General features: G+C 31.6%; 3 protein-coding genes and 1 pseudogene across 5 annotated transcripts; 1 reads left to right on the top strand and 3 right to left on the bottom strand.

Moving 5' to 3' along the window:
• Positions 1-3,202: 3,202 nt before the first annotated feature.
• On the bottom strand, positions 3,203-10,556 carry LOC114163203 (protein IQ-DOMAIN 31-like). Of its 3 annotated transcripts, XM_028047364.2 has the most exons (9): positions 10,393-10,543; positions 10,177-10,217; positions 9,897-9,926; positions 8,878-8,975; positions 8,435-8,689; positions 6,641-6,844; positions 5,785-5,859; positions 3,846-4,953; positions 3,203-3,526 (listed from the first exon to the last, which is right to left on the bottom strand). In XM_028047364.2, the coding sequence occupies exons 4-9, from the start codon at positions 8,959-8,961 to the stop codon at positions 3,495-3,497; spliced, it is 1,758 nt and encodes a 585-aa protein (XP_027903165.2). In that variant the 5' UTR covers positions 8,962-8,975; positions 9,897-9,926; positions 10,177-10,217; positions 10,393-10,543; the 3' UTR covers positions 3,203-3,494. The 3 variants fall into 3 exon arrangements, with proteins under 3 accessions (XP_027903165.2, XP_027903164.2, XP_027903166.2); XM_028047363.2 differs by lacking the exon at positions 9,897-9,926 and having other exon boundaries at positions 10,393-10,556; XM_028047365.2 differs by lacking the exons at positions 9,897-9,926; positions 10,177-10,217; positions 10,393-10,543 and adding an exon at positions 9,566-9,745.
• Positions 10,557-36,960: 26,404 nt separating this feature from the next.
• Positions 36,961-39,348, bottom strand: LOC114162731 (uncharacterized). Its single transcript, XM_085666316.1, has one exon. It carries the CDS (start codon positions 38,709-38,711, stop codon positions 37,164-37,166), a length of 1,548 nt encoding a protein of 515 aa, XP_085522442.1. The 5' UTR covers positions 38,712-39,348; the 3' UTR covers positions 36,961-37,163.
• Positions 39,349-43,476: 4,128 nt separating this feature from the next.
• Positions 43,477-45,676, bottom strand: LOC146883489 (uncharacterized; annotated as a pseudogene).
• A 7,306-nt stretch (positions 45,677-52,982) lies between these two features.
• LOC114162432 (Flavin-binding monooxygenase family protein) lies at positions 52,983-55,606 on the top strand. Its single transcript, XM_028046319.2, has 7 exons — positions 52,983-53,643; positions 53,900-53,970; positions 54,130-54,288; positions 54,374-54,456; positions 54,701-54,836; positions 54,991-55,164; positions 55,244-55,606. Exons 1-7 carry the CDS (start codon positions 53,085-53,087, stop codon positions 55,439-55,441), a joined length of 1,380 nt encoding a protein of 459 aa, XP_027902120.1. The 5' UTR covers positions 52,983-53,084; the 3' UTR covers positions 55,442-55,606.
• The last annotated feature ends 537 nt before the right edge of the window (positions 55,607-56,143 follow it).

The raw sequence follows: 56,143 nt of genomic DNA, 5'->3' as shown, positions 1-56,143 counted from the left end.
TGACAAATGTAATCAATTAATAATAGTATTAATATTTTTATAATTCCAATATTTAATTAATTTTTTAATCAATAACATTTTATTTTAAATTAATTACATCTATTAATATTTTTATAAAAAATATTAATGTTTTAAATTAATTTTAACTAATTATATTTAATTTTGTTAATTTTAACCATAAGAGCAAATATGATCTACCATTTGTATTAAAGTTTTTTTTTTATCTCTCATATTTATCAAATCATTGAAAAACTTTGATAAATTTTACTTTCAAAATGTTTAACTTTCATTTCCAAATCCTTCAAAGGAACAATACCGCTGTATCTTCTATTACTTTTCAACTTCATTTACTCATTCTTTTTTAAATCATCTTTCCAAAAAAACAAATGAAAAAATTGTCATATTTAGGGGATGAGCATTGGTCAGGTTAATTTCAATCGGATCCAATTGTCCGATCTAAACCTTAAATTCTAAACCAATCATTTTTATTTTGAATAAATGACATAAATATAGTAAGCCTTTAACTATAAAAGTTACGAGTATAATTTTAATAATGATTGTTATAATGGACTATGATTGTGTATAACTTACTACTAAATTTTCACAAAATAGTATCATATTAAAAATAAAACTTAAAATTTATAATGTATTTTTAAATGTATAAATTTGGATTAAGTCAGGTATTGATAAAATTTCAACTCGTTATCCAAACCCGACTGTAGTTAACATTTCACTTAATTGTATTTATCCAACATTATCCGTTTATCTAATCCAACTCAATCGTATGTTCAAATTTACTTCGAATTTGTTTGGATATAATTTTTTTTCTCAACCCTTCATGTTTAAGCGAGAATGAATGATTGGATTTTAAATTTTTTAAGTAAAATGAAAAAAAAAAGATAAAAATATGAAGACTAAATTAACAATATTAATATCTACTAACAAAATAACTAGATAAATAAAAAAACAAAAGCAAAAACCACTAAACAAGAAACAATATAATGTTGCGGAATCACGTGCACCATTATATAAAAGAGATTTTTCTCTTTCGTATCCACACTTTGTTTTCTATTTTATCCTTTTTGGTAACTTTTTTTTAATCAATTTTATCCTTGAAGCGTTTTTTTTCTAATTTAAACATTATATTTTTTTTATTTTACCATTTTTTAAAATTAAAATAACTATCTATAATAAAATAAATATTATCTACATAATAAATAAAAATTATCTACAATAAAACACATGTGCCAAAGGATAATTAATGCACCCTACAACAATGATATCTTTGTTAATTATTGCAATTTCTTGTAATACATATATTTGGTGTGTTGATTGCAAAGTGTACATCATGAAACATATTTTAGTTTTTAAATAATTTCCTTTATAGTAGTAATAAACTAGATTATTTGTACATATTTATTTTAATTCTATATTTTCAACTAATCTAACTTTTGTTTAGTATAGTGTTTTGACCATAACTTTTCTATAGATATTATTTTTGGCTGATTTTAGTTACATTGAATTCATATTCAAGACTTCAAAATGAACATATGTTAGGCTTCAAATTCTATACTTTTCAACATTTTTAGATTCAATTTCCTTTGTATTAACTTGAACTTTTGTAATTGAACTACTTGTGAATTTGATTAAAACTCACATTTAGATTCATGTTTATTTTCAGAGAGCGTATATATATATATATATATATATATATATATATATATATATATATATATATATATATATATATATATATATATATTAATGAACTCTAAACATGTAAACAAAAATAAAAATCATTTGTTTGGTTTTCTAATTTTAGACATTGAAGCTCCATATCTTTTTCTATGTTTTCTCTCAATTGCTGAAATTACCTTTTTTGATTTCTCTTTTCATTTGTGTGTTTCGTTCTTCATCAATGGAGCATTGATTTTTGAGAATCTGTTTGTGGAATCAAGATCAAACAATACAAATTAAGTTTTTTACTGATCATTTAATGCTAGGTTTATTCCTCTCTTCTCTAATTTCATAATTGTATTTTGCAATTATAATTTACATTTCTAATTTTATAAATCAACTTAATCTTGATTTGATGATTAAATAAAAATTAAATTAAATAATATTTTGATTTGATTCGTATAATTGATTTAATTAATTATATCAGTTCTCCGTTAAAACTTGAATCTTACTCTTTAGATAACTATGATAATAAGAAATGTTCAAGTTTTAAATATATGAATCGACCTTTCACCTTCCTGATTTCATTTTCTTATAATTTGTTGCGTTTTAATCCCAATAAATTATGTTTTAATTTGTGTTTTCACTAAAAATACCAAAATTGAATTTGTACCAAAATAGTACTAGAGATTGAATATAGTATAATATTTATCCTTTTAAAATTGACCTAAAGTATACTCTATAATACAATTTTAGAAGAAAAAAAACTTCGAATCTTTTCTAGACATTTTCCTAGTACTTTCTCTTGAACATTGTTTAAGGGAGTTGCAGGTGCATCTTCCTTATAATTGCATGTGTAATACGATTGTAATCTAGACATTTTAAGATAGTGAAAAGAATTCTTTAAGGTTGAGTAGATTGATATTTGATGTAAAATCAATTGATTCAAACTAGCCTGAAATCTCTTGTACAATCTTTACTTCTTTATCTCTATTATACTTGTTTCTTCATTCTTGCAAAAATCCCAACTCCTTAATCAAGTGCTTGAAAAAATATTTTCAGAATTTGCTAATGGAAAAATGTTTTAAAAGTTATACCAATTCACCCTCTCTTGTATCGAACATCATATTACTTACTATTACAATTGATAGTTTTTCAAAAGAAGAAGAAAACCCAGAAATCTACAATGCAACGCTACTTCTCATACTAGTTTGCGCTTCACTCCATTTAAAGTGGCTTACGGAAGAAATCCTTGCACACAACACACGATATTGAATATAAACGTTAACAATCCCCTTATTTTCTTCATTTTTTGTTACTTCCGCTGTTACACTGATATCAGTCTCTATATTAATAATACAAGGTAGATCATATTATTGAGAAGGTCACTATTGAATGGTATTTTTAGTTACACTAGCTAGACCCTAATCATGCATCACAGGCTTGCAATAATGAATGTAACAATGTGATCCCTCCTTCACTAAAAAAGAAAAAAAGAAAAAAAGTTTCTTGAAGGCTGAAGAAATATCGTATGAGAGTATTCTCATGTTACCAGATCATTTTTGTCCAAACACAAGCTTGGGAAAACAAATAATGTTTATGATCACACACACTGCAGAGATAAAAATACAATATGGACAGCCAAGACAAACAGAGCATAGACTTGTAATGTTGCAGCATGCAAAACTTAAAACCTATGTTGTACAACTCACCACCCAGAATGCAGGAAAAATACGCTGATCGTTGCAACAACTTTCATCACATTGACTCAAAAGGATGTTCAACATCTCAATCCCAGAAAACATGGGTTCCCTTGCTCACCTCCTCCACTCTGCTTGAATTACTTTACCTGCAAGATGAATAGACAAGTTTATGACTATCAATCATGAGCAAACAAAGGCATCCACCAGCATATAGTGGATTCATTCTGGAAATTATAACTTCACTTCTACTGAGTTGATTTGTTTTTGGAATCAGCGGTTAAGACACTAAACTATAAAGTATAGAGTACCAGAAACTTTCTCAGTGACATTCATCCAACATGAGATTGGATAAGTGTCTTTAAACTAACAGTTCACTTTTAAAACTCTTCGAAAAGTGGTAATTTTCTGGGTGAATCATAACGTGACATTGTCAAATTACTAGATGTGTGAAGGACTATGTCATACCATTCCCTCCTTTAGAAGATGCCATTGATCTGTCACTTTTTTTAGTCCCTTTGCCACCTGCTGGAACTGATCTCTGTGTCCTAGGTGATTGCGAACTAATCTTGTTGCCAGTTGAAGATGGCAGAGAATGTCTCCCAGAACCAGCAGTGTTGTTGTTTTTCTCAATTACATCTTCTCCAGTCCTTGGGGACCCTAGTGCCCTCAACTTTGCCTTGGCGGATTCAGTTGCTGCCATATAACTTGGTACTTTTGGACTATTCTTTAAGCCATCTTCCCCATCTTCCTGTTTTGTCAAATTTGATGCTTTACAGGTAGGTTTCTGGTTTTCATTACCTGTCAGATCTTTATGACTCAAATCTCCATTTGTTAATAGGGAGTTGTCTTCTTTAAAAATAGCCTCTGGTAGATCGCCTAGCCCATTTTGAACTTCATCACAAGAAGTATTTCTATCTTTAGTTGTGGTCTCTGTCAAGGGTTCAGATTCTACAGACATTTGATAATTACTTGGAATCTCCGACACTTCCTTGTTAACCAATGGTCTTGGAGTAACTTCGATATCAGGCACATCGGAGATAGTCAAAATTTCTTCCTTCTTGATCTTTTCCTCAGAAGTAATGATCACTTGTTCTGAACCAACATTACCTGGAATGACTGTTGTGATTTCCAAATGCTGCTTTAGAGTTTCAGACTCAACTTCTGGCTGAACAGCATTCTCAACAACAGGGTTATGAATCTTTCTCAAGTTACGTTTAACCTTTTCAAGCTCACTTTGTGGATTGTCTTGCTCTGGATCTGACACCTGGTATGGTGTTTTCCTGAAATTACGTTTAGGTTTCTCAATTTCAGGATTTGTTTGCACTGGGACTGGTTCAAAACTTGCAACAGGAAGCTTCCGGTTAGTGCGTCTTGACTTGGAAATTTGAACTTCTCCATTTGAAATATTACCCTGCTTTCTCTGAGATTTGGAGTCTCGAATCTTCTTAGGTTGGGAAACTGGTTTCCAGAAGTAAGATAATGACCAGCGCTCCAACCAGCTTAACACTGAATTTGGATCTCCACTAACATATTGCAAGCGCAGGGCCATTATTGTAATTGATGAAGCAAGAAGCTGAAACAAAAACTCACATTTTCACGAGCTCAGTTAGTAAAACAGATGAAAACACAAATTTGATAGAAGAGCCCCTTTTCTTTCAAGGTTCAGATTTAAGTAAAGTAAAAATTATGGTAAGACAAGAACACTAGTACACATAATGACATTCGCTTAGAGAAAATTTAAACATGTTCATGTATAAACTAGTAAGATATACAAAGCCACAGGTTGTAAAGTAATGTAAAGCCCTTTCTGGCTTAGCTTCATGCTCAAGGATACCAATAGTCAGGTATAGTAAAAAATGGCATTTAATTCTTTCACATTTAACAAGAACACTATTGCACATAATGACATCTACTTAGAGAAAATTTAAACATGTTCATGTATAAACTAGTAAGATATACAAAGCCACCGGTTGTAAAGTAATGTAAAGCCCTTTCTGGCTTAGCTTCATGCTCAAGGATACCAATAGTCAGGTCTAGTAACAAAAGACATTTAATTCTTTCACCTTTCTTAGCATCAAACTTCATCACTACATTGATAAAGAAAAAGAAATACCACATTTTTGAGAAATGAAAGATAACTTATGTTTGTATCCAAATTTGAAATCCTCTGCAGTTGAGAGCAATTAGACAGTTCCACTGCTCATAGAGAAAAAACAAAAGAGAACAGTACCCTGCTGTTCTATTAACCAAGGGGATCAAAAGGTCTATCCTTTAAAGTTTTAAACTATAGTATTGTCACCTCAAAATATAGTACTGTTCAATCACAAACCGATTCTATCCAGAATATGCCAAACTCAAAAATAAAAAAATATTTGTATGACATGCATAGCATAATTCAGGTTACCTTACGGATGAAAGTATTTGCAGACAACTTTGAAATTTTTGTGGAAATACCAACTGGCTCACCAAGTTTGCCCTCCTGAAGCACAAATGCATAACACACTCAGGGAAAAATTTCAGCACCAAGAATAATAGAAAATAAAGAAAAATAAACAGAAAAAGGAATTATGGTTGGGATGTTATAGTATTAACATTACAGGACACTGGCCTCCAGTATTTGTAATAGAAAACGGAATTCTGGGTAAACTACATTCAATTTAGGAATAATGAAGTTGCTAGATCATAATTCGCGATTCATAAACCTCTATTACAAGTTTTTGAGCATCATTGACCAGTGGAGTGATTAAAGGTTCCCATATTTACCAAGAATTCCCCTTTTGTAATTTTTCCAGAAGATTTATTACATAGAATAATCCTTCCTTCTGTATCTCTACATGATTCAGTCATGAACTTGGTGGTAATACCTGATTGGTGAACAATCCACCATAAAGAAAACTCATTAGAAATTTCACACCTCATTTGATAAATACACATTATTCACTTGTCCCAATATTGCATTCTATACAGCTCAATAAGAGGTAAAAAAATTGAAGAACACAAATCTTAACAAGTTTACAAAAAAAATGTAATGGATGATAAGAGGCCATCCTGAATCTGTTAATAGTTAATTCAAATGTACCCTCGTTTTAAATCTCCTGCCTGTTCAGCATAAATGTGTACATTTAATTGGACCATTTTTGTTTTAATTTAACCTATATAGTCAGGTACATCACTAATGCACGTAAACAAGAAAAACACCTTAAACAATAGAAGTGAGATGATAAATCATTGATAATTTACAGATTCTTAGAGAACAGTACCAGAGGCTTAAACAGACTGCGCTTCTGATGGATTTCAAATCCAACATTAGACTTCCTAATCTTTAGTCCACGGGCAAGTGCTTGAAACTTTACAATCCCATACATACAGCATAATGTAACAACTGCTTGCCTCCTAACTAGGTGCCCACGAATAAGTGCTTGCAACCTTATTATGCCTTTTAGAGCCCTAAATGCCCTGCGAGCCTTCACAAGAGATGCTTCCATTAGTTAATATCAAATATTACAATTTTCATTCACTGATACAATCAAAACTCTACAAACATATTTCCAATTTGCTAAAAATGTTCATATGCCAGCTCTTAGAATAAGATGCTTATGAGTATCAGGAAAGTAGTAGAAAAATTAGGATTTCAATTTATTTGTCAAAGAAATATGAATTCGGTGGAAAGAGTCTCATGAAAATGGAAGCTGGGATGAGTAGATAACAGACAGGAAAACATCTGTGAATTGTCTAACATTAAGAAAATTATTAGAACTTCAATTTTAAAAAATAAGTTATTTTCTATACTGACTTATTGATCAGCCTTACAAATAATACTGTATAAAACAAAATAAAAAACAAATAAAAAAAATTGGGGAGGGGATTGATAGTAACTTGGGTATTATGGGGTGCCTAAATCATACATTAAATAGTATGGGATGCTGGATGGAAGTATTTAAGTAATTGATTCTACCCTTAGCTTTTGTGGAGTGGGTTCCCCTAGTGTTGGGTACTTATCAAGGTATAGAAGTCAAGTGATTCTAACTCTAAATACCACACTTGATTTTAAACACCTTGTACTCGAGTTTTAACACTAACTCTTACCAAGAACCTTAGAAATGGAAAAGTACTGCCCCATATTAAAAAACAAGGATACTGAACAGAAGAAATGCATAAATAAATGACAACCAAAGCCACATTGGGAAAAACTCAAGTTTTACATTGACTAGAGATAAGACCAAAATAGTTCATATAAATAGGAGACAACATAAACTTCATAAGTCAATTTTGTGACAATAAGTTAGACTAAAATCCAAATTCTAAAATGGTATCGCAGTTACAAAGTTCATCCTAGATTTATTATTGGATTACCTATCAGGCCCAATAGTATTAAAAACGAGGGGCTATATTGGAAAAATTCAACTCCCACATTAGCGGAGACAAGGTCAAAGTGTATAAATGGGAAACAACCCTTATTTCATAAGCTAGTTTTATGGGATTGAGTTAGACCAAAGTAGAGTATAAATGAAAAATAGTTCTCTCATTACAAGCTAATTTTGTAGTGTTGAGTTAGACCCAAATCCAAATTCTAAGCTAATACACAAATTCCCCCCAACATGATCTAAGGCACCAATTCAGCCCTAAAGTTCAATTATGCTACTCCACTATTCTGCGTCTACCCCAAAATTCATGTTTCCCTTCCCCTTCTTCATCGTGGCATAATTCTCCTTTATAATAATACCTTGCTGCCAACTGCACATTCTACAATGTTTTACCACCATTGTTTCCTCCTTACTCCTGGCAGCATTCACATTTCTCCTCTCACACAGCACAAATAATTTCCCTTTTTGTCTGTTGTACATGTGTGAAAGGTTCACCAGACCTCAAGTGAGATATTATGACAATTAAATTTACAATCAGAATAGGAAAATAAGCTTCTCAGTCAATACAAAAAATAGCAGTCTAGTTCTAGATATCTTACTCCAGAGTACACTTCAAAGTTCTAATGTTCTATACTAAACAATTAAAAGAATTCAGCTACTTAATGTTCTCGAAAACAGTGAGACACCTACCAAGTAACCCCTGAAAGCAGCTTGTGCCTTTATTGCTGCTACCTCCTGCCTGATTTTCTCTGGATCAGGCGGTGCATCTGGATCAACAGGTCCTATACTGTCTCTTTCTTGATTCTCAGGTAAAATAACTTCTGATTCTTCATTCTCCAGTTCAAGGACCTCCTCATTTGCAGCAATCTCGATGTGGTTTGGATCTAAGGCCAAACCGTTCTCCAACACGTTGGAAGTAACCACTGCTTCTCTTTTATTAACAATCTTCCACATGAAATTACAGCAAAAGAAGTCAGAAGTTAAAATCAGGAATGTTCACACATGCAAATTTATTTTTCTTAGGCCACCAATTATGTCATTTAAATGAAAATTACGGATGCACACATGCAAGTAATATGAAATATATTTTAACATTCAGTGATTAGATTTTTTGCTTTAACTAATTGCTTTACCTCTCTTCCCTTTGACATATTTGATCTGGATGACTTTTTCCCAAATAGTACAGTTTTGATCCATTTTCCTGGTGATTTTCCCATTCTGAGATTACAACCTGCACCAGAAAAACGGTAAACCTAATCTCCACGTTTCAAATGGTTGACTAAGAAAGTAAAAAACTATTCAAAAACAAAAAATACACTTATCAAGAAAGTACGAAAGATGAATACTCAATAAGCTTGTCCAAATTAGATACTTTTGTTATTGCTACTAAGATTAAGCAGTGAACCGATGTCACAGGTTGTACTATGACCCCACAGTGTTGTACGGTCGACATACACAAATCATTATGGTCAACGAGAAGCAGAAAAGTAAATTTTGGAACTTGTGAGATAAATTCTTATAATTAGCAATCCTAGATTCATATGTCAGTGTAGACACCACTTGACCACAGAACTCAAAAAAAGAAATTCTCAAACACTTACTTATCGGAAGTACTCACATAATATAAAGCAGGAGTATTAAGATATGGAGACATATCAGTTCTAGAAACTAGAAAATATACGTTATATCAAGATGCTACACAATTTCAAACACAGAATTGTAGTCTCTGTTAAGAAAGAAATTGTATCACTTGAGGGGGAGTGGGTATAGAAACTGTATCTCATTTGATTTAACGGCTAGGAACTATTATTAAATACTTACACCGGTAACTTTAAAATTCTGGGTGGAATAGTTAACAGCTTTTGCTACAAGGAATAAAATCTTATCTTTTCCGTAATGAATAGGTAATTAACAAGAGAACGATTTTGCCACTAATGATTGACAAAATGGGGTGACGTGCTAACCAGTTAGCAAAATTCATAGCATAAAGAGAAAGGTAGGCAGTGTAATCCAGGCTTTGAAACGATAAGTTAAGGGCAATCATGACCAACAACTATGAACAGTATAAAGACATAATGATCAAAATTGATCCCATCTATTCTCTTACGCAATAATAATACTGCACCTAATCATGGGCCACCGCACTCATTACCTTAATATGTTGCTGTCACCGACAATAATTCTGCACGAAAACAAAATAATCAAACAAAATACCCCAGTCCCCTGACAGTTACCAACTGGAATTTTCACGAAAACCTCAACAATTACAGTTTACCAATAATAAACAAGACACAAAAACCGAGCAAGTGTTCAAACTGAAGAAAATCAAACACGAAACAACGAAAACACATAATTATAATCAACAAGATCTGCAACAAGCAGGGGAAAAACTAAACGTCTGAAGCTGATGCTAGGTTAGATCTGACAATTACCTGAGAAACGTGAAAGTTCTTGGTCTCAAATCTCACAATTCCTATCAAACACAAGCACATTGGAAGTAATATGAGAATACAAAATCAAAACATTGTTCTTCTTCTCCTAGCTTTTTCCACAACAATAGCATAACAAGTAGCATTAAGATATTGAGTGGAGAAGATAATAAGAACAGGTAAGGAGAAAAAGAAAGAAGAGAGAAAAAGTTTGTGTACCGTGGAAGAAGTGAAACCGAAAATGAGAACTAAGAGAGTAAAATGTGACCTAAAGCTTCGTCAATTTATGAGTTGTTGCATTTGCATGCTGTCATGTCTTATGAAAGTTAAATTGGAAAAGAAAAGAAAAAATGAAAATGTCTGAAACTGATACTGAAACTAAGAAAAGCTTGGATTATTTGTTCCGTTTAGACAAGGACGGCGTGTGGTCAACACTAACCGAATATTTGGCGGCAAATCTTCTTGGAACCGTTGATGCGATGACTTATTGATCATACGGTGGAGAGAGCAGCTCGCGAAACGGTGCGTTTAAGCACACGTTAAGAGGCCTGGCCATAGTGGTTGTGGTGGGAGTGCTGGTGCAGTTACTTCGGAACCAAGTGTCCCAGCTTCTTTATTGCGAAATGACTTTGGTGCCCTTGAGTGGAAATGCGAATCTCACGCGCGGAGGGACGTTTTGGGAATAGGATAATGAGGCATGGGAAGTGTGAGGAGAGAGTGGAGTCTAGATTATTTTTTTTGTGTTGTTTTTTTTGTATTAAAAGTACATTATGTTAATATTTTGAATATATTTTAAAATGTTAAAATTAATGATAATTTAAATTATTAATGTAATATATTATAAAGATACAATAGAGAAATAGATAAAAAAAATTCAAAAAATTCAAATTTGAAAGATTGGAAGTGAAGATGAAGCGCGTGGAGACGCGTGTGGAAGTAGGTGGGAGGGGAATGGAGTGAGTTGGTACATGGGAGCCATGCTGGCATGAAGGGACCTGCTGTGTCGGGCTGGTACTAAGAGTGGATAATCAGGGTACGACAAAACAAAACAAGCATTTTTTCTATTTTTGTTTTAAGGAATTTTTACTTTTGTTGTTATGAATAATGGGTAAGATTTATTTTGGAAAAGTTAAAATGAACGTGAATTTATGCTGTAATTTTAATTCTTAATATAATTTACTCTACTCTCTACTCTTGAATTCTTTCTCTACAAAATAATATTAAAAAAATATATTTAAGTCCACTTTACCAAATGAACAACTCGTTCCTTGTGGAACCGAATTTTTTTTTTTCTAAAAGTATAACACTCAAAAATAACTATTCACTGTATTACGAAAATTTTCAACATGTTAAATTTAATTAGTAATATAAACATTCAAATTTTCAATTAAATACAAGTATGTAAAAATCATATAAATTATACATAAATCTATATATAAAAATATATTCAATAAATGGAATACCACGTAATGTCTTCTAAAAGATTTTTATTGAGTATATTTGACTGGAGCGTATAATCTAATTCAAACTAATATTTAGATTTATAAGAAACCTAAAAATAAATTACGGTAAGTTTATTATTTTTCAGGTATGTTTATCTACATATATTATAGTATGTAAGAACTCAAATTATGGATCATATATTATCTCGTATTTGTGAGTAAAAAACTCGTACAAATCTTATCAATCTCAATAATCATACAATATTATAATTTATTTAAGCAAAACCACAAATAAATATACAAATTAGTATTTATTTTGCACTTGTACAAATATTTATATTCAATCTATTAAAGAGACTAGACGAAAGGAAAAATAACAAATTTTAATTTGAGAAAAATGTCTTTTGCTTGGGCAAATATTTGGTTAAGATTAAGTGTTGAGTTGTAATTTTTTCTTTTCACTTGAGTGAAAAATCATTTTGCTTAAGTGAAAATATGACCAAAAGCAAAGTTGATTTTCAACTATATTCTAGCTTCAGTGAAATCATCTTTGTTTGAGTGAAAACATAAAAAAAAAAAAAATAAAATAAAAAAAATCAACCTCATGCAATAGAATCAATTTTGTTTCAAGAGTTTAATTCAAAATCATTAACAATACAACTTTTAAATAATTCAAAATTATCCACAAATCCATAATTTGCCTAAATATCTTCCTTGACTCATTTTAATTTAACACTGATCATTCAAACTCAATAACACACACAAAAAATTCATAAACTAACATATGAACAGTTATATATTTAACCATTTTCCAAACTCGATTTAAGAAACTCTGTATCTTGGTGTGCATAATCTAACCACAATATCTAGCTTCTTAATAAGAATATTCAATTGAAAACATTATAAAACAATCATATATTAAACAAAACTCAAATAATAATTAATTTTAAATATTCAAACAATTGTCAAACAAAATGTGTTCCATGATAGAAACCAAAATTTTATGACCAATTTACCTTCGCAACCAAATCTTCGGTTTTATTAAAAAAAAAACATAAATAAATTTCCTTAACTGAATTCTTCATACCTTAGTGTGCATAATCTAACCACTATATCACCTTTGCAATCAGAATATTCAATTCAAAATAATCTAAAATAATCATATACTAAACAAAACTCAAATAATAATCAATTTTAAATATTCAAACAATTGTCAAACAAAATGTGTTCCGTGATAGAAACCAAAGTTTTTGTGACCAATTTACCTTCACATCCAAATCATCTATTCTAAGGTTTATAAAACAACATAAATAAATTTTCTTACCTAAATTCCTTGTATTGAATACCTATCAAGTCAAGCAAAATACTATTTAAAATCAAGTGTCAAAACATAACATAATTTTAGAATAAGGAAAATGGGAAAAGGACGGTAATAAGCAAGAAATAATAAAATAAAATTATATTGAAGAAAAGTAAATTAAAATAATTAATTAAATATATTGGGTATAAATTTTAATTAATTTTAGAGAGGGGGAGAAAATAAGAAGTGATTTAAGAGTGAATAAATTTTGGTTTGCAATATTGATTTTGTAAGTTAATTTGCAAAAAAATAATAATAATTTAATTACTTTTTATAAAAAATTAAATGAAATATAAAATAAAATTACAAAATTTTGTACATATTTATTATTATTGTTATTATAGTTGATTTCAAAAAAATTTAAGAAATGCAAGAAAACAAAATGAGTTAAAATATAAAATGTAACTATTATAATTATACGAAGAATTAAAATTGTTATAGAAAAAGGTAGTTCGAAAATAACAAATTAAGAGTAAATTTTAATTGACTTGAGTGATAAAGATATCATATATCTTCTGGTTTTAAGTTGATTGATAGAGATATCATATATTTTATTCTTTTTATTTTTATTAGATATTTTTTGTTTTATGATGATACATATTAAGTTTTATATTTTTCCCTTATATCATGAGATATTCTATATATTGGACAAGTTTCTAAAAGATCGATATGTGGTATGCAAACTATGCAAACTCTCATTCTCTTACTTTCAACAAAGTATTTCTCTTGTAACTTTCTCTTACTTGTGTTTATCAAATACTAACATGGTATCAAATGAAAAACACCTTTCGTCGTTACCTTCTCTTCGTCGTTTCACTCATGCCAAGTTTTGCTTCTCCTCACCCTCTATTTCTTCATCTAGGAGAGAACGATGCATTTGTTCTTGTATATCTATTTTTTGTTGATAACAATTATCAGCAATGAAAACAAAAAATCTCAAGGTTCTCGACTTTCTCAAGGTTCTCAAACTTCTCAAGGTTCTAGCTTCTCATGGTTTCAAACTTCTCAAGGTTCTAGCTTCTCAAGGTTTCCAAGATTTCCTTCATCCTACTACTTTCCAAAAGTGCTACTTCCATGTTGGGCCTTCATAATCTTCATTCCCACCTTAGGAAGGGTGATAAAGATATCATATATCTTCTGGTTTAATTCTATTGATAGATATCATATATTTCATTCTCTTTTATTATTATCAGATATCCTATCTTATGATGACAAATATTAGGTTTTATTTTTCCTCTTATATCATGCGATATTGTACTCTATATATTAAACAAGTTTTGAATAAATCGGTATGCAAATACTAATTTATTGAAAGTACAAGAATGAGAGTTTGCATACCAATTTATTAAAAACTTGTTCAGCATATAGAGTACAACATCACACAACATAAGAGGAAAAATAAAATCTAATATTCATCATCATAAAACAGAATATATGATAATAATGAAAGAAAATGAAATATATGATATCTCTATCAATAGACTTAAAAGCAGAATATATATGGTATCTTTATCACCCCTTTCAAGGTGGACACAAAGATTATGAAGACCCAACTTAGAAGTAGCACATTTGGAAAGCAGTAGGATGAAGATAATCTTTAGATCTTGAGAAGCTTGAGAAACACGATAACCTTGTGATTTTGTTTTTCATTATTAATAATTCTTATCAACAAAAAAGAGATACACAAGAACAAGTGCATCATTTTCTCCAAGATGAAGAAATAAAGGGTGAAGAGAAGCAAAACTCGCCATGAGTGAAATGACAAAGGGAAGGTAATGGCAGAAGGTGTGTTTCATCTAATACCATGTCAGTGTTTAATAAAATACAAGTAATAGAAAGTTATAAGAGAAATACTTTATTGGAAGTATGAGAATGAGAGTTTGCATACCGATTTATTAAAATCTTGTCCAATAGATAGAGTACGATATCTTATGATATGAGGGGAAAATAAAACCTAATATGTATCATCATAAAATAGAATATATGATAATAATAAAAGAGAATAAAAGATATGATATAATAAATATAATAATTTAAAGGTGAAAATGTTTTATTTTTTAGTATAATTGAGCAAAAAAATTGTTATTATTATAATAGTTTATACATAAATTGAATGAATGATAGAAGAAAAATGTAAAAGTTTATATTATTATTATAATTATTTGTTATTATAATTGATTTCAAAGAATATTAAGAAATGCAATAGAAATTATAAAATGAGTTAAAATGTAAAATGGATATTTTATATTTATACTAAAAATTGAATTATTATATAAAAAAGGTAATTCAAAATAACAAATTAAAAATGTTAACATTAAATTTTAATTAGGCTTCATATGCTTGGTTCAAACTTAAATGTTGGAGATGATGTTAACTTGACTTTCATTGAGTCTTCAAACGAATAATTACAAATATGTACAATGGAACTCCCCCTTGTTATGAAAGCTTTAATTTTTTTTATGCTCCCCTCCATAAAACATACAAGGAAAAATTAGCAACAAAGGGACAAGACTACGAGTCCAAAAAAATTCATAAAATTTAAACATTTTAAGTAAGCATGCATGAATTCTCCTCCTTGAAGCATTATCAAGAGGAAAATATAACAATGATTATTCCAAACCGAATATGCCACATAAAAAGAAAAAAAATATATATTTAAAGGTTAAATTTATGTCTCTAATCCCTATTTTTTTAAAAATTTCAATGAGGTCTTTTTCTTTTTATGCGACTCAATTTGGTCTATATTTTAAAAAAATTGATACAATCAGATCACGTTTGTTGGTACTGTATTAATAACGTTAAAGAGGTATCGCATGTTAATTCATGTTTTTTTAATATCATGTGTTAAGTTGATGTCGTATCACATGGCAATGCCAATATGATGTGGTAGTTGCATTGTCACGTGTCATTGTCAGGCTATGTGTCATTGTTTTAGTCTCGATTTGATTCTTGTATACTTATTTTGTCTCAATTCAGTTCTAATGTTTTTTTAAAATTAAGCAATTTTGTCCTCACCAAATTGAAACCAAATTTATTTTTTATATAAATGTTATACAAATATTTTTATTAATATTTTTAACAACATTAAATTTTTCAAAATTTATATTTTACATTGAACTTTATTTAAAACTATTTTCAAATTTCATGTTTATTTATTTTAAATTGTTATAAAAATTTTTAAAATTATTTTAAAATTTTATATTTGAATTTTAAAAAAATTTAATTTTAAACCAACTCAAACATTTGCATAGAAATTATTGAATTTTACACATTTTAAAAATATACAATTATTTGAATATAGTTTCAAATAAAAAATAATATTAAATATGATGTAATAAAATATCAATTCAAATAAAGTTCAAATGTAAAACATAAATTTTAAAATAATTAGAAAAGTTGGTAAATTTATTTTATTTTATGAAATGCAATTGATAAACAAGTTTAGCATGTTTGTTAGTTGAAATTAATTTTGAATTTTTTTTATTAACATTACTTTTTATTAACAACTTTAAAACATATTTAAATAAAATTTAATGTAAAATTTATATTTAAATGAACTTAATGTTGTTAAAAATATTTAATAAAAATATCAATTTTAATAAAAAATATATTTATATTTATATTAAAATTAAATTTGGTTCAATTTGTTAGTTGAAATTAATTTTGATTTTTTTTCTATTAACATCTTGAAAATAAATTCAAATGAAGTTCAATGTAAAATATAAATTTAAATAAATTTAATATTGTTAAAAATATTTAATAAAAATATTTTTATATTTATATAAAAATTAAATTTTATTTTAATATGAAAAGAGACGAAATTACTCAATTTTAATGGCAACCAAGCAACGGGATCCAAACATTGATGGTTGGATCAGTGACCCCGAAGCTCAAGAAAATTTTAATGTTAATCGATTATCGAGCAGAAACTTCCTCAACATCAGTAAACCATCCTCCATTGTCCGCACCTATTGTTCTGAACCTGACCACTTTTCTGCTTCCTGTTACTTTAAAAACAGTTGGGTTCCTAAAGGAAAATTCAAATGGGTGCCCAGAAGCACTGCAACACAGTCTAACACAAGAGGACCCAAGTTTGTCTGGGTACCTGCTTCATCAAAATAATTTGTTTTGCAGGAAAATGTTGAAACTAAGGAGTCAATGTGGTATCTAGACAGTGGCTGTTCTAGGCACATGACAGGTGATAGCACGAAATTCAGCAAAATCTCACACAAAGTAAGTGGACATGTCACGTATGGTGACAAGAACAAGATAAAATTCTTGGTTTTGGTAAGGTAAGGTCATCATCAGCCAACTGTGTGACAAGAATCTGAAAGTAACCTTTGAAGCTAATCACTGTTTAATTTGTCATGCATCCACTAATGAACTGGTGTTTGTTGGAAAAAAAATCCAGAACATATATATGGTGGACTTTGAAAATACTTCATTTGATTCAATTGCTTGCCTATTTGCTAAAAATGATGAACCTTGGATTTGGCATAAAAGACTTGCACACATACATATGGGTCACCTAAATAAGCTTGTGTCAAAGCATTTAGTTACTGGTTTGCCTGATATAAAATTTAAAGCAGATAAGTTGTGTGATGCATGCCAAAAGGGTAAACAAACAAAGACATCTTTCAAGTCAAAACAACATATTTCCACATCTAATCCATTAGAACTGATACATATGGATCTGTTTGGGCCATCTAGAACCAGAAGCTTAGGAGGAAATTATTATGCACTTATACTTGTGGATGACTATTCTCGTTTTACTTTGACCTTCTTTATCTCATTTAAGAGTGACACCTTCTCAGTTTTTAGGAAATTTGCCAAAATTGTTGAAAATGTGAAAGATTTGAAAATCAAATCCATTCGAATTGATCATGGGGTGAGTTTCAAAATGAATCTTTTGAAAAGTTTTGTGAACATCATGGTATCTCACATAATTTCTCAGCCCCTAGAACGCCACAACAGAATGGTGTGGTTGAGAGAAAAAATCGATCTTTGGAAGAGTTGGCAAGAACAATGCTCAATGACAACTCTTTACCAAAATACTTTTGGGCAGATGCTGTAAGTACAGCTTGCCATGTGCTGAACATGGTTTTAATCAGACCTGTTTTGAAACTTACACCATATGAGATCTTCAAAGGTAAAAAACCAAACGTATCCTATTTCAAAGCCTTTGGTTACAAGTGTTTCATACTAAATAATGGAAAATTCAATCTTGGCAAGTTTGATCCTAAGGCTGATGAAGGCATCTTCTTAGGTTACTCCTCCTCTAGTAAAGCCTATCGAGTCTATAACAAACGAGCATTAACTATAGAGGAATCCATTCATGTTGCATTTGATGAGAATGTTGATAATCATACTGCTAATTCCTCTGGTCCAAGAAATAATGCAGAATTAAATGACACAGGTGCAGATTTGACACAACCTGAACCTGTAGCAGCAGCAGAGTCATCACCTGGAGCAGCTGAGAGTTCGACCTCTGCAGCAGATTTGCCCGCTGACTGGATAGTGCCTAAAAATATGTCCCTTGACCACATCATAGGGGATATTTCTAAAGGTGTTTCCACCCGCAGGCAGCTAGGCCAGTTTTGTTTAAATGTAGCTTTTGTTTCTCAACTTGAGCCAAAATCAGTGAGTGATGCTCTCAAGGATGAACACTGGTTTCTAGCAATGCAGGACGAACTGAATCAATTCAAGAGAAATAATGTATGGGATCTTGTTCCAAGGACTAAATCTCAACAAATAATAGGCACGAAGTGGGTCTTTCACAACAAGCTGGATGATTCTGGTATGATCATCAAGAGTAAAGCTAGATTGGTAGCCAAAGGGTACTGTCAAGAAGAAGGGATTGATTATGATGAGACCTATGATCCTGTAGCACGACTTGAGGCAATCTGAATCCTCCTTGCCATTTCATCCTTACTACAATTCAAGCTCTTCCAAATGGATGTGAAGAGTGCCTTCTTAAATGGCTTTATCAAGGAAGAGGTCTATGTGGCACAACCCCCTAGATTCACAGACTATGAGTTTCCAGATCATGTGTATAAGCTAAAAAAGGCACTCTATGGACTTAAGCAAGCACCTCGCTCATGGTATGAAAGGCTAAGTGAATTCTTGATTCAAAACGGATTTCGAAGAGGGCAAGTGGACTCTACACTCTTCACTAAGAAAGCTAAAGATGATCTACTATTTGTTCAAATCTACGTGGATGAAATCATTTTTGGTTCAACAAATACTCTTCTATGCAAAGAATTCTCCAAAAACATGCAAGATGAGTTTGAAATGTCCATGATGGGGGAGTTGCACTTCTTTTTGGGGCTTCAAATTAAACAAGGACAACATGGACTCTTTATCCATCAATCTAAGTACTGCACTGAGCTACTGAAAAAATTTCACATGGAAACTTGCAAGGAATCATCAACTCCTATGGCTACAAATTGCTATCTAGACACTGATGAAACAGGGACTGCAGTGGATCAGACTAAATATCGTGGAATGATAGGTTCACTTCTCTATCTCATAGCAAGCCGTCTAGATATTATGCACAGTGTGTGTGTGTGTGTGTGTGTGTGTATGCGCCAGATTTCAGTCCTGCCCCAAAGAATCTCACCTAACTGCTGTTAAACGCATCTTTAAATACCTTAAAGGCACTAGAAACCTAGGTCTGTGGTATCCTCATGGCTCTAATATTTCCTTGGTAGGATACAGTGATTCAGATTTTGGGAGCTGCAAGACTGACAAGAAGAGCACCAGTGGAACGTGCCACCTCTTAGGTTGCTCTCTAATCTCATGACACTCAAAAAAATAGGCATGTGTTGCTCTATCCACTACTGAAGCAGAGTATATAACTGTTGGCAACTGTTGTGCCCAATCTATCTGGATTAAGAATCAACTTGAGGATTATGGCATCCATCTTCATCACATTCCATTAAAATGTGACAACACCAGTGCAATTAATCTTACGAAAAATCCAGTTCTGCACTCAAAGACCAAGCATATTGAAATTCGACACCATTTTATTAGGGATCATGTGTCAAAGGGAGAGTGCAAGGTTGAGTACATTGACACACAACATCAACTGGATGACATCTTTACTAAACCTCTGGCCAGAGAAAGGTTTTATACTCTTAGAAATAAATTGGGTATTTTGGACATCACTTGCTCTCATTAACTATGCTTAGTTAACTATTGTCCTATTTTTTTCTGTCATTTTCTATTCTGCTGCATGTGTCTTGCCTGTCACTTTCTCCCTATCTAAATTGTTATATTACATTTCCAGTTACATGCATACTGCATATATGATTCGCATAATTTTTTCATACTTGGTTCGCTTCGGATTCTACATCTGCTTGTGTGCATATTGTGTCCAGACTGTGTAGCTGCTTGCCTAACCTTGGCCTTAATCCATTATCGTGCTTTGGTTGAGCCCAGACTGTGTTAAGTCTTGCCTCACATAGTTGCTTTCTATTTTCTCAAAAGGAGCTCGCTAATCCATTAGGTAAGTAATTCCCTGCTCTTAATAGTAGTCTTAACTTCTGAACCTAGGATCCACATACTCCCTAATCTCTCAAACCCTAGGTTTTTCCCTTTCCCTTTCCACCACTGATTCGCTCGTCACCCTGCCCCCTCAACCACTCCGTCATGGCATCTTCCTCCTCCTCTCGCAAGTGCATCAAGCGAATGGCAACCAAGCAACGAGATCCAGACATTGATGGTTGGATCAGTGACCCCGAAGCTCAAGAAAATTTTAATGGTTCCTTTCAAAGTCGCAAAATCATCAACCACAAGCACGTTGAATTGCCCTTCTTCCGCAACCATGGCTTTGCATTCCCAGAGCTTTTCTCCTCCCAATACCTGGAGACGTTCGTCCAACTCACGGGAGATATCTACCCAGATTTGGTTAGGGTTTTCTATGCCAATCTCGTGTGTGAAGAGGATCTTCTCACTTCGCGCGTCAAAGGGGTAAACATTGTCTTAACCTCAGATGTTTGGACCTCCATTGCTGGTTTCCGCATAGCAGGCATTCCGGCCCATCGAGGGTTTCCTGGGGCAAACCGCCTGGACATCTACCAAGGTTGTTTGCGGGATCCCACAGCCAAACGCGATTACAGTATCTTCCGCGCCGATGGGATGAAGAAAGACGAATGGGTGCTCGCGTTCCTAACTGCTTGGATTCTGGTTCCCCGTAACGGAAATCACGCCCAACTCACAACAGAGGATGTTTTCCTTCTCCACGATTTCAAATCCAACATTCTTGTGGACTGGTCTGAGGTGGTCTCTGATACAATGCAAAAGGCTATCAAGCTACCCAACTATCCTATGCCCTATGCTGTATTTGTGTGCAAAGTCCTTGAGCACTACAAAGTGAATTTCTTTGGTGAAGCCTCCTACACTCCAAATCACACAAGCTTGATTGGTGCAAATGCCCTTCACCACATGGGACTGTCTTTTCAGGGCACCACCTGGAGGTTTAAAGATGAACCTGATGAGGACCCTGTGGATGCTGCTGAAGCCCCCTCTGCTACTACTAGAACTCACTACGAGCAGGAAATGCTACGTATGGTCACTGCTCTGTTTGACCATCATCACACCTAGACATCCAAGTTGGATTCCATTGAGCACCAACTCACAGCTGTCTAAGAACAACTAGCTCTACTCAACACTGGTCATGCCCCTCCTAATCCTGAAGCCGCTGTTGACACTGCAGAAGGTAGTGAGAGTGAGCAATTTGAAGATGCCACTAACGAAGAATAGTCTAGCCTACTCCCCACACACACCCGTTTTTGTTTACCAACCCTTTACACCTCAGTTTGTGTCCACTAGCCTTAGGTTTACTAGTAGTCCTTGAGGTGTGTGTGTGTGTGTTTTTTTTTTGTATCCTAGTATAGCTCCTTTAGCCTAGGATTATTTTGGTTGGGCCTGTAATGTGTTATACACTCTGTTTATCATGTTTGTTATGCGCAACTCTTAAACTGCACTTTGCTTGCATTATCCCTTGTTGCATATCTTACATCGCTGCACTGTATGGTTATATTTCTCTGCTGCACTATATGGTTATATTTCTCTGATGTCTTGTATTACACAATAATACATTGTTGCACTGTATGATTGTTTTTGCTAATGTCCAAAAAGGGTGAGAATGTATTGTTGGCAGGGGGAGTATGTTGTTGTCTGTTATATGCTGCTGTTGTTGTTTGCTTTATGTGTTGCAGGCATGCCTATCACAGTCCACGTTTTGGACATCATAAAAAAGGGAGAGATTGTTGGTAGGGGGAGTTAATTCACCTATGAATGAAGCATGGTTTTGATGATGTCTGCTGGATTAGAGTAGAACATAGACTTGGTCTAGTTAGGTCATGTATCAGGCTAGTAGTTTATCTTTATCAGTTGTATGTTAGGCCTGCTTTGAGTTACATTGGACCATTACACTCTTGCTGGTGCAAACATGAATGGCTAACTGTTTAACTAATGGATTAGCTGTGAGTATGACACTAAGGAAGTGAAAATATGCTCACGATAATCGATTAGGTAAACTGTTAATCAATTAAACAACAGCAGAAAACTCTGTATAAAAGCTGGTTTTAAAATCTATTTTGGGGTCTGGAGAAAATTGACAAAATCACGCAGTTTTCCTTCTGAGAGAGAGCCTTCTGAGAGTCACAGAGATATTGAACATTCTGGAAGATCATTCAAGTGCAGATCCAAGAAGATTGATAGTTGATTCTACCATGAGGGGTCTTGCTTGAATCAAGGAGCATATTGTCAAATCTGCACAACATAGGTGTATTCGTTTCTTGATTCTGTATATTGTATTTCTGATTACAATGCTTCAGTGTGTAAAGTGTAGGCCTAGGTGCAATTGCGTGGATGCATTGCTCCTAGGGGGAGTTCTTGATTGGTAAATCAAGTTCTTGGGTTTTGGGGTCTAGAATTATATAGGTGTGCTTGTAATTCTTGGATCCTATCTGTGTTAGTGGAATCCTCCTAAGTGAGTTACTTAGGAGAAGACTGGATGTAGATTCACCTTGAATCGAACCAGTATAAATTGTTGTGTATTGTTTCTTTCTCTTCTCTCATAATCTTTCTTGATTGAGTTAAAACAGTCCATTAACCCAGAACTGCGAAATTGATTAATTGAGCGTTAAAACCTAAAGATTTATTCAAGATTCATCTTAAACCAGATAAAAGCCTATTAATCAATTCAGATCCCCTTGTGGTTAAGATAATTAGACAGATATGTTTTTTACACATGCCTCTTAACAAAAGTTTGAATACTAGAGAACGAGTAAAAATGCAATTTTAGAAACAACTATTTGTAATGAAGATTCATTTCACTAAATACATATTTGGACAAATTTAAATTTGCATTTAATCATTTCAATTATATTAAGATATAAGGTTATGTACTTTAATTAAATTATATAATAGATGTTGTACTCTAAAGTATAATCAAACTAATATATTTTGTCCTAGATAAGTTACAAAATTTATATATATATATATATATATATATATATATATATATATATATAAACTAATACAAAGTTTAAAAGTATTTTTATAAACCCCAATATATAATTATTATATTAAACATTTATTAAAAAAATTATTAAATAACAATCAAATTTAAATATAAAATAAAATTAATCAATATAATAACACATTTAGATACTAATTTATCTACTAAAAAATATTGATACATATAAAATAGTCTTTGTTATAAATAAAAAATTATAACTAATTTATGAATTAGAGTATGAATTGACCAACATTAATTATTACTAAGAAAGTGTGAATTTTTTTTATTATTGAATAAAAATTGTAACTGTAAGTTCACCAGCAACACCCGGTGCAATAATTGGAGTTATTTATAGGCTGAGCACTATAATCCTCAGGTTAACCTAAACTTAGTATTAATTAATGCTAGGATGGAAGGATTATTTGTAGATCACGTTTGAAAATAGTTGAAGTTTGGTTCTTATTAATAATTAAGTGACTAGACCTTAGACCAAGAAGCAAGCAATGACAATTATAGATATAACATGGTGTTGTGAGATCCCATCATCCAATGTTTGGTTCATAAACAAAGAAGTATAAAATTCATTAAAAAAACACACTAATAAAAATAAACAAAGAAGTTTAAATAAAAATGCACTAATGAAGTATAATATGTGGAGTTCATGGGAATTGAACTCATGCATGATCCTGACTGTGATATCAATTGTTGGATTGAATATATATCATTTAGCTAAAAACTATAGTTATTAGTCAAGACGTAACTTTTTTTAATTAAGAGTGTATGAGTCCAAACGTCATGATTCAATTGTGACTCGATCCACCCGATCTTTGTCATAGGACAATTACTATCACCCGCAACAAAAATTAATTTAAAAAATTCTTAACTTGAAAAAATATGTGATAGGTGGTGGCAATGGAGATATGGGAGCAACATTAAATGAGGGGTTGAATTTTGGAAGGACATTGTGCAGTGGTAGAGATGAAAGAGATTTTGTCAAAAGACCTTGTCGGTGTGTAGTGTTTATATATATTTTTTTCTTTTGTAATATTTAATAAGTATTGGCATTATTACCTTTAGCACTTCTTTTCTTTTATGTCATTAAGATGAACGTTGTATCCATGATTATGGTTATGAGTGGATGGAGATTGGTGTAATGAATAAAATATCAAGAAGATTTAAATTAAATTGATAATATTGCTGATAGAAAAAAGTTTAACGAGTAATTTACTTGATATAATAAACTCGTATTTTTTTTATTATAAAAGATGTTACTCATCATTTATTATTATGGTTGGATTATATATGTCGTTATTGTTTCATGTTTTTTATTAGTAAAAATGAAAAAATTGTCAAAATATAAGTTCATGAATCGAGAATTTTAAGTTAATTATTGTATATAATGTTGATGTTCAATGGATGATGAAAAATGTTAATTGTAAAATGCTTCACAGCAGAGGTTATTAATTGGAAAAAACTATGGAAAAAAAGATTATTTAAATATTGATGAAGTCATTATTATATGAAGATATGAAATCATGAGTAATGAAGTTGTATGTGTCATTTCCATAAAAGTGATAAGTAAGATAATAATTGTACATTGTGTAAGTTTTTAATAAAAATTATAACGGTTGAATAAATTGTCTATATATAGTCTTTCGTAATAAAAGTTGAAAGTGATCAATTTTTTTTTTTTTCTGAGAAACGAACTAAGAAAGTGACAGACTATGGGGAATCATATTCTTGATTGATTCTTTTTTCCGTGCAATCATTTTATTTTTGTTTGATCATTTGTTTTATTTAACTTCTTGTCATTTATTTACGTGCTCGATGTTAATGCAAATTATTTGTTCATTGTTTTGCACCTTGAAACTTTAATAATTACTTGTCTATCTTTTACATTTACCTTTTTTTTAATTACTTTTGAAGTTTTTGTTTTCAAAAACGTTAGTATTAATTTCGGTACATTTTTCTTCTAAATCATACAAGCTTCATTTCATTTCATGTTATTTCAATTTAGTTTGCTTTTTTATTGAGTAAATATATTGAAAAATATTATTTAACTAATACCTTTTATAGCGTTTTATAAGAAGTTAGGAATGATATTCACATAATAATAATAATCATAAAAGATCAAATATGTTTTGGAAATAAAATAATATATTTGATTGATGTAATTTTAACCTAACCATAAAATTTTATCATATTCAAATTGAAAATTTACTATAAATAACCAACTCGATATGATCTCGGTTTATATATGTTTGGACTGTGATATCATTTTGTTTAGAACATATCAACAATTATAATTGTGATTAAATTAAGGTAACACTACTATAAATTCTTATATTATTTGAGATTTTTCTTGCAAATTTATTAAAATCATTTGTAAGAAAAAACTTTTTTCTGCCATTTTTTTAAGAATTTTAATTGGCAGGTAAATCCTTTGTAGGTAATCATTTCCTATGAAATTATAAAATTTGCAAGTATTTTCTACAAAATTTGTTGCGAAAAGTGTTTTATACAAAATAATTTGCAAGAAAATTGATAGCAATTTTTTGCAAATTCTTTTTCTCAACAAAATTTGTAAGTATTTCCTACGAAAAAATTTTCAAAACAAAATTGACAGGAAATGAGTTTTTTTAGTAGTGTAATAGTTAAAACACGTGAAGAAAGTATTAGGCAAATTAATCTTGGTGATTAACCAAGTGAACCAAACACATCTAGGTAAAGGCTCTTAAACATAGTATAAATAGTACAAAGTACGAGATAAATTAATTATGTTCAATTATTACATTTATTATCACCTGACGCATTTTGCTGACTTTAATGTCAGAGTATCTTCTACGAATACACACCCTCTTGCTTTGTGCAAGACTTGGACCTAGAACATATCGATTTGGAGTTTAGAGGATGCGTGAAGATTGGTTCGTGGAGATCTTTACAGGATATATTCAGTCTTGTAAGAACATTTTGACGTCCACCGTGGGGCTGATATATAGTAAGGAAAGCTTGTATGGTGTCTACAAGGAGCAAATGACTAGAGGTAAGGATGTCGACCAAATCTTGCAAGAGATGACTATGTTGTTGGAAATGCAACATGCATTTGCTAAATATTAAAAGAGAAGCGTTGAGGAAATGAATACGCTAAGACAAAAGAACACAAAGTTAATAAGAAAGGTGGAATAAGGTGAGAAAGGAAAAGAGAATGAAGTTCCAAAAAACATCACCTCATTGTCGAAGACTGCATCTCATCATTGGACTGCACTCAAGACTAAGGAGGGAAGTGGCAACAACAACACTCATAAGATTGGAGGCACGAAAAATATATCCTTAGTAGTAGGAGGAAGTCGCATGAATCCCTTTGTGGATGACATTATGAAGACCCCTCCTCCTAACAACTGGAAGTCCCTTATGTTGGACCGATATGATGGATGTACAAACTCGGACGAGCATATGGACATTTATGTTAGTCAAGTTATCCTGTACTCCACCGATGATGCCATTATGTGTATGGTTTTCCTTATAAATATGATGGGAACAACTTTGATTTGGCTCACTCATTTACCTTTGTTCTCAATAAATTGTTTAAGTACTCTAGCATCGCACTTTGGAACACAGTTTGCGACAAGTCAACCTCACTTCCTTGGGGCTTGTCAATATAAGGCAAGAGAAAGGAGAGTCCTTATGTGCTTTTATGGAGCAATTTGGGAAGGTCACACTTAATATCAGAAATTTGAATCTTGAGGTAGCTCTACGTCACATGGTCACGACACTAAGGTCAAGACCTTTTGTAGATGATTTATGTATGACTCAATTGTTAACATGGACGAGTTGAGGCAACAAGCTGTCAAGTTCATGTAGTTGGAGGGGCTGAGGGAGTTTAGAAACAAGATGCAGGATGAGACCATGCCGATCGAAAATAAGTTATCAAATGTGAAGCTTCTTGCTCCATGCTCTTCTTCCATGTTTTAGGTTCTTTTAGAGTTTTTTATTGACTTTTGTAAGCCAAAATTGAGGCCCAAAATTATCATACTTGTGTATCTACAAAATTATACAATTACAAGGAAAAATGTACACTTATAGTATTCATATATGTCAAGAAATAAAAAAAGAAAATCATTGTATTATACTCTCTAAAATAGTAGAATCCTCTTTAAGACTTCATCTTCTTCTATTTTCTTAGTCATGCATTTTGTGATTGAATGGTTTCCATCATATTTAGAAACTAATCTTTAGAAAAGATTTTAGACAAATCGTATATTAACTTAAAACCACCGCTTGACCATTAGATATCATACAACACATTGTGAAAAATTATATATATTTTAATACACAATTCAATTATTGCTTCTTGTGTTTTGATTTATCCTTCATAATTGGTGCACTAATTATAACATGTAATGGTTTGTGTATTCACTTTGGAATTGTTGATTGATTAGTGGAATCTCTTACAATATGTCTTAAGTGAGAACTAAAAGTAGTTTGTGATTTTGTGTGAACCAATATAAAGCTATTGTGTTGATTTGTTTGATTGTGAGACAATTTATGATTTGAAAAAGAAAAATTAGATCTTTATTCAATCCACCTTTTAAAGCCAGATGTTCCTACACGATTTAGTCAAAATACTAAATGTGGTTATATAAAGACACGAAATAAGGAATAAGTTCTTTTCTAGCTTTTAAATCAACTATGACATAAATTGTCATATTAAGAAGTGAAATTTAAAGTTTAACTCAACCCTACAAAACCAACTTATGAGATGAGATTTGTACTCACTTATATATTCTAAATCGACTTTATCTCTTAATTGATGTAGGACTTCCAACACACATCTCATGCTGAGGTATATACATCTCGAGCATGGGATTAGACATTAGTGGAAGATCTGATAGCAACCTGATAGCAGGTATAACAATAGATCCAACAAATAACAAATCTAGCTAAGATATGCTCAAACTCATGGCTTTTATATCATGTTAAAATGTCAACTTTAAGCATAATTCAATCTTACAAAATTGACTTGTAAGGTAAGGTTTGCACGCACTTACATATTTTAAACTCGTCTTATTTCTAATCAAGTGGATCTTCAACAAATATTGATCAAACTTCACCTTTAACATTACCGTCTTAATGTCAGCTAACTTTATTTAGCTCCTTTTCTAGTACAACATTAATACATAATTAAGTTTTAATTGCATCTTCTTCTTAAAAAAATGTCTATAGTTTAGTTTAGATATATTATGATAAATAAATGGTTAAATGATTAAACATAAATATTTTTTTTTTCAACTTTTTATCATGTAATTTTATAATTAAGAACGATATTACAATGTTATATTTTGATTTGAAGTGACAGACTTTACTTTTTTATGAATGTTAACTTTAATTATAAATATAAAATTGTAAATTTTCTGTTTTTATTCGTGGATATGTATTTAACATTTTTTAATGATTTGCTCAGAACTTTTATCTTCATTAGAAAAAAAAATGTGTAGATTAAATATAGAGAAATACAAATAACAACGTATAAAAAAAAGTAAACTTAATTAGAAATCAAAATATTGAAAAGTTATTTTTACCTTTATAAGAGTTTAAAATCCTTAGAAAATAATGAAGGATATAAACCTAAGAAAAAAAATAATAAGGTTCCAAATAGGGATGTTAGTGGGTATGTTACGGGTAGTAGTTCCCCCGTACCTTACCTGCTGAATAAATATTTTTCTTGTACCCGTACCCATATCCTTCGGATATCCGTTATGCGGGTACCCGTCTATTTTTTCATATCCGCAGGTATCCATGGGTATCTGCGGGTATTTACAAAATTATTTAAAAAATAAATATTTAATCATAAATTCAAATAAAATAAAATAAAATACATCACTATCATAAATTTTAAATAAAGTTCAAACAAACTCAAGTATATACAAGTCCAAATAATCATAAAAATAAATATAAAATGACGTTCAACACAATATATATATAAGTATTTTTGTGAATTAAAGTTTAGCGGGTACAGGTATCCACGGGTACGGATACTATGATACTCGTACCCGCCCCGTTAACATGCGGGTATAAAAAATACTCGTACCCGTGAGTAGCGGGTATCCATTTTTAATATTCATTTCCTACCCATTGCGGGTTTTATCTGTGGATACCTGCGGGTACGAATATTTTTGACATCCCTAGTTCCAAACTATGGATGACAACGGATCAGGTCGGATAAAGATAATACTTACCCATAATTCGATATGCCATAAAAAAGATTCATTCGTTAACTGTCTTGTTATTCACATAAGTATCCATTTAAAATATATCCACGGATTTTAAAATATTTATAAGTATCCGCATATATTTTAAAAAAAATGATATTTTATAAATTTTTAAAATAAAATTTAATTAAAATTACAAAAAAATAAAATTAAATAAAAATTAAATTTTAATTTTGATTATATTTAATATTATAAAATATAACTGAATTTTAATTTTAATTAAATTTAACTTAATAAATATAAATATAAATTAATTTTAATTTTAATTTTTACAAATAAATATGAATAATATTATATCTACAGTCCGATCTATTTATAAATATATATTAAAATATTTAATACCCATAAATAATAAATACTTACTGTTTATCCACTGTATATTTTATCTCCATACCCATGCGCTTGCTATCATATTGAAAACGAAAACGTTATTTTGACACCAGCACTTTAACTCACTTTTGACACCAGTATACGTGTCAAACGGTTAGCAATGCAATTAATTTTTTTTATTTGTAAAAGTGTGTCACGTGTGTGTGGTTGGAGGAAAAGTAAGAAGAAGATTTTTACAGTAAACTGAAAAGTGAACCCATAGCTTTGAGAGGGAAAAAACTGTAAAAGAAAAGTTAGTAAAATCCAACGCTTTGAGAGGGAGAACGTTCGTCGTTTTTGTGTACTGAAGTTCGCCGGAGAATCGAACGTCGTTTGCGTGTAGCGAAGTTTGTCGGTGGGTATGGTTTTTGTGACCGCATTTTGTTGTTGTAGAGGGTGATATAGTTGTCTCCTTCCATTTTTGGTTTGTGTGAGTTTGTTGATAAAGGTGTGGGCTTTGGTAGAGAAAGCATGTCAACATTTTCTCGGTCGTTGTTATTATGGAGGAGATTGTGATTTTATAGTGAGTTAACCGTATGCGTTTTATTTTGGTTTGCGTCATTGCAGAGGAGAATCGTGGAGAGGATTTTGTAAACGTGGTGCCTTTCGCATACACAGGGAAAAAGATGTGGAGGAGTAACATTATTTTCAGGAAGTGGTTGTTGGACGACATTGGTATGGTGGGTATTATTTTTGTCCATGCCGGTTTGTGGTTTGGTAGTGTGTAGTTTGTGCTTTCATTGTTGACCCGTTATGGAGGTTTTGTAAATGTGTGGGCTTTGTAAGGGAAAGCATACAAATCTGCTAGCAATGGCCAACCTGGAGTACAGAGGTTAAAGTTTAAAACAATTCAGTGGCCACCTCGACCAACGATTTCACCAATGCCACAAATTTGTTCATTTGTTTCCAATCTGGTTCTCATTAATGTGATATGTTTTATAATCTTATTCTTTTTCTTTTTGGTTTATTTGTGGGACAATGATTGAAATAACTCAAACTACAGCTATATAGAAGTTTCTAATCAAAGATTGTTGGGCATGTTTTTTATCGTGAAATGTGGTTTTGAGGAACTGTGATTTATGGATGGTATTATAGTTTGATGTTTTTGGAACGTTGGGTGCAAATTGTGGCATTTTGAGTGGACGTTTGATTTCGTTGTTTAAGTTATTTTTGTACATTGTAAGTGTTATAGTGTTGTTTGGTGTGATATTTGGTTTGTGTGTAGGTGCGTTTGGTTTATCTTCAAATGCATTATTTTTTAAGAGTTCTTGGGTTTTTGGTTATTGGCTACGTTTTCTATTGTTGTGTTCATTGAATATGTGAACTTTTTATAATTGATGTGGTTATTTGTTCTTAAAATTTTGTGTCACTAAATATGAATTATTTTCCATTATGTGAACTTTTTATAATTGATGTGGTTATTTGTTCTTAAAATTTTGTGTCACTAAATATGAATTATTTTCCATTAGGCAGTGATTTTTGGATGCAGTGAATTGAAGTGTTGGAAGTCATGGCTGTTAGCAATGCAATTAATGAAAAGGTTGGTTGAATTTGCTATTGCTATTTGTTGTGTGTTTGATGTACTAACTAATGAGAATTCGCTGGTTTATACATTATTTATGTTTTTGGTGTATGATAGGCTCGACTGCATACTTTTTGTTTTACAAAGTACATTGTCGAAATGAACAGGTTGATCTTGAACAACCACCGTGCAAGGATTGGAGATACACCATTCAAATGGTGTTTGCATATCGATAAAGCATTACCAATTTGCAACCCACTTATGTTAGAGTTGGTTAAGCGTTGATTTTCTGATAACAATTCATTTCATATCATGCAACGGTCTGTCCCTTTAACCATAAGTGACATTTGTATGTGTTTAGGATTGGACGTAGGTGGAATAGACGTTGAATTTGATAGGAATGTGTGTGGTGGTATGAGTTCAGTTTTGAGTGGTTAATTGATAACAATTGATAATGTTATTGAGAAGATGAAATCTTTGGTAGGTGGTGAGGTTGATGATGTGGATAATGTATGTCGTATATATATTTTTGTTTGTTTTGCCGAACTTTATTTTCCAATGAATTCCAAAAACGTGTATAATATTCCTTGTAGTATTTTAGACAATATATACTGTTTGTCAAAATACAATTGGGCGAAAGTAGTTCATAGTTATTTGGTTAAGAGCATTGATTGTTCATTTTTTGCACTAGGTCAACGTGAGATATGCCTGAGCGGTTCAGCTGCAATGTTGCAAGTAAGCATTTGAATTATATATCTTAATGTTTAATTTCGTTGTATGTATAATCATTTAATGGACGTTGTATTTTGTTGTAGCTATGTGTTGTTAAACGAGTCGGTTTATGTGGCCCACATAGAAAGGTTGTTTTTCCAAGAATTCTAAGTTGGCTGGATGTTAACTTGAAGTCAAGAAGCATTGAGATGCATTTTCTAGATACCCAAGTAATGAATATGAAGTGGTGTTTGAAATTAATTTTAGGATATGGTTATGATTTATTAATATTACTCTGTAATGTGTTTTGTCATTCTGATAATTTGGGATTGGAGTTTGACAGCAAAGGATTATGGTAATGAATTAATTCGTGCACCTTTGACTTTTGGTGAGGATAATGACGCTAAACATGAAGATGAAGATGAGAAGTCAGTTTGTAAGAAAAATTTGTTAAAAAGGTTGAAAGGCATGGAAAAAGCATACGCAAGATGAAGAAGTGCATTTCATTCATGCATGAAAAGATTATGTCCACATGTAATGTTGCGAAGGATGATGATGGTGAAGATGCTGACGCAGAATGTGGTGTACATGAAGATGGACAAGGTGCTTATGAGCCTAATGAAAAAGGTTTTCAAAAAGTTGATTTACCAGGTGGTGTGTCAGTTAAAGAAGAAGATGTGGCGAAAGGTATTGACTTGAATTCTACAGCAGATTTTGGTACCAGTAACAACATGTTTGTGCTTGCACTTGTCATTCCATGCGTTTCATACCAACCACCTTCTGCTGCAATGAAAGTGGACCTAATGAAGTTGTACACAAGTGTTACTTATTTTGGTGTTCCATACAGGTACCTTTAATTAAGTTGGTCATTTTTTTCTTAAATATTTTTTTTTTAATAGTAAGTTATTTTTGTAATTGGTAGGGTTGTTTCTCATATAAATGGTCAGATATTGGGAACCTCTGAATGTTATGGTTTTGGTCCAGGGAAGAAGGTTGGAAACTTGGTAATTTTAGTTACGCTTAAACCGTCTTTTGTAGCTTGTGTTGATGTGGCTTTGAAGTAACCATTAATTGTATATGCAGGCTGTCCTTTTTGATGCAAGTACGATGATGTATTTTGAACGACATCTATTTGGACATGTTAAGAGGATTGCTTTCAATTCTTTATATGCGGTAAATTTTGTACATTTATTTGTTAACAATTTTGAATTAATCATTAGACATTGCTTGAAAGACTTCTCTGCCACATACATAGCTGAATATGTAAATACAATGGTGCAAATATTTTGATGTCATTAAAGGATGATTGTAATGTTTTGAAAAATTGTTATGGTCATCATTGAAATAAAATAGTAAATTACTGTCATTTGGAAAATACTATCACAATAACAGTTTTTTATTCAATTAAAAGTGACATGTGTACTGTGTTAAAAGTGAATTAAAGTATTGTATTAAAATAATATTTTCGTATTAAAAACCGTAAAAAACTAGGAGAATTCAAAACTGCTATTAAATTCAGTTCGGAATCCTCGGTAGAACAAAAAATAATAAGTGTTTATATTTTTAAAAATAGTCAAAATTACCAGTAAAATATTAGCTAAGCTCCTTTTACTATGAAAAACTCAAACCACGTATAACAGATTTAGTAAAGTTAAAACAACCAAAACGTAAAAAATAATCCATTAAATTCATATATATATATATATATATATATATATATATATATACCTATTACTATTTTTATTTCTAATTATATATATATATATATATATATACCTATTACTATTTCTATTTCTAATTTTATATATATATATATATATATATATATAACTAAAAATAAAAATAGTAATTATATATATATATATATATATATATATATAACTAAAAATAGGAATAGGAATAGGAATATAAATTAATTCATCTGTGTGTAACATGAAACCGTCAATAGTGCATATATATTGTTTTTTTTTTATTTCTTTAATATTAAGTTGTGAATTCATTCAAATATATTTATTTGGATTAGAGCATATTATAAAATACCCTCTAAATAAGGAATATTAAAATGAAATAACTTAAATTTATTATACTATATTAAAAATGTAACAATATTTTAATTCAATTGTCATATATACTAATATTTTCATTACTATATAAATTTTAGTAATAAGAAAATAACATTATGATCATTAAAATTTATAAAAGAATTTTTGAAACTCAAACATAAATATAAATTATAGATTTGCTGCTCATTAAATGCAATAATATAATATTATACATAAAAATATTTACTTTTAATTGTATATACAAGATTATATATCACGTTTATATTATTACAAAATTTAAAAATACTAAAAATAACATATTATATATCACGTTTAAATGCTAACCACTTATTTATTTAATTAATATTTATTTTTTAAGAAACATTAATTATATTTACTAATTTCACTGGAAGATATGGTTTTACTAATTTGTAGCTAAAAATCTTTTTCTTCTACTACTATATAAATAATATACATGTTTATAAATTAATTAAAATATTATTTTATCATGTACGAAGACATTTTACGAAACATTTGTGCATCACTCTAAACATAGAAGTATACTGTTTATTTTTAAATAATCCCACTATCAGAGACAAAAGATAATCACTTACAATTCTTTTATTTTTTTTTCTTTAATTTATTCTTTTTAACATTTGGCTTAGTCAATATACTTTATGATTTAGCCCAGGATAAATAGGATAAATAATTTATCTAATACAATAAATAGAGACATATTTGGTATTAAGTATGATAAAAAAATTAAATCTTAATATAGTAATGTATGTAATACACAAATAAAACATATAAAAAAAATTAATGTTAATTTTTCCTCAACAAATATATAATTATAATTATAAATATAACGTAATTTCAATTATTTTTATCATTGATAAATAAAATAAAACTGATATAATTAAAGTTTATATATTAAAAAAAAGTAAAATATTTCAATATTTTCTATACCTCAAATAAATAAGAGTAGATATCAAGTACATTCTTTTCATCAAATAAATTTCATTATTGTTGATAGGTAAAGACACAAGTCACAAAACGTAAAATAAAAGTTTGACTGCCAGAGAAGTTGCCCCAAATTCTAATAACTAAATTACTAAATAAATGCATATTTGGAATCGTTTAATATTTCGTTTTCCATCCTCTCATATTTTTTTTAATATTATGGATTAAATTTACTTTTCGTTCTTAAAATATTATAGAAAAAATTATTATTACCAATAAATTATGTGTGAAATATTTTCATATAATAAACAGAATTTCACAATGAACTAAAATAATAGTTCCACATGTTATTTATTAGAAAAATATTTTATATAACTTTCATAAAGCACAAAAATAAATTTAATTTAGAGACTACACATAATTTTTTATAAAGATAAACAAATATATTTAACCATTAATATAAATATAAACAAATTATATACATGAATTTGCAACAAAAACTTTGTATTGAAATATATGCTCCTTAACTATTTTTTAAGTATTAACTTGGATAATCTTATTCTAGTAGCCAAAACACTTACCAAGTTATATGCTAAACATATAAGTAGTCACTATAGAAAGATAGAAATTTGAAGATAAGTTTAATTAAGAAAAAAAAACCTATTTTTATCCACATTTTAGACTGAATATTTGATGTTATGATCCATGTATTTCTTTATAAATACAAAAATGAATGATTTGAATGATGAAAATAGTGTTAAAAGGGTGACCCCATAACAAGTGCCGGTATGTAAGCTGCACCATGTAGTTGGCCCTCACATATCCAACCCCAATGGTCCCAATTCTTGCACCTCACCCTTTCTTCAATCATTAAACTACCATCTCACTTTTTGTTTTCTTTTCCTTTTCCATCTACACTCAACTCCATCTATCCTAGTATCATCAATACAACAAAATTCAATTCTAAGTTACCAACAAAAACAACTTGTAAAACTCAAAAAGCTCTCTTTTATCACTTAGCACCATTCTACTTCCTAAGCTACCACAACTTATTATATATGCTGTTATGATCAGAAGAAAACTGCATAGTTTGGTCCAACCCCACCACCCTTTTCAATTATTATTATTATTATTATTATGTATGTAAAGATTAAACAGTGAGAAGAAGATTTAATAACACACAACTTGTGTGGCCAGTGAGAGATGGAAACTGGAGAGATAGATGGGTGGTCAGGTTTTATGGTAGGTGACTAAACAACCACCTTCACTTCACATGCCTTCTTTATGTTTGTAATAAAAACTTTGCCTTTTTATCTCTTCATGTCATGTGTTATCATGTTCAGTATCTATCCCAAATTTTCAACACCTCATTCATTTCTCTTTCATGCAAAGAAAGATGATTGCCACCAAAATGTCCCTTTTGGAAAATTTCACACAACAATTTATATTAGACTGTGTCTGTTACAAATTCCTCTTTCAACTTTGAAGGATGGCCAAAATCATGAACCTAAAATTTGCAGCAAGGAACTTATTCCTTGAAGTATGAACAAAGTAACCAACAAATATCACCCCACCAAAAAGATATGGAAAATGAAAAGAGAAAAGGATGAAAAGTTCCTTATCAAGTACACGAAGAATAACAGAAATACCTCAAAGAAGATATGAATCCTGTAAAGAATTAATGAAATAAGTGCATAAGCTTTTTTTCTATACAGTTTTGGAATCTTCACTCTGAAGTTCAACTGAGATTTGAAACCTGTGCTGGAATGAACTGTGATAGGTTTAGTTTAGTTAGAAATGAGGCCTATCAGTGCCTCTTGCTTGTGGCTGCTGCTGCCTCCTACTACCCACCAAGGTTTGTAAGCCTCAGCATGGCCATGGCTGTTACCTTCTTCCTCATTAGAAGCAGGAAGATTAAGATCAAAAAAATCCCTAATTTCTGGGTCTTCTCCCTCAAGTACAACTCTTTGACTTTGACAGTTTCTAGTAGCAATATCAGACCCATTAGGCAAGTGATGAGATCTCTTGTGGCCACCCAAGGCTTGTCCAGATGAAAAAACCTTGAGGCAAATTGGGCACTCATGACCAGTAATAGTAGTAGTAGTAACAGTAACCATTTCATGTTCTTCCACATATTCATTCTTCAGAAGCTTACTTTCTGTTGTTGGGTCAGGTGAAAGGTCTGGTTCCAACTCAGTGCTGTTTTCAATGCTCTCATTTCTTGAAGCAAAGCATCCCTTGATCTTCTTGTGACTAGCTCTGTGACCTCCAAGAGCTTGGTATGAGTGGAAGATTTTCTTGCAAGTAGCACACTCAAATTTTCCTCTCTTGTTGGAGCTTTTGCTCAATTCACCTTCTGGGGACTTGTTCTTCACCCAACTCTTTGAAGAACCTGTCTTCAATTCAGAATCCATATACTTTGCCTTGATTGAAGTGTACTTGTTATTTCTATTATCATCTATTCCATTGTCCTCAAATGTAGAATTAGCACTCTCAGTACCCAAAAGTTCTGAGCTTATTTTCCCTTTGTAGTTGAGATTTGAAGCATCCGAATTCCCAAACTCCCACTTAATATCCTTTGGTTTGGAAACCTTATTTTCACCATTGGAGACAACCCTTTTGCCTTCAGCCTTAGAATCTAAATTGGTTGGAACCAAAGAAGGAGATTCAAAGTGCAATGAGTTCACAGAATTGAAACCACACCAAGGACTAATATCCCTGCTAAGCATCACCAAACTCATGGCTACCTCTTCCTGCTCCTGCTCCTGCTCTGCCTCAGAAACAAAGGACACAGAAGAAGTTGATGGAGCCACGTACCTTGTCCTTCTCCTCTTGGATCTTCTCCTACGGTTTGGAGCAGTGGCTTCATTGTCGGAATGGCTATCATCCGACACCATTTTTTGGCTAGCATTGGTGTTTTCCGTCCACGAATCTTGATCCTCCATTAAGCTGCTGTTGTTCTGGGATACTCTCTCGGAGTGGCACTTCATGTGACCAAACAGAGCTTTCCAAGAGTGAAAGCCTTTGCCACACTCCTTGCAGAGCTTGTCCAACACCAACAAAGTGTCATCGACGGAATTCGTGAACCTCCAAGTCTTCTTCGGGTTCTCTCTCAGACCGTAGCCTCCATTGCTAGTTCCCCCTTCAGAACCCATTGTTCCCGTGTCTCTATCTCTATCTCTATCTCTATCTCCACCATTGAAAGACGAAAGCTTCTCTGTCTCGGATGAAACATTGGTGACATGTGACCTCATGTGACCCCCTAAGGATCTCCCACAAGGGAAGCTCTTGCTGCAGAACTTGCACAAGTGCTTCACTTCTTGATCTTCTTCCATTGGATTTTCAAGAAACCGAACACACACACACACACGCGCGGGGATCAGCAAACAAAGGCAAAGCAACTCAGTTCTTGATCATGAGAGGATGAGAGCGAGAAATAGCAAAACCCCAGATCAGCATAGTATCTTGGAAGCGGTGGGAGAGAAGAAGAAGAAGAAGAAGAAGAAGAAGCCCATGTCTGGTTTGACGCGAAAGAAGATCTAAGTGAGAAAAAGAGGAAAAGAAAAGGGACAAGAGAAGGTGGTGTAGTATGGTAAAGTATATAAAGTAGAAAGCTTCTTGAGAATACTAGCACCAGCAGTAGTAGCTCATGGTGTCCTTTGGGAAGTTGAATTTTGAAGAAAAAATCAAACTTTGAAGAGATGGAGAGGAGTTGCGCGTGTTACCTTTGTTGCTAATGATAGCGATGATGGATGAGGAAGCCAAGGGAGAAAACAACAAACAAGAGTGAGTGAGTGAGTGAGCGTTTGTTTCTCCAATTCTCTCTCTACACTTCACTATATTAGGAGGAGAAATCCATGCATGGAAGCAAACATTAAAAAAGAAAAAACAAAAAAAAAAAAAGAGAAAGTGTGGTAAAGGGAGAGGGACAGCACGTGTACTCAACTGAGGATCTTACGCCACCCCTTCATCCAACGGTCTCGGATTCCTCCACGTCAGCATCCATTTGGTTGAGGAACCTGCTGAAACTAACTGCATTGCATTCCCCAACTATTCCTTCCTTTGTCTTGCCATTAAGGAAATGCTTCTTTTTCTTTCTCTATATATGTACTGATGCTACAAAACACTTCAAGTGAAAGAAGTGAAAAAGGTTCTTCTCTCTGACCGTTATTCTTCTGGACTTTCTATTACTCTGATGTTTTCTTATTTGTCGGATTTACAACAGATTTTTCATGTGGGTCCTCTATCTAATCTCATTCAACATGCATAATACATTAAACAATGATATATTAACAAAGTTTTTGATAAACTTCCTATTTAGGTAAAAAAATATTATTTTATTATTTTATTTTAATTAAAAAATAAAAAATTAATCAACTTTGATTCTATTTTTATAAACTTTGTTAAGTTTATCAAAATTTTGTTTGTCAAAAGATAATTTTTCATACATTAACAAAACCAAGTGTTAGAAAGGGTAGGATAAACCTTCCTCTTCCGACACAAGTCTGTCAAATGCCACTGTTTTCCTGATTCTCCACTGGAATTGAGTAACGCATATTTCAAGGCCAATTTTGTAAACCAAAAATTTGGATCGGTGGGTCATAATCAAGTGGGGTTGTCTCATATTTTATTTTATATTAACTTCTTGTTCTTAAATATTAGGTCCATTTCTTATGGTTGCACCTATACCTGAACTCAACCATGCCACCGAAACATAAGCCAGGTACAAGCTGAGCTGGTTAAGTAATGCAACTGAAATATGCTACCAATAACTTGTTCACAGACACAGTACATTTATTTGAGTATTAAGAGTGTTGTGTTTTTTTTTTTTTCTCTTCCAATGTCCTTTTGGAATTGTCTATGTAAAAACATTGTAAATGCCTAAGGGTCAATTTATAAAGCTAAATTTTCCAAAATTGGATATTGGATGCTGACAAGAATATGAAGATGTTATCCATTAGAGGAGTGTTAAATGGCTCCTAGTTAAGCCAGTTGGGCACTTTGATCCTTCCTTGTCACCCTCAATTCAATTTGTGTAAAGGATCAAAATATGTATAGTCCTAAGCAACTTTAAACTTTGTACCTATTTTGCTGTTTCAAGAGTTCTTTAACTGCTTGCAGCAAACAAAATTGCTGTGATGCTTTTGTCTTCTGGTGCATTATAAAGGTGTTGTAGTTTATTACAATGATGAAAGTTATAAAGCAGATATGTTTCGTCGGAGCTTAAATCAGTGCAGGAGCAAAGTAATTTACTAATTCTGAGCCGAATTTTGTTAAATCCAATGATGTTTCCCTTGTTTTCTTTCCCCACTTATTCTTCTTAATAAATAGAATTTGGCCTTAGGCAGGTTTCTATGTTCAAGGTATAAGTCACACCCACTAAAATTAAGTTTTAAGTTTCAATCGAATCTGTACCAATTGTTTCGATTATAAGGTTTTTTGATGAAAAAAAAAACATTATCTGATGATTATCTAAAATATGGTAGAATCACATAGATAAATAAATTTATATTAAGAACATACTAATAATTAATTTATGATTACTAATTTTATAACATGCTCATGTACCCTTTGAAGATACCTAAAAGACATTTTTCAATAACAAATCACTATTATTGAGAATTAGTCTTCTGTTTATTGAAATAGATTTTTTTAATAAGAATTACACTAGATTGATAAAAGACATTATAAAATCATACGATTAATATGATATTTTATACTAATAAATAATTTTGCTATCATATGATTTTATTAGTTTAATATATAGTTGAATGGTAGTGACAAATTAGCATGATGCATATATATTCCAGTGTAGCACATTAGTTCCAAGAGAGAAAGTTGAGGAAAAAGATACAAAAATTGGGGTAGAACTTTGTTAGAAGATAAGTTAATTTCCACACATTAAAAATAATGAGTGCAAGCTGTCCAACATTGAGATGAGGAAGTGTTTATTTGGATAATGGTTTGATGTCTTTAGTAACTAAAATAGAAAAACAAAGAAAACTCCAGAGAAGCCATGGTGCCGGCATTTTTTAGAAGAGCTAGAAAGGTGTTTCTTAATTAAAAATTTAATCAAATTCACTCCAATAGTTAAATAGGATAGAACGAAAGAATTTTCCATGTGAAACAGAGATGGTATTGACAGTTTTGACCCCAGATCCAATAATAAATAAATATATAAAAAAGTTATAAAGTTGCAAATATATTGTTAATCTGATTTTTGTTTTCACTCCTATATATATATATAATATATTTCATATAAGATAATTATAGTTTTATGATAATATATAAGGGTGGAGTAATAATTTAATTGTAATTTTAAAGTGATATATATATATATATATATATATATATATATATATATCATTCCATTTTCATGTGTTTTTATATCATATAATCATCATGAAATTCTCATTTTTGAAGAACACACAACAAATTATACATTTTAAGACTACATGAACCTCTAATTTATTTGACAAGTGTAACAAATTATCGCAAACAATAAATGAAGAGGGTTTACTTATTAAGTATATTAAGCGTGTTTTATATATATATATATATATATATATATATATATATATATATATATATATATATATATATATATAACTATTTAATCAGAGAATACACAATTTAGATAATTTTAGAATTTGAAAATAGAAGTTAAAAAGCAATAATTAGAAAGACTTAAATAACAATAACGATTGGAGAATTGGTGCTTGTTGATTTTCAATACCTTTTGAAATCAAAGGAACTAAGTTTTTTTTTTTTTTAAATATTTACAATATAAAACACAATTTAGTTTGATTCTTAAAGACATATATATTATATTTAATCTTTAATATTTTTCTTTTTAAATTTTAATTTTAGGATGTAGAGATTATAAATGAAAAATAAGATATAAGAAGATAAAAGTTTAATTTATAGATTTAAGATTCATACCATTCCTCTTGATTATAGTATTTCTTCAAAGATTTAAATCTAATTCTAAACAATTATATGATTCAATTAATTAATTCAAGGCTTAAATACACATTTGGTCCTTACTTTTGTCAAAATTATTCAATTTGGTCCCTACTTTTGTCAAAATTATTCGAAATTGGCGTTTGAGAGGTATGTCTCGTCACCACTCGTCTTCCTCCTCTTGCTGTAACAGTTGGGAGCAACAAAGTTACGGTGGGTCTCATATTCGTGGTTCCAAGGGTATGGGTTTAATCCCCATTTGCAAATGTGGAGAAGTTGCAGTGCTTCGAGTGGCAAGAACTTTGAAGAATAATGGCAGACAATTTTGGGGTTGTTCTAAGTTCAAGAGTGCTGCTTGCAGTGATAATGTGTGGTGTAACTACTTCAAGTGGTGTGATGAAGAATTTTGTGATGAAAGAGATGGTATTATAGCCCAGCAAAGGATGAAGATTTCTGAACTGGAGATTTCTGTGAGGGCTATGAAGAAAACGAATCAATTTTTGTTACGATTAGTTATTGTTGTTGTTGTAATCTTTGTTGTCATGTTGCCAATAATGTTTAAGATTCAATGTCTATAGTTGAGGATGATGATTTGTTGGTGTTGATGATGTTTTGTTGGTGTTGAAGTTATGAATGTAAAAAAGCAGGGCTGTAACTTATGAATGTTGTGTTTGTTTGTAATGAAGCAGGGTCGAGTAATGTGCAATTTAAGTTCCTATTTTAAGTTCATACTTTAGTTTAAAATGTGCAATTTGGTCCCTATTTTAAGTTTAAAATGTTTAATTTGGTCTCTGTTTTAAGTTTAAACTGTTGGATAGAGTCCCTGTTTTATACCACAACCTGCCAAATAGAAGTGGAAAATAAACCAACATATAATTGAGTCCATATTGAACATACACAACCTGCCAATCACACAAGTCCAAATTCCAATCACAACTCCAATCTTGGAGACCAATATTCATTCAAGTGCAATCAAAATGTGCTGAAGTCATGGAATTCAGATGTTCAACAAAAGTGTGCTGGACAAAAAAGTTAACAAACATAGTACCAATTACTACAAAATTACTACCAAAACAGGCCTAAATACATCAAAAGTTGTCTCCTAAGTAGGCCTAATTAAAGCACAAAAAATGATGTTCAAGTTGGTGGTCTTCGAATCTGCAATTTCTGCCTGCAGCTTGGTTGCCCAGTCTGTTGTGAGACTTTATGTGCCTGCTGTGAAGGTTGTGTTGGTTGTGTGGTCTGCTGACTTGATGGTGGTGGTTGTTGTGTAGGTTGTGTTGCTTGTGTGGACTGTTGACTTGATGGTGGTGGTGGTTGCTCTGTAGGCTGCAGTTGCTGAGGGAGTTGTGGACAATTACTTTTGTTATGTCCCACTTCATGACATACCCTACATCTCTTTTGATGGCCACCTTTCCTTAACTCAGTATCATTTTTCTTTAATTCCCACTGTTCCAATCTTCTCTTTTTCTTTGGCCTTCCAGGTAATCTCCTTTTGAGGGGGGGTTGGACATCATTGTAGGAAGTCCTCTCCCACAACAACTGCCCATTCACTGGATAGATTATGGAGTGGTATGTTTCTTCATAAGTGAAAATTCTGAACCAGTGTGGTATGAACTCCTCTGCATTTAAATTTAAAAACCTTATTGCAGCAAGTGCATGGCAACAAGAAATACCACTGAGCATCCATTTCCTGCACATGCATTGGTGTGTGTCAATGTTGACTTTGTACTTCTCTTCAATAAGTGAAATGTGCTTGACTTCAAAAATCTTTTCTCCTGACCAACTATCAAAGCATAACAGGTTAGCAAATTCAATAAATGATAAATATTAATTGTGTCAAAATGCTTATTTAAATACCTTGGAATCCAGCTCTTTGTTAAGGCTGATTCTTCTCGCAGCCTAGTTGTAATCCTTGGGCAGATTGAACCTTTAAAATCTTTCACCTTCTTCCGGTTTTTGGCCTACCTCTTCATCAAATAAATTCTGATGTCCTCTAGCATTGATACAATTGGTTTAGTCCTTGCATCAATTATGACACTGTTGAAGGCTTCACTCATGTTGTTTATTAGAGTGTCACAGATGGCTTGACTTGTGAACCTAGATCTGGACCAAAATCTGAAAATGAAAGTGTCACACAAAGGTTAGCAACACCATAATGTGTAACAATATTGTGAATATGGATGATAAACACAAACCTTGGTGGAATGGCTATGAGGTATTTGTAAGCCTCAAGATTGGCTTCTTTGATATTTCTCATTTCTCTTTCCCAAGCTTGGGGATATGTACTCACAGCAGCCTGCCACATTAAATTCTTCAATTTCTTCCCACCAAATTTTTTCCTAAAATTGGCGTACAAATGACGCATGCAGAATCTTTGTTCTGCTCCAGGTAACAGCTCCTGTATAGCAGGCATAAGTCCTTGTCAAAAAACATAATGTGAAATGAATAAGTCAGCAATTCAAACACTTCAAAATTTTAATTAATTAAGTAATGGAATTTACCTTTTGTTGGTCTGACATGAAAGTGATGGACTGACATACTTCTGGCCCACCTAAGTCTTCAATCAATAACTCCATAAACCAAGTCCATGTTTCTTTATTTTCTACTTCAACAAGCGCATAGCATAGTGGCAGCATCTGGTCATTACCATCTCGACCAACAGCCGTTAATAATTCACCCTCATATTGTCCTTTCAAAAAACAGTCATCCAACCCAATTATTGGTCTACACGACACAAAACTATCTTTACACGCTTTTAAACAAGTGTAGAATCTCTTGAATGTGGCATGTCCCTCCACGTCTTCCACTTTCAGTTTGATTGTAGACCCAGGATTGGATTTCAGCAACTCATTTGCATAGTCATAAATTCTCCTAAACTGTTCTTGAAATGAACCTTGGACTTGGTCTGCTGCCATGGCTCTTGCCCTACGAGCCATAGACCAAGACACTCTCTAGTATTCCATTTTTTGACAGCCTTGTTACGTATTTCATTGATTTTTATACTTGGATTTTCTCTCAGGTCTGTCTCCAAAGTCCCACTCAACCACTTAGAATTGATTATATCAATGGTAAATTCCCTACTGCAAGTGTGAACATCAACAACTTTCCTTAATTGCCAGTTATGATGGGAAGTCAACAAAGCACAATAAGCTAACCAGGGGCAGTTTCCTTGGGCCCCCACACATCTCACCCTAATTCTACACTTATCATTCTTAACAAATCTTATATTTCTTCCACTATGAATTGCATATGTCCTAACAGCATCTCTGAAGTATTTCTTGTCAAGGAAATATGTTCCCACTTCCCACTTGTGGTCTGCCATGGATTTTGGCATCACAAACATCCCAAAAACATCTCCACTGTTATCCTCTGATTCACAATCAGATTCTGCACCACTCAATAATTCATCTGACATCCACTGATCATCAGAAAGACCTTTATCTATGTCTTTTCGCACCTTTCCCCTGTGTTCACTGTCACTTTCATTCTCTTCTTCACTTATGCCCACTTCAACTGCAACAGAACCCACATCATTATCAGAAGTATTGTTGTCCCCCATTATATTCACAGGAATATTAACAAATTCCTCATCTTCAGTATCAGATTCATCCCAATTGTGAACCTCTGCCTCAATATCCACCTCATCCAAACCTGCTGCACCACCCAAGTCAGCCTCACCTCCATTTCCACCTTCATCCTCTCTTGCTACACCACCCACCTCAACCTTACCTCCATTTCCAGCTTCAGCTTCTCCTGCTGCACCACCCAAGTCAGCCTCACGTCCATTTCCACCTTCATCCTCTCCTGCTGCATCACCCAAGTCAGCCTCATCTCCATTTCCAGCTTCATCCTCTCCTGCTGCACCACTCAAGTCAGCCTCACCTCCATCTCCACCTTCATCCTCTCCTGCTGCACCTCCCAAATCAGCTTTAGCTCCATCTCCAACTACATCCTCACTCAAACCTCCACCATGTCCCAACTCAGCATTAACTTCAACAATGGCATATTCCAAATTATTATCTACATCATCATCTACAACTACTGCTTCTAACACAATATGAACCACAAACAAGTGGACTTCTCCAGTACGCTTAGCAACATTTACCATATTAATTGACCCATTATCATCATACAACAACTGCAACCGTCTATCTACAGCATACCATAATTCTTTAATTTCTAAGTAATCCATAGACTTAAGTGTGTCTAACACCTCAAAATACCCCCATGTGTCTGGGTCACATGACCAATCATCAATAAATCCACCCATATATAATAGCCCACCATTCTGAATAAAATGTCCACCATGGTGGACCACAACCTTGAACCTCTCGTCACACATCTAAATACAAAATAAAATTATATGCTATCAATTAAACAGGGGACCATAGTTGAAAAATGAATAAACAACGGGGAACACAAGGGGACCACTGAACTGATATAATATTACCCTACCCACTATCAAAAGCGACAATACAATACAAAGTAAACCATAAAGCTGTAAAATCCACCGCAAATCAACCACAAATGATGAGGCAATACAGAAATCAACCAAAAAAGTTCATTGTTTTAAACACGCAAACACAAAGATATAAAACCCACCGCAAACCCAACGCAAACCCACCACAAACGAAAAATACAACTCAAAGAGGAGTCAAGAATACTAACCTGCACTTGGTTGACGCTCCAAACTTGAATGCGAACCTCTAATCGCAATCTCCAACGACAATGTCCAACCTTCAACCGCAATCACTCTCCAAACTTGAATGCGAACCCGATGCGAACCCTAACTGATGTGAACCCTAACTGATGCGAACCCTAATTTTCTTCCCCTTCCTAAGAAACCCTAGGCGATCTCGCTCTCCTTTCCTTCACCACTCAATTCATTGTTCTCCTTTCGTTATCACTTCTAAAACCACATTTGATTGCCTAAGACTTGGGTGCTCGACGTTTTGCTTGTTTTTCACTTAACCATTTCTAAATTTTTAATTCTTTTAACTTTTTAATTTATTTTACTTTTTTACCCAATTTTTTTTAACGTTACACTGTGCCAACGTGTGCTATCACGCATTCAAAAAACTGACATGTAGTCCAAACAGTTACACCATATCACTGTGTCGCTAAAAATTTTAACTCCGTCTGCCAAAAGGACTCAATTGAATGCGATTTTACCAAAACGAGGACTAAATTGAACAAACAACCAAAATAGGGACCAAATTGAATAATTTTAACAAAAATAAGGACCAAATGTGTATTTAAGCCTTTTTTGTTTTGTCTCCCTATTAAATCTTGTTGAGTGTTAAATAAAACAAATTATTTTAAATTCATTATCTCAAATTACTTTGATTTTATATTTATCTCTGCAAACTTTTGAATTTCAAATTACTCTTCTTTTATCATTTTGCACTTTTAGATTAATTGCGGCTTGGCTGATTAATAATGTATATTTTCAGATGCATAGAAAGTATTTACTGAAAAATATTAAATGAAATTAAAAATAAATATATGACCAAAAACTTAATTTGTTTAGGTTAAGAATGAAATTTACAATGCTTTAGAAGAGAAAAGTTACAGTGAAAAGAATATTTTCGGATTAATATATCTAATAAATTTCAAAATAAATAAGTTAAAAGTTTACGTAGTTATAACTTTAAAAAGAAAATAGCACAAAATGTTTTAAGTAAAATAGTTAGAATTTTTATTGAGAATGGTCACAAAATATGTGTTATAAAGAACTTAGGTGTTTTAATAACACAGAGGAATGATGATTCGGGCGATTTTATCACGCACGAGTGGATGATTAACCGGCTTTTAACTCACTTTAACTTTAATTAGTCTCCACTAAGTTTAGAACTTAATACATAAACAAGCTTTAATGATTTGTTTCCAAATCACAATATAGTGGCTATCACTATCACCAAGTTATTATATATGTAAGCAAATTAGTACTAATTAGGGCACTTTATATCATTGTTAGAGAAGCTTAATATATGTAAGTTAATTAGTACTAATGAAAATTTTTCATATGTCAAAATAGTTTTTTAAAAATATTAGAAAAATAAAATCATTTATTTATATTAAAATGTTCATATTAATTAAATTAGGTTAAATTAAATTTAAAATTCACTTCTTATATCATAATTTCTGTTAAAATTTATACTAACAAAATCAGGTTACACATATGTATTTAATCACTCTATACGAGTAAACCAAGATCTCACTTTACACACAATAATTTTTAAAGGGTTAAATATGTTTTTGGTCCATTAATTTTTAGTGAAATTTAGAATTAGTATATTTTAAAATTTAAACTAATTTAGTTCTTTATATTTTGAAATACGTAGATTTAGTATTTTTAATCAAATTTTGTTAGGTTTATTTGATGTTTCGTATGCATTTCAGGATTGTATTTGAGTTGTTTAACCGTTTGACACATTTTTGCTTTAATGTTAAGTCAAATACTATTATGAAGTGTGCTTGAAATGTCAAATAAACTTAACAAAATTTGATTAAAATGACTAAATTCATGTATTTCGAAAGATGAATGACTAAATTGGTTCAAAGTTTCGAAATGTACTAATTTTAAAATTCACTAAAATTTAAAAGACCAAAAATATATTTAATTTTTTTTAATTGAATTAGTGATAAAGTTCATCTTTCAATACTTTCTAAATTAAATTTTTTTTAAAGAGAAATATTTCTAAATCATGATAATCTACTGTTGAAGTAGAGGTATATATAGCTTTTTTCATACTGGTGGTATACCCTTAAGTCAAAGATAAAAAGTGTATCTCCTTTGGGTAGGATTATGCAAAACGTAAAGGAAAAATGTGTATTTTATGTTGCTTCCAAGCATTCTCAAAAGCAGTGTATTTACAGCAATTACAGATTGTTTGATTGTGCATGTGGCAGCTATTTTCCAGTTTTAACTGTTTCCAAAAGGGTTACTCAAATAATGCCATTTCAATCATGCATGTGTTTGATGATATTTGGTGCCTAATCTCTTTGACCAAAACCCAAAACTTTCCTCAGTATTATATGACCCTTCTGCCCTTGTCAAATCACAAATTTCCGATCTAAGAAAGCTTTTGAGTTCATATATGCATACATTTAGGATGATAAAACAAATTCTTGTATGCATATATATGTGCAGATAAAATTCACGACAAAATTTACGACGTAAAGTTGATATTGTGGATATTTATTATTTATATTTAAGTGAGAATTTTAATATATATTTATAAATTTAATTTATATTTTATTAAGTTTAATTTAATTTAATATTTAATTTATATTTAATTATATTAAATTACATTTAAATTTAAATTTAATTTAATTTATTTACTTTTTATAATTTTGTGTTTTAAAAAATTATAAAATATATTTTTTTTTAAATATTCGCATGTATTCACGGGTTCTCGCAGATTTTAAAATATCTGCAAGTATTTTCTAAACGAGTATCCGATAAATAAATAAGCGAATAATAGGTGAATTTTTTGTTGTTGTGAATAGATACTATTTGTATCCAACTAGATCCAACTCGATCCGTTGTCATTCCTGTATACTTAGGTCACTATTTCTTTAATATCAATACGTGATTTAATTATTAGAAATGAACAAGAGTTGCTTTCAAATGAGAAGAGTAATTCAAAATTCAATTCTTGTAGAAACATAATATTTATGCCATAAAGTCACTCTTTTTATATATTTATTGTTAGGTTAAATATATTATTTTTTCTTTTCAAATTATTAAGAAAAATTATGTTTAATTTCTAAACTAAATTATAAAATACACTTTATGAAAATCCATGTAAAACATTATTTTCTATTTTAATTTAAATCGAATATCTGTTTAACACAGATCTTTTAGTCACATAACGTTTTTACAACATCAATTATTGGATTTATCGAGTGAATATATTAAGAAAAGTTGGTATATGTAATCGGAAGGTTTAGATTCGACGAATCTTAAATCAAGTTTGTATTAATATATAAAAGATCTAATACTATATCTAATTTAATCCTTGTATAGAACACTCAACTTAGAATTTGAATTATTCACACAATTTTTCAATTTAAGTCCTGCTAAGTTATGATGAAATAATGAACCATATCATAAAATTTTATTATATCTTGTTGTTGCTATATTAGATTCATAACAAAGAGACTAAAAGTTGATTGATATTATTTGGTTAAACATATCTAAGTAATTAATTGAAAACTCTAGAAGATTGCAGAACCTATGATGATTATTTCAAGATCTGAGACAGAGACATAAACTCATTACCTGCTTCTAAAACAATTTTGTTAGTGAAGAGAAAACCATGATACTATGTTGGTTCATTTTAGTAAACTTCATCAACCTTTTTCTTTTTTTCTCTCTCTCCTTAATAAATGAAGTAAAAAAGAAACCGATTCAAAGTACATAAAGAAAAAATATTGCTCATCACACAACTATTTTTTATTATTACACAAACTAATTAAATTTTTTATACACATTTTTATCATTGTTTTTTATGATATTTGTTGTTCTTTTCAATATTCAACTACCTACAAGTGGTAACAAATCTTGCAAGTTATACAATATAATAGTGAAAAGAAAGCAAAGGAATGCCAAACTTGTATCTTTTCCATTGTAAATAACAAATACAGGGTGTCAGTTTAAACTATTCTGGTCATTAAAGAGTAAATTCACCAGCTAAAATTATTTAACTAATGATAAAGCATTAAAAAAAATAGGAGAAAAATGAAAATGATATAAATCATATTTCAAAAATTCATAACATAATTAACAATAATTAATTTGTTGTTAAGACTATATATGTTGGGCCATTACGTAATCACGCAATTATGACATGCATACACACCTAACTCTTATTCATTGCAACTCATACAAAATCAAAAACCCAGAAAGATAAATAGTGGAGCACATAAAAATATTAATTAGATATTTTTTTCTGATTTGCTAGAAATGATTATCTTGACTTTTGAATCATGATATTTGTCTTGAAAGTTTCCCATGCATGAAACGTGTGGGCTAATTAATTACTCACTAAAATTTGTATGGATAATTATTATTAGCAACCCTATCATTTTTTGTAATCACAAAATAAAATAAAACAAAAAAATGAAAATGGACGGCTATACTTTAACTTCACCCAAAGACAACAGGGATGAAAAACAAGTATAACTTACAACCTACTCAAAGCATATTGCATGTATAGTATAGGAAAAAGAAATCATAAAAATTTGAGACTTTGCCTTCATTATTCTTTGTATTATATGTATATGAGACTTACATATATAATTTAAAAGCAAATAAAACAAAAGAGTGGTATGTTCATAAATTAAGAAATGAAGAGGTAACTGTTTAATGATTATATATTATTCATGTTCCCTTCGCTTCAAGGTGAGGCATGCCTAGTGTGATTGTGGGGCTCCATTTCATAGCCCATAGGCTTAAAAGTTGAAACCCTTTCTGTGTTTAGGTCTTGCCCACAGTCTCTTGTCCCCTAAATGTCTTCATTTTTTTTTTTCACTATATATTTTAAAACAAATTATAAATATCTAATTAAATAAAAAAAAACATTTCAAGTTGTCTATTTAACTTCTTTATTTTTATTCGATATGAACTTAAACTCGTATATAAATTTTCATGCTTCTTTGCATATCAACTATAATATTTAAGTCAGAAGAAACATTGCAATATACTAGAATTAAATGTTGGAAGTCCCACGTCAATCAGAGTTAAGGCAATTTTATAATATATGAGTGAGGTACAAACCTCACCTTACAAGCTGGTTTTTGTGGAGTTGAATTAGGTTTAAATTCAACTTCTAACATTATATCATAGACAAGTTAAATTCTATTCTAACGAACTTTCTTGAATATTCTGTTTCACCCGTTGTTGGGGACGATCCATTTTAGCGTGAGAGGTTGAGTTAGACTTCAAACTCACTTCTAACACTATTTTTTTTTTTTCATTGAAAGATTTGAATTTGACACAATATTTAAAAATTTTAGACAAATAATGATAAGGTGTACCAATTGCATGCATGCAGTGTGGAGACCAGAGAACCTTGTCCACACCAAAAGAAAAAGAGAGATGAAAAGAAAAGAAAAAGTCAAGACATAACACTATAACTTCAACTTTTGTCAATTGCTTTGATATTTGAAAATAAGAAATTCTAACAAAATTCTCTTTCATAAACCCCTTTTAATGCACTACATATTCCTAGAAAATATACAAAGGGGAGAGAATACACAATACAATTTTTGCATTGAGTGGTTTGAGTCCATTTATATTTGAGCTAATAAAATAAATACATTAAAATTGTTAAATATTTTTATTTGATGAGTATAATTAAGATTTAAAATAAATAATTTATTAAATATGTAGTTGTTGGGTATACATATACTCTTGGGGTGATATGAGGTAACGAGAAGTATTGAACGTAAAGGTAGAAGAGTCGATGTGGTACTATTGAAGTCCAAAGTTGAAAAGTATAGAGAGATTTGAAAACACTGATTTTGCATCATCACGTGTGTCTCCCAGCCAGCAAACCATCGCTATCCCTCAAATTATGGTATCCCTTTGGGTACGTGAAACATATTCAACTATAAAAGGCCCCCATTAGCACCAACACTTTTCCCCACATTGCTTTTGAATCCTCACATATTCAATTCTATTCCATTCCTTCAACCTCTCTCTCACCTTTCTGCCACACTTCATTCATTTTACCATGGTTTCTGAGACAGTGCAAAGCCAATCCAAGAACGTGTGTGTGATTGGAGCAGGACCATCGGGGCTGGTGGCAGCCAGAGAGTTGAGAAAAGAGGGTCACAAGGTGGTTGTGTTGGAGCAGAATCATGATGTTGGAGGACAGTGGCTTTATGAGCCTAATGTGGAAGAAGAGGACCCTTTAGGGAGAAAGCCTTTTCTAAAGGTGCATAGCAGTATCTATGAATCCTTGAGACTTACTTCTCCACGTGAGATCATGGGGTTCTCTGATTTTCCATTTTTGGTCAAGAAGGGTAGAGACATGAGAAGGTTCCCTAGCCACACAGAGCTTCTTCTCTACTTAAGGGACTTCTGTCACTACTTTTCCTTGAGAGACCTCATAAGGTTCAACACCAGGGTGGATCATGTGGGAATGTTGGATTATGGTGTCTGTGGTGGTGATTTGAAATGGATTGTTAGAAGCATGGATATCAACACTGAGAAGGTGGTGGAAGAGGTGTTTGATGCAGTTGTTGTGGCCACAGGTCATTACTCTCAACCAAGATTGCCCTCAATTCAAGGTTAGTGAAAGTCACAGTAATCTATTTTCTATCTACTCATTCATTTCTTTCATGCCAAAGATTATGATCATGTGCTTCTTCTTCTATTATCTTATTTGGGTAGTTTGGTTTATCTTGTTAGATTCTGAATACTTTTCTGTTGTGTCTTGAAAGATCTGCGCAGATAGATCTTTAAGGACAGTGATTATGTTTAGATACTTTGTACATGCTAAGCTCAAGCATAGTTTTTCTTTGTTTATGTGTTTCTGATGATCAGGAATGGATACATGGAAAAGGAAACAGATGCATAGTCACATATACAGGACTCCAGAACCATTCAATAATGAGGTATGTGCCTAATGCAATCTCTTTAATTTCTTTTCAATGATTTGATCAGAGCATGAACTGAAACAGACACACATGTGCATTAGCTTAGAAGTGATGAATGTTTTGAACTGTCATATTTTATCAGTCTTAAACTAACAGAGGCAATTTTTCATGTAACAGATTGTGGTTGTGGTTGGAAATTCCTTGAGTGGACAAGACATATCAATAGAGCTTGTGGAAGTAGCAAAGGAAGTCCACATGAGTTCCAGATCTCTTAACATCTCTGAAGGTTTATCTAAAGTCATATGCAAACATGCAAATTTCCATCTTCATCCTCAGGTACTATTACTTCAACCTCTTGTTAAGTTTTATTCTATCATAACATTATTCTCGATCCAAAATCTTAACTAGTATTTTTTATCAGATAGAGAACCTTCAAGAAGATGGACGGGTGATCTTTGTGGATGGTTCTTCCATTCTTGCAGACTCTATTTTGTACTGCACAGGGTAACTTCTACTGTATACAATGAATAGTGTACATCTAATGAAAGAGCAAAACTAATCTTAATATAAGTTTGATTTCAGCAAGTTAAGTTCCAAAAGGTAGCATGATTGAACAATTATGATTTTAGGTTTGGAGATTTCACAGTGGGCCAATGTCCAAACATGTCTCCATGTACCTGTTTTGATTTAATTAGTTGTGTTTTGTAATGATTGATGATGGTTTTGAAATTAAGTTGGTTATGTGTAGGTACTCCTATGCATTTCCCTTTCTTGACACCAAAGGAATGGTGGTTGTGGATGATGACAGAGTGGGGCCATTGTATGAGCACACTTTTCCCCCATCACTTGCTCCATCCCTTTCTTTTATAGGCATCCCTAGAAAGGTAAACTGGTACCCCAAAATCAGTGATTTGAATATGGTTTTAAGGTCTCATGTTTTTCTCACACACAACTTAATTTGTGGTTTCTAATGTAACATTGTAAGAGTTGCTTGTTTGAGGAGAGTGCATGTTTTTGTGTGTGTTTGTGTGGTTACAGATCATAGGATTCCCTTTCTTTGAGTCTCAAGCAATATGGATAGCTCAACTGCTTTCGGGGAAAAAAGTGTTGCCATCATGGGAGGATATGATGAAATCCATCAAGGAGTTTTACCATTCAAGAGAAGCTGCAGGCATTCCCAAACACTGTACTCATGAAATTGCAAACTTTGAGGTAAACATATTCAAAATTATTCACTTTAGTTTAAATGTTGGTGAGCATGGATTTGAGTAGTTTTTTTGTTGTATTGCAGTACTGTGACAAATATGGGGACAATGTGGGGTTCCCACATACAGAAGAATGGAGGAAAGAACTATGTATATCAGCCATAATTAATGCTGATGTGAACTTGGAGACTTACAGAGATTTGTGGAATGATCATGACCTACTCCAGCAGGCCCTTCAAAGTCCTCACTTCACTCAACTTGGACTTCAAGATTCTCCACTGTAAAGCCAATAAATTAAATATAAAAAAAAAATATCAATCAAAGAAAATTTTGCATGATTAGCCCTAAATAATTTGTTTGTGTATTTTTTTTTTCTGTTTTTCAAACATTGGAAAAGACAAACGAGATTGGGTTTGATATAGAGAAGAAGAATGATTGTGAAGCTCAAATTTTGTTTCTATCTTTGTTGCAATTTATTTGTTTTGTGATTAGGTTCAGGGGAACTCTACATAACAGAGTTGCGTAAGTGGAGAATTTCTTGAACAATTGGAGAAGGAAAACAATTGTATACAATCAACAAATCTTAGAATGAAAAGCAGAGAATGGTGATGAAAATGAAAAAAAAAAATGTGAGTTGTTTTTAACTGAAATTAAATTTTCTTTTCCATAATTATTACTAAACAAGTTTTACATCTTCACTGTGGTGAATTTTGTTTATATGCTCAATAATGATACTCTTTTTCAAATTTAATAACCAAGAAGCTAAAATTTTTAGTTTAACTACATGATCTTTTCTTTACTTCAATTGTTTCCCTGCCCATTAAGTTTAAAAATTTTGGTTTAAGATGACCTTTTTAGGTGTTCGTAAGTTGAAATACGCATGTTATTTGAGATTTTTATAATTGAAAATTTGAAATGATAAAGATTTGTTCCTCAACAATAAATGTTGTTATACGTCAAGAAATTAAAATTATGATTCTAATTAA

This window comes from Vigna unguiculata, chromosome 9 (assembly GCF_037176805.1).
Source record: "Vigna unguiculata cultivar grain cowpea cultivar isolate G323 ecotype 2 chromosome 9, ASM3717680v1, whole genome shotgun sequence".
Lineage (NCBI taxonomy): Eukaryota > Viridiplantae > Streptophyta > Magnoliopsida > Fabales > Fabaceae > Vigna > Vigna unguiculata.
The sequence above is the reverse complement of the archived record's forward strand: the minus strand, read 5'-3'. Positions and strand labels throughout refer to the sequence as shown.

Excerpts from the sequence above, each read along its gene's own strand:
- LOC114163203 (XM_028047363.2), bottom strand. The coding sequence starts at position 8,961 with ATGGGAAAATCACCAGGAAAATGGATCAAAACTGTACTATTTGGGAAA. Across the intron at positions 6,845-8,434 it reads CTGCTTTCAGGGGTTACTTG|GCTCGCAGGGCATTTAGGGC; the intron begins GTAGGTGTCTCA and ends TCTCTTGTGAAG. Across the intron at positions 4,954-5,784 it reads CAAATACTTTCATCCGTAAG|CTTCTTGCTTCATCAATTAC; the intron begins GTAACCTGAATT and ends TTTTTGTTTCAG.
- LOC114162731 (XM_085666316.1), bottom strand. The coding sequence starts at position 38,711 with ATGGAAGAAGATCAAGAAGTGAAGCACTTGTGCAAGTTCTGCAGCAAG.
- LOC114162432 (XM_028046319.2), top strand. The coding sequence starts at position 53,085 with ATGGTTTCTGAGACAGTGCAAAGCCAATCCAAGAACGTGTGTGTGATT. Across the intron at positions 53,644-53,899 it reads AAGATTGCCCTCAATTCAAG|GAATGGATACATGGAAAAGG; the intron begins GTTAGTGAAAGT and ends TCTGATGATCAG. Across the intron at positions 53,971-54,129 it reads CAGAACCATTCAATAATGAG|ATTGTGGTTGTGGTTGGAAA; the intron begins GTATGTGCCTAA and ends TTCATGTAACAG.